At 40.8% G+C, this 72,089-nt stretch overlaps 3 protein-coding genes across 4 annotated transcripts; 1 reads left to right on the top strand and 2 right to left on the bottom strand.

Annotated features, from left to right (window-relative positions):
* Nucleotides 1–7,010: 7,010 nt before the first annotated feature.
* Nucleotides 7,011–12,039, bottom strand: isoc1 (isochorismatase domain containing 1). The gene is made up of 5 exons (XM_081353520.1): nucleotides 11,760–12,039; nucleotides 9,890–10,009; nucleotides 8,921–9,124; nucleotides 8,703–8,819; nucleotides 7,011–8,546 (listed from the first exon to the last, which is right to left on the bottom strand). The coding sequence occupies exons 1-5, from the start codon at nucleotides 12,024–12,026 to the stop codon at nucleotides 8,400–8,402; spliced, it is 855 nt and encodes a 284-aa protein (XP_081209646.1). The 5' UTR covers nucleotides 12,027–12,039; the 3' UTR covers nucleotides 7,011–8,399.
* An 806-nt stretch (nucleotides 12,040–12,845) lies between these two features.
* slc27a6 (solute carrier family 27 member 6) lies at nucleotides 12,846–35,478 on the bottom strand. Its single transcript, XM_081353837.1, has 10 exons — nucleotides 34,851–35,478; nucleotides 33,739–33,948; nucleotides 32,616–32,774; nucleotides 30,798–30,922; nucleotides 28,946–29,140; nucleotides 27,130–27,220; nucleotides 22,112–22,310; nucleotides 21,880–21,977; nucleotides 21,441–21,571; nucleotides 12,846–14,445 (listed from the first exon to the last, which is right to left on the bottom strand). Exons 1-10 carry the CDS (start codon nucleotides 35,320–35,322, stop codon nucleotides 14,269–14,271), a joined length of 1,857 nt encoding a protein of 618 aa, XP_081209963.1. The 5' UTR covers nucleotides 35,323–35,478; the 3' UTR covers nucleotides 12,846–14,268.
* Nucleotides 35,479–37,664: 2,186 nt separating this feature from the next.
* Nucleotides 37,665–63,637, top strand: LOC308683377 (long-chain fatty acid transport protein 6). 2 transcript variants are annotated; one of them, XM_081353835.1, is made up of 10 exons: nucleotides 37,665–38,257; nucleotides 39,919–40,125; nucleotides 46,425–46,583; nucleotides 46,748–46,872; nucleotides 47,010–47,204; nucleotides 47,352–47,442; nucleotides 48,748–48,946; nucleotides 50,121–50,218; nucleotides 50,472–50,602; nucleotides 62,700–63,637. In XM_081353835.1, exons 1-10 carry the CDS (start codon nucleotides 37,780–37,782, stop codon nucleotides 62,874–62,876), a joined length of 1,860 nt encoding a protein of 619 aa, XP_081209961.1. In that variant the 5' UTR covers nucleotides 37,665–37,779; the 3' UTR covers nucleotides 62,877–63,637. The 2 variants fall into 2 exon arrangements, with proteins under 2 accessions (XP_081209961.1, XP_081209962.1); XM_081353836.1 differs by lacking the exon at nucleotides 39,919–40,125 and having other exon boundaries at nucleotides 37,703–38,257.
* The last annotated feature ends 8,452 nt before the right edge of the window (nucleotides 63,638–72,089 follow it).

Raw genomic sequence — 72,089 nt, 5'->3', positions numbered from 1 at the left:
GAAGTGATATATAATGATCTGATATGTCATCGCTCTGCTGCAGAATTTCAATAGCATCAACATTGATTCCATGTGATAATATTAGATCTAGAGTATGATTACGACCAGAGCTGGCCCGAGGCATAAGCGAACTAAGCGGCTGTTTAATCGTTTTTTTTTTTTTTTTACATATCAATTAACTTAAACAAGTGACATAAATGAATGAATTAATGACTAATTAAAGACAAGAAAATTCTGATTTCATGATCAATGCCTACAACTGCTGCTGTGTCTGCCAGTGTTTGAGTCATGCGCATGACCTCGCGTGCATAGACAATTCGTGCGCAAAGTCACGGTAATGTTAAGCCATGTCACAAAAATTTGATTTGATCAATGATTGATGATTGACATTTAAATCAATGATTTATCCTTTAAATTTAATAATATTCAGAACAGAAAAAGAATAAAAAAATAACTATAAACAAGCCAAACCGAAATAATTTAAAGCGAAAGTGAAAGTAAGCGGCGTTGGCTCACGTATCTCTCTCATTAGTATTAAAATGTTTCAACATTCGCGATGTATTTGGATGGTAAACTATTCTTTATTATAGGGTTTGTAGGCCTACTTCACTCACGTTCCAATATCGACGGAAAAAAATCATCCTCTTCACACGTGCAAAAATGTGCTTGGAAACATCACAGTGGTGCGGTGCTTACTGTGAATGTACGAATTGTACTACTGACTATTTAAACAGAGCAGTGTATTTTATTATTATATTTTATTACGGCTATAATGAACAGGCTGCGATGTCAAGATGCTGGAATATGTTGTGTGTGTGTGTGTGTGTGTGTGTGTGTGTGTGTGTGTGTGTGTGTGTGTGTGTGTGTGTGTGTGTGTGTGTGTGTGTGTGTGTGTGTGTGTGAGGACATGTTTTTCTACACCGGTGGGGACTTAAACCTGAATGCACACAGACTCATGGGGACTCGTGTCACAGTGGGGACCTAAATTGAGGTCCCCATGGGTACAAAAGCTTATAAATCATACAGAATTAGTTTTTTTGAAAATGTAAAAATGCAGAAAGTTTCCTGTGATGGGTAGGTTTAGGAATAGGGGCAGTGTAAGGGGATAGAATATACAGTTTGTACAGTATAAAAACCATTACGTCTATGGAGAGTCCTCACAAAGATAGTGCACCAGTGTGTGTGTGTGTGTGTGTGAAAGAGGCGCGGGCGCGATCGAACATTGGAAACATAAAAACATACTCCGTCATGTTCATACAAGACATCATTCAAACTGCAAAGTGTTGCAAAACGTTGGAGGATATTTGGCAAATAATTTATTTAATATATTTTGTGACAGTTTGTTTTCAGAAGTTTCAAAGAGTTTGTAAAAGAGTAAAGAAAACGTAATTTTTTTTTATTTAAGTATCTATTTTTTATTAAGTATTTATTTTGTATTAATACATAACCTCATTGTATTAATTTATAATGTAACATTATAGCGTGACATTTGTGTCAATAATCATCAAACAGGTGACTCCGCATGGTGGGAGGGGGCCCCCAAATCAAATTCTGCTTAGGGCCCCCAAAAGGCTTGGGCCGGCACTGATTACGACAATGAGTAGGTCCTGACATGTGTTGTCTAACTCCAATAGAGTTCAGAATATCTTTAAATGCCAATCCCAATGCATCTTTTTCGTTATCCACATGTATATTAAAATCACCAACAATTTGTACTTTATCTGCAGCCAGTACTAACTCTGATAGAAAGTCCGCAAATTCTTTGATAAAGTCTGTATGGTGCCCTGGTGGCCTGTATACAGTAGCCAGTACAAATCTCAAGCGTGTTTTATCATTTACACTAGATAATGTTACATTAAGCAACAACACTTCAAAAGAATTATATTCAAAACAAGACTGAAAATATTACTATAAATTACAGCAACTCCTCCCCCTTTGCCTTTCAGACGAGGTTCATGTTTATAACAGTAATCTTGCGGGGTGGACTCATTTAAAGTAATGTAATCGTTTGGTTTTAGCCAGGTTTCTGTCAAACACAGCACATCTAGGTTATTATCTGAAATCATATCATTAACAATGAGTGCTTTTGAAGTAAGGGATCAAATATTCAGCTACCCAAGCTTTAGCATTTGTTCATCCGTATTATATCTGTTTTTTATTTGTTGAACTTCAATTAAATTTTTACCCTTGAATGGGTTTAGGAGTTTTTATGTCCTAATTCGGGGAACAGACACAGTCTCTATATGATGATATCTAGGTGAAAGAGGCTCTATGTGATGGGATTTATCTGACCTTGGTGACGCGAGGCCGCTAGCAGACAGTCGGTTAAGCCAGTCTGTCTGCTTCCTGACCTGAGCCCCAGATTGTCATGTTTGAGCTCTAAGACTATGTGCCATATTACTAGAGAGAAGAGCAGCACCATCCCAGGAGGGATGAATACCATCTCTTTTCAACAGGTCAGGTCTGCCCCAAAAACTTTTCCAATTGTCTATGAATTCTATATTATTTTGGGGACACCACTTAGACAGCCAGCCATTGAGTGAGGGCAGTCTACTAAGTATCTCATCACTCCGGCGAACAGGAAGGGGGCCAGAGCAAAAATCACTGTGGTCATAGTTAGTAAGCGTGATGACATCATCCATAGCTACGAGGTCAACGCCACCTTTTCTCTTAGCTTAAGACTTCTTAAGTAACCAGAGGAAACTCTTACCTAAGAACTTTTACTGCCATTTAGGAGAACTCTTAGTGGTAAGATGAAATGTTTTGTGAGTACAGCTTGAGAAAGTAGCCGTGGGCTTCACAGTTGGGGATTCCTGACACTACTCTTAGCTTTAACCTTTAGAAGATTACAAAGGCCATTACAGAAAACAGTAGAAAATTGTTAGAGGAGAAAAGCCAGTGATTTCCGAGGCCAGAGCTGGTAGAGTACCTGCCATTATCCCTTGAGAAGGTCTAGACAACATATTGAGCCGACTCTATCAACAAGGTCATCTATTCTATAGGAGAGGAGTCTGGTTTGGTGATGTTATGAATAGATGAGCTTATATATAAATATAAATTATACGTTTAGTCTCAACTATACATTTATGCTGTTTTGGAAGATATTATGGCTTTTTTACCAATTTACCACGAAATTACTCCACTACACCATTAGTTTGCTTATGAAATATTACATAATATGAAAACAAAACTTTAAAGTTGATCAAATTTAAATATGAGTTGTTTCTGGAACTGATCTAGGTGCTTACAGGAATTACAGTTCCTACAGTGTAATGACCATATGCATCCAGCAGAGGCCCATAGAGATCCATTCATTATTCTGGATGTGGAGATATATATATAATAGTGGTGCTGATTTACAGAGTGGTGTAAAAATGCAAGTAAAGTTTAACAGCTTTATTTACATTTTATTTACTTTTATTTACTTTTTGATTGGAAACACTTTGCACTTTAAAGTAAACTTCTAAATGTATGTCCCTTTGTAAAATGAAAAGTTGATTGTGATGCTTCTAATTAGGAGATGAAAAGCAGTTGTAAACATTTTACAAGATAAATATACTCATCTGTGCAACACTTTGTTTATTCTATGTACAGTAATATGTAATGCACTCTATTACACACACAAAATGTTAAATAAAAATCTTTTGATTAGTTTCATATGAAGACTCAGTTGTGCTTTGTGTAGAGTGTGTAGAGTAGATGGACAAAAAGAGTTCAGTATTAAAGCACAGAAGCTGGCATGTGTTAAAAACACCCGAACAAACGCAGGATGAAGTGTTGAATGCTGAGTTCACCGAAAGCTTCTTCTCTTCCACTCCCGCCTGCAGAAGAAGCCAGAGCTGTGTTTTACTCTGGGAAAGATCCGTCTCCGTGACTGGCTGAAATTAATGTGTAGATGATTTAAGATTTATTTATCCTTTTAACATTTAGAAAGTCTTTATTGGATTGGTTTGACTATCAAACTTAAAACATTAGTATTCCCCATTGAATTAGTTACAATTCAATCCCTTCTGTAAGTGTATCGTCCATCCTCTTACACGGCACAGACGCTTTTAACCTTTATATGACACTGTGACGTGGGAAGAAATCACCAAGTATAATTGCATCTGGACAATAAACTTAATGTTTGTGTGTCTCAGGTCACTGAATAAGATGTGGAGAAAGGGGGAAATATAAACACTGTGTGTAAACCACCCAAGCCTGTAGATTTCTGTGCCTCCGCTGAGTCTATTCCACCTAAACTTTTATGATGAACACATTTAATTTAGGCTTTTATTGACGTATATACACTGATCAACACATGCATAGATAAATTCATTAGACACTACAGAGAAAAATGGAGATCATAGAATCCAAAGCATGCAGTTACAGAAAAAAAGTATATTGTAACAAAGTAAACATATTGTGCAATTACGTAAAAAGTAATGACAACTTACAGCAGTAAGGTGAATAAATTGTATACAGTATGCACTGCAGTAAAGAGTTGTACTGAATATTGTATAGTATTGAATGTATTCAACACTTGCATACTGTGAGTGACCCAACTGCAAAAGCCAAAAAGGTTCCAGTAGAAACCTGGAAAGCCTGTTTTGGAAAGCCTGTTCTGGAAAGTCTGGAAAAGCCTGTTCTGGAAAGTCTGGAAAAGCCTGTTCTGGAAAGCCTGTTCTGGAAAAACATGTTCTGGAAAAGCCTGTTCTGGAAAGCCTGCTCTGGAAAAGCCTGCTCTAGAAAAGCCTGTTCTGGAAAGTCTGGAAAAGCCTGCTCTAGAAAAGCCTGTTCTGGAAAGCCTGCTCTGGAAAAGCCTGTTCTGGAAAGCCTGTTCTGGAAAGCCTGTTCTGGAAAAGCCTGTTCTGGAAAAGCCTGTTCTGGAAAGCCTGCTCTGGAAAAGCCTGTTCTGGCAAGCCTGTTCTGGCAAGCCGGTTCTGGAAAAGCCTGTTCTGGAAAAGCCTGTTCTGGAAAGCCTGTTCAAGTCACTCAGAGGAGCTGAGCAACTGCAGGATGAAGATCAGTGAGAGATTCAGCGTCAGCATCATGTCTTCATGAGGAGTTTCTCCACATCAGAGAATATCATCTCAGCAGGAGAAGAGAAAAACCCTGACAGATCCAGCCTTCACAACACTATACACTATACTCTTCCTCAGTGTTCATACTCTTCCTCCTCTTATACTCATACTCTTCCTCGTCTTATACTCTTCCTCCTCTTATCATACTCTTCCTCATCTTATACTCATACTCTTCCTCCTCTTATACTCATACTCTTCCTCCTCTTATACTCATACTCTTCCTCGTCTTATACTCTTCCTCCTCTTATCATACTCTTCCTCATCTTATACTCATACTCTTCCTCCTCTTATACTCATACTCTTCCTCCTCTTATACTCATACTCTTCCTCCTCTTATACTCGTACTCTTCCTCAGTGTTCATACTCTTCCTCCTCTTATACTCATACTCTTCCTCGTCTTATACTCTTCCTCCTCTTATCATACTCTTCCTCATCTTATACTCATACTCTTCCTCCTCTTATACTCATACTCTTCCTCCTCTTATACTCATACTCTTCCTCGTCTTATACTCTTCCTCCTCTTATCATACTCTTCCTCATCTTATACTCATACTCTTCCTCCTCTTATACTCATACTCTTCCTCCTCTTATACTCATACTCTTCCTCCTCTTATACTCGTACTCTTCCTCCTCTTATACTCGTACTCTTCCTCCTCTTATACTCATACTCTTCCTCCTCTTAAACTCTTCCTCCTCTTATACTCATACTCTTCCTCCTCTTATACTCATACTCTTCCTCCTCTTATACTCGTACTCTTCCTCCTCTTATACTCATACTCTTCCTCCTCTTAAACTCTTCCTCCTCTTATACTCATACTCTTCCTCCTCTTATACTCATACTCTTCCTCCTCTTAAACTCTTCCTCCTCTTATACTCATACTCTTCCTCCTCTTATACTCATACTCTTCCTCCTCTTATACTCATACTCTTCCTCCTCTTATACTCGTACTCTTCCTCCTCTTATACTCATACTCTTCCTCCTCTTATACTCATACTCTTCCTCCTCTTAAACTCTTCCTCCTCTTATACTCATACTCTTCCTCCTCTTATACTCATACTTTTCCTCCTCTTAAACTCATACTCTTCCTCCTTATACTCCTCTTACACTCATACTCTTCCTCCTCTTATACTCATACTCTTCCTCCTCTTATACTCATACTCTTCCTCCCTTATATACTCATACTCTTCCTCCTCTTATACTCATACTCTTCCTCCTCTTATACTCATACTCTTCCTCCTCTTACACTCATACTTTTCCTCCTCTTATACTCATACTCTTCCTCCTCTCCCTCTTATATTGTTTCCATCCATTGTTGGTATCAATATTCAGTGCAACATTTTGAGTCAATTCTGGCTCGCTGACTTGTTTCTGTTCAGTTGGTTTGATCTCATCATTAGAAATAAGTCGTTGAGTGTAAATGATGACAACTGTGTTGCAGTTTTAACTTTTGCCCGTCTGTGTTTAGTGTTTTGAAACATTAGTGCATCACAGTGCGAAATGTGTTTAGAGTTTTGAAAAAAGAGTGCATGAGATTTGCAAACATTGTCTTAACTACCTGAACTTGTTTAATGTTTTAAAGAAAGAGTGAAACAAATTCGACAAATTGGTTTGAGAATTTGGTTCAGAGAATGGGGTTTAGTGTTTTAGCAATTCAGAAAAACTGTAAAATCTGTGAGTGGTCTTGTTGAAGCAGTTGCAAATAACCGTTCGTCAATAACCTTCACTGTATAATGAAGTGCTTTAACAATACTTCAAGCTTACTTCCAGCTTTTCAGTATTTCTTAGAACATGTGCTATGTAGCATAATGTGTACAGTGCGACTATATAAAGCAGGGTCCCAAATTTTGTGAAAATCAGCCACAAGGTGGCACTATAATAAGCTAATTTAGTTTTTCCACTGTTGACTCCAGAAATATTAAGGCTACAAAAAAAATTCCTCTGAATTTGTCTGTGGCTCAGAAAAAAATGGCCATATATAGTTTTATTTCTGTTAGAAACAGTATACCATTCACTTAATTTATTGGGCAAGGCACATCTTCTCTGTAGTTCAGTCCGAAAATGAGGATACAGATAATGTTTTCCTAAATTCCACTGACAGGATACAATTATTACATAACTCAATTGTTTTGTATATTGAAATATACCACATTTAGATGACGAATGTGTTTTGTTCTGCACATTTTGGATATTTTTTTCCATTTCTGATGGGCTCATTGGGCTCCGATTACTGTACTAATTGTTTTTGGACTTTTCCAGAAACACCTTAAAGTTTACGAGACTTTGTGCATATAAACATTTATTATCAGATAAATATAGAGCAGATACAAAAACGTGTTTGGAACTGTAATGGTACAAAGTGCACAAAAAAGTACAATCAGTAGCGACTATTCATCAGTAGGCACCAAATATATATTTTTCTCCCAACATACATGTACACAACAAAATGGAGGCTGACTTTAAAACACACAAAAGAAATACCAATAAATCAAACGGTTAATGATCACCCTCCCAACTTTAGGGCTAGTGAAGTCTATAGGGCAATAAATCAAATCAAACAATAGGTATGTTGGTATACAATAACTGACCACAGGCCTACAGAAACATGTCACTTTCAAGAAATACGTACAACTGTATGCAAACCTGATGCTCTCACTCTTGAAAATGACTTTGTAACAGTAAGTCTTTAAAAAAAATTATCTACTTCCACTGAAGAAGCTTCTGCTTTTTGGTAAAGGTGTTGATCTATATGTATATTTGACAGTTTGGAGAGAAAATCAGCTGATTTGAGTAACTTGTCCCATGATCCAGCACATTTAGATGAGAGGTAGTTTCATACACCACACTTTAAAATACAGCAACTCTTAATAAACAGAAAGGGAAGAGACACAAACACTCTAAACTAATGCTTTCCACTGGTTACACAGCCCTACAGTATCAAGGATAATACGGCTAGGTCATCCATCATCATCATCATCATCATCATCATCATCATCATCAAATATCTACACATCCACACAATCTAAAGCTACAGAATGGCCTTTGTCGATAGCCTGTAATTACATCATTGAACAGCACTGATTATACTCTATACATTCAGAGCATGTATTTACAGTAACATTTGCCAGCCGTGCTTCATCATTCTTAGTGGGATTTCTTTATTTCGATCCTCAATTCACTAATGACAGATCTTGTGCTCTCATACAACCGACATCTAAAAATGCATTTCGGATTGTGTGACTTTAGCCTAAAGTACGCACGTCAAATACAACTAACTGCCCGTGAGAATGAAAAGGTGTACTGTTTTGAATACTTGAGAGAAATGTTCCAGTGTGTGTTCAGACCTTGGACAGCAGGCCCGACTCAGGAGCGCTGGCTTTAATGATGTTCTGGATCTCCTTGAACTTCGGATGCTCTTTATCGGCCACGAGCTGCAGCAGAACAGCCTCACTGGTGGTGATGATGGTCCCAGTGTGCGCCAGACGCTGGGGAAGAACACACACAAGTGTTACTTCTCTGCCCACACAGATTATATTGTAAAAACTGATATTTGCACATTTGATATGCTGGCTTTCACTTCCCAGGATTGCTCAGTACAGGCGTCACCGACTCTTCCTCCTAAACCCGATTATCCATCTTACCTCCAGTGCAAACATTCTGTCCATCATGCTTCTGGAGGACGTGGCATCAGCAACAATGTGCACTTCAAAACCTCTTCCGACGAGATCCAGAGCCGTCTGCTGAATACACACGTGCGTCTGCAAGATACAAAACACTCGTTCAGAGTCTCCTGTCTGCCAGTTTAGGTTTTCTGCTAAATGTCACTGCAGAAAGTGTGATCTGAGACGACAGGACAGACCTCGACCCCGAACAGCACGACACTGCGGACTCCTGGAGTCTCCGCCAGGACGGCCTCCACCTCGGGAAGCACCATGGAGAACTTGGTCTTGGGAAACACTAGTTTGGCCCCAGTGAGGTCCAGTTCCTGCACGGTGCTGCCCAGGCCTTTAGGATACTGCTCCGACACCACCACGGGAACACCCAGAATACGAGCCCCCTGCAGCTGTGACACCACAACACAGATGTGGAGACACGTCCATGAAGCTTACACTGAGCTGACACTCTCCAGGTCAATTTGTAAAGTCAAGTCACATTTGTTTATACAGCGCTTTTTACAATACAGACTGTTTCAAAGCAGCTTTACAGAGATAACAGGAAAATAATGCAACAAAGTTGGTTTCCAGAGGAAAATAGCATCACAGTCCAGCTTAAGTAAGTTGTAATAAGTGAGTAAAGAAAGACTACACGCCTGCACACATATATATTCAAACGCGCATCCCTATAGACTAAACCCGTAATACGCATGTGCACGCCGTCAGCATTTTCACAGGTTCGCATTTTTGAAGTTTGCGTAGACATAACCTTTTTTTTCAAAAAAAATTCAAGGCTTGCAGCTTGGAATCTATTTCAGGGTTTGCGTTCTCGAGCCACCAGGCACTGTTGTTGTGCGGATGGGCGGCCGGAGCGCGTTTAGGGTTTTCTGTGAGAACGGTGTTGTGTTAGCGACCCCTGAGTTAATAACTAATGATCTTTGCAACGGAAGTGAATCAGTCAAAACTAACTTTAGCTGGACAATAACTTTATTCTAGAGCTGCTGTAAAGCCTAAACAATCTCTGTTACTGTAATTTCCTATTATCTCTGTAAAGCTGCTTTGAAACAATCTATATTGTTAAAAGCGCTATATAAATGAAGGTGACTTGACTCTTCTAGAGCTGAGTTATGGGTATTCAGAGATCATGAGCTCATCTGAAAGATCAGCAGTCTTACCAGCCTCTGGCCCACACTGATGATGTCACCGAAGTACTTGATGGCGGGTCTGAATCTCTCCTGCATGTCACAGCAGAAGAAGACCGTGGAGGCCGGCGAGAGGTTTCCCAGCGTCGTGATCTGTGGAAAAGACAGGCAACAGTGGAGGTGTTATTACAACTCTGACATCTCATGATCCATCCGAGACCAATCTGCACTGAAACGCTTCGAAATCATTTCTGCCGTGGCTTAAAAACAAGGACAGCAATGAAATCTCTAGCATAATGGAAAAAAGTACTTTTTTTCAGTAATACTTCTAAGATGATCATTGTGGATGATTGGGAAACACTGGGATCATGGTCAGTTCATTTTAAGGTCATTCAGATGTGTCTAACCAGGACAAGAGTGTGAATATGTACATACCCCGACTCACATAATTACTATTGAGAATAAGGATTAAACCCTCAAGAGTTTAATCCTTATTTTCAATAGGATTTAGTAAAGCGAGTAAAACGTCCGGATGTATCAAATTAATTATATATCTATATACGATATTCATTTAGAGCATAAGAAACAATTGGGGGGGGGGGGGTATTTGAAAATATACTGTATTCATATGTTATGCTATTCCTCTGTAGTGACAACAGGAGTTGTTTAAAAAAAATAAAAAAACATGAAATCACATGTATAGGCAAAAACTATGGGATATTTTTCCCATTTCAAATCAATTTTTAGGTTTCAGGATTTAGCTTTAGGTTTTAACCAGACTTTGTATAAAGATGATTCTCAACTATGAAATATATTATGGAATGAATTGATTAATCATTTTACTTTATGCAATATTTGGGTAAAATGGCCATAAATGTGCTTTACAATACAATGTAACTATGAACTGTATCTAATAATTTGCATATTAATGTGTTCTTGGTGAAACATGTAATGAAAAAAGAAGTGTAATAATGGGGAGTTATAACTGAATCAATTAATGAATGGGCAACATTTCCATAATAATAGTTAATATTTCATAGGAATATTGATCTATAATTTCACTTGTGTCTCTGATAAACCCGCTGTACGTCCTGGTGTCTCTACACTGGACATTTACAGTATGAAATCAAGTCATATTTTGATTAGAAACACTAATTTGAAAATGAGTCAGATTTAAATGCTAAAATATAATAATATTCCCATAAGAGTGCCACATTTGATCACTAAATGAATGTCATGTTTAAAGACCAAGCAGAAGTTGTCCTGGTGAAACCTCTGAACATTTGGTGTCTCTGAAAAGCCCTGAATCTGCTCTTTACAGGACACCCAGACTCAGACCTGTGGCATGTGTGCTGTCAGAGAAATACACTACAATATAGAGTCCACTACAGAGGACACAAGTCTAGTCCTGGGTGGCTGGGTCCCAGGAAAAAGATTCAGTTCGCTTTGTGTTTTGAGACTGTAAACACGGTCAGTGTTTGTCATTGACAGCACAGGCCTTCTTACACGGCAAATAACAAACGACAGATCCCAGTCTATAAGAGAAAAGCCCACTTATATAATATCCATGCACATAATGATTATATCACCTGAATTTCACATCACTCGTGTTTTCTGAAACATTACTTTCATTTTACTGCCCAAGTATCACATTAGACATGGTTGTGTTAATACGGCACATAAATATAATAAACATAAACAAATGCATGATGCAACAGCCACACGATATAATGAGAAAAATGAAAGTGTTTTGTTTAAACGTCAAGCTCATCCAATAAAGTTTGACAAACTGAATCATTTCCGCCCATAAGCGCTACATGTCGATATGACATTTTCACAGAATAACACGTCACATAATAAAGGGATATTATTCATACATGTAATGTGTGAAATATGAGCTTACATCCATCTGCAGGGGTACTAATCTCAGCCGACATTTCTCTGAGACCACGAATCCCTTCGGTAAATCAATGTACTGACCCCATTCCTCCGAGAAATACTGAAGCACCAGTTTACGATGAACATCGATCTGACGCCCGTAGATGGACAGAAACTTCTGGATGAGTACTTCATATCCTGAGCCCACGGGCACAGACGAGGGCCGAGAGGACACAGAGAAGGAGAATAACACCGGGACCTGCTGGTTATTGCTGCTGTGTGTATCCGCCATGATCCTGTGAATCAAGAATGATGTCCGACTCACAAATGAATTGTTCTTAAGAACCGATTCATAAGAACCGAGCTCATAAAGTATTGTGAACTGGTCTTATGTAGGTTTTAAAATTTAAATGTGTTTGTTTGGCATAATTGGATATAAATAACAATAAACATGTTAGGCTACTAAAGATGCAAATACAATATCTGCTTATGTCTGCTCCATTCCTCTGTTTTTCTGTTTGTGAATTGAACACAGGGAATTGGCACAGAAACGCACTGTCTGTGGTATAAACCTGTAATGTGGTGGTTGTAGCATGTTAGAAGTCCAAACAAAGTGCATTAACGTTCAGTGATGGCTGAAATCAATCGAATCTTTGTAATGAATCATTGAAACGAACAGTTCGAAAGAAGCGATTCGTTAAAATGACTCAAAAGTCCCCTGCTTAAATGAAAGCGGCCGGCATCTCTTTAAAATCGCCCTTGCTTAAACAATCATTACTTCCTGCTTGATCTTTAAATTTAGCATTTACCAAACTTCTTGTCATCCCCCCGAAAGTCCTCAGAGTGTGTTATGATTCTCTTCAGGGTGTGTAAAACCTGGACTGAAAGACCCTCTGTGGTGAAAAGCAAGTGTTCAATATTGTTTATGCCTATATGTTTTAAGACAAACCATGTGCAAATTCACACACCATTGCTGAGTATTTTCTCTGAGTATTATAAATCTGCAGTGAACCTGCAGTCTCAAAGTGAAAGCATTAGTTTGACTGAGGCACTTTGTGAACATGTATATCTAGCAATGGTCTCTGGCTAGTGATGGAACGGAACCAAATGATAAAATGTATAATTCATTATCAATTTTATTATGCTTGCAAACACAGTCAATGTAAAAATTACAGACAATATAGTCCTGACATGGCTTTCTTTCTCAGTATCATGGCATCATTATAAATCAGCTCATAGATGATGATATACACACTGTGAAAATAAGTTTTTCCAGTCACACAGTCTATTGAAGAGGTAGCATGTGCTGAAGGACTCTGACTTCAAATTCAGTCCTACATTTCTCTTGATAAAGAAATGTGAGCAAAACCGTTTCACGTTTGAAATGAGTGATGCTTTGCTTTCTTTTTCCTGCATTGGTTTCTGACATGCTTTTCACCATACAGTGAAAACGTGAATGCATGTAAACAAAATTGTAATTTATTATAACATAATTAGGTTAATGAAAATGATTGACATCATTGCATATATTTTTCACTTCAGTAAGTGAAGAAAACATTTTTTTAAAAATAATTCACAGTGAATCTCAAATGTTTCAAGTGCCCTGTTTAACAAGACTAAAACAAAATAATCAACCAAAAAGAAGAAAATCTTCACTTTCTATGATGCTCAGAACTATAGCAAAAAAAAAAATAATAATAAAAAAATAATACAGTTCGAGTCACAGTCAGACTTAGTCTGTGTATTTGAAGTATTCACAGTGCATGTGTATGCATTACACATAATTATAACATTACACATCAACATGTAAAAAGATGGCCGGTTTTATTAAAATAACTCAAACACACACAGCCACTCAAGACTGATGTCAGAACAGTGTATGACCGAGTGACTGGCTTCATAAATCATCGGGAAGACCGAACACGATCATAAGTGCTGAGTTTGGTTTGGAATTCCTTTTTACATAATTTACTGTAAATTCAACTGTAACATTTGAATTTAACAGGGATTGAGTTGCATTGTGGGACGTTAAAGTTTGATGTGCTTATATGACACACACTAAAGCGATATGTGAAAGTGTCTGTTCTGAACATAATCTTTAAAGTCACCAACAATAAAAGCTTTTCCTTCTCTCACTCTCACTCTCTCTCTCACACACACACACACACACACACACACACACACACACACACACACACACACACACACACACACACACACACACACACACACACACATTATACTATATTAGCCAGATGGCCTGTTCCATGTCTCAAGGTCTTTGTGCACTTCCTGTGTCGATATCAGCACACACACACAGCGGTTCGCTCATGTCCACTCGGAGCATATCATCATTACCCTCTTATATATCTACTAACTCTACATTCACTGAATGACACGGTCTGCAGCTCTGATCAATAATTCACTACGGAAGCTGATCAAATATACAGCGTTACAAAGAGCTGGCGAGTCCCTCAGCGGCAGCACGGCTAAATCACTTCTCTAAGGTATCGAGGTGCTGTCAAGGGCTCGCGCTAGACTTTCTTCTGAGCGTTTAATATACTATCATAGACAGAGCTGGTGAGGGGAATGTAGCTCTTCTCGGTGTAGTCCAGGAAGAAGAGCGGGTCGCTGATGCTGGACGGGTTGAAGCCGCTCTCCACCAGACTGAACTTCTGCTGCTTGAACGTGCTGGTCATCTCCATAGACTCCTACAGACGCAAACCACATGACACACTGAGCATGAGAAAGCCTCAGTCCTGAAGGCAGATGTGGACATGATTGTGATGAAGTGCAGCTACATAATGAAACTGATTGGGCACAAGAGAAAGTCCAGAAGTCCCAATCTAGACGTCTAAAAGGTCCTAAAAGGTTTCCAAGCGGTATTAAAGGGTCGTGAAACTCTAAACTACATTTTCTGAGATTTTAACACAGTTCAGTGTACTATAGGTGTAAGAAAACAATCTTTTCCCTTCAAATCTACATTCATACCTTTGTTTTAATGTAAATCAGTGTGTTTTATTATATTTTAATAAACATACTTTACAAAAATATGACAACACTGATTATCACACAGTCATAGCAAGTGTTTTTTGCTAGTTACAGCCTGACGCAGTTTTCATTTTCACGTCCTGCGCCACATTGTTTAAATAGCAAATGCATTTGCGCGCCCATGGGCTTCTGGTCTGAAAACGAGGTGTGTGTTCAGGCGCATTGTTGGAGCGTTGCTATTTTGAGGAACTGAAATAGACTGAGCCATTGACCAACTGAAACCTGGTCTAAAGTCAATGGCACAATATGTTTTTTTGTTATTTAAAGAGCGCGTTAGTAATATGCGCCTATAGGCGGGTCCACAACACGCGTACACTGCTTATTACACACACACTATGCTTATTACACACACAGACACGCAGCAGCACACAAACTAAACAAATCTTAAAAATAAAAGGATTACAATGTAAGAGATTAATATTGTGTACATAAAGATATGGTGGAATTCGGCTTGTCCCATAGATGGTCTGCTTGCGCTTTAACCTTTCACACACACACACACACACACACACACACACACACACACACACACACACACACACACACACACACACACACACACACACACACACACTCACACAGCCACACTCACACAGCCGCACTCACACAGTCACACTGTCATACTCACACAGCCACACTCACACAGCCACACTCACAGTCACACTCACAGTCACACTCACACAGTCCCACTCACACACTCACACAGTCACACTGTCATACTCACACAGCCACACTCACACAGCCACACTCACAGTCACACTCACAGTCACACTCACACAGTCCCACTCACACACTCACACAGTCACACTGTCATACTCACACAGCCACACTCAGTCACACTCACAGTCACACTCACACAGTCACACTCACACAGTCATACACAGTCACACTCACACAGTCACACTCACACAGTCATACAGTCACACTCAACACACAGTCATACTCACACAGTCACAGTAACACAGTCACAGTCATACAGTCACACTCACAGTCACACACACACAGTCATACACAGTCACACTCACACAGTCACACTCACACTGTCATACTCACACAGTCACACTCACACAGTCACACTCACAGTCACACAGTCACACTCACAGTCATACAGTCACACTCACACAGTCACACACAGTCATACAGTCACACTCACACAGTCATACAGTCACACTCAACACAGTCATATTCACACAGTCACACTCACAGTCACAGTCAGTCATACAGTCACACTCACACAGTCTCACACACACACACACACACACACACACACACACACACACACACACACACACACACACAGTCATACACAGTCACACTCACACAGTCATACAGTCACACTCACAGTCACACTCACACAGTCACACTCACACACTCAGACTCACACAGTCACACTCACACAGTCACACTCACACAGTCACACTCATACTCACACAGTCACACTAATACAGTGACTGTGTGAGTCTTAGTGGTTTTGAAACTATTATTATAAATTACAGCAACACCTCCCCCTTTGCGCTTCAGACGAGGCTCATGTTTATAACAGTAATCTTGCGGGGTTGATTCATTTAAAGTAATGTAATCGTTTGGTTTTAGCCAGGTTTCTGTCAAACACATACACTGTCATACACTCAGCTTGCGCTTAAACCTCACACACACACACACACACACACACACACACACACACACACACACACACACACACACACACACACAGTCATAGTCAGACTCACACAGTCATACACAGTCACACTCACACACACACACAGTGACACTCATACTCACACAGTCAGAATCACACACTACACAGTCAGACTCACACACTCACACAGTCTCACACACACACACACACACACACACACACACACACACACACACACACACACACACACACACACACACACACACACACACACACACACACACACACACACACAGTCACACTCACACAGTCTTACACAGTCACAGTCACACTCACACACTCACACACTCTGACTCACTCACATAGTCCCACTCACACACTACACAGTCAGACTCACACTCACACAGTCACACTAACACAGTCATACACTCAGTCATACACTCAGTCATACACTCAGTCATACACTCAGTCATACACTCAGTCATACACTCAGTCATACTCACACAGTCATACCCACACTCACACTCACACAGTCATACACTCACAGAGTCACACTCACAGAGTCACACTCACACAGTCATACTCACACTCACACAGTCATACTCACACTCACAGTCATACACTCAGTCATACTCACACTCACACAGTCATACTCACACTCACAGTCACACTCACAGTCATACTCACACAGTCACACTCATAGTCATACTCACACTCCCACAGTCACACTCACTCAGTCACACTCACACAGTCATACTCACACTCACAGTCAGACTCACACATTCACACAGTCAGAGTCACACACTCACACAGTTAGACTCACACACTCACAGTCACAGAGTCACACTCACTCAGTCACACTCACAGTCACACTCACAGTCATACACTCACAGAGTCACACTCACAGTCATACACTCAGTCACACTCACACAGTCATACTCACACTCAGTCATACTCACAGTCATACTCACTATCACAGTCATACACAGTCACACTCACACAGTCACACTCACACAGTCACACTCACTCAGTCACACTCACAGTCACACTCACAGTCATACACTCACAGAGTCACACTCACAGTCATACACTCAGTCACACTCACACAGTCATACTCACACTCAGTCATACTCACAGTCATACTCACTATCACAGTCATACACAGTCACACTCACACAGTCACACTCACACAGTCACACTCACAGTCATACACAATCAGTCATACTCACACAGTCACACTCACACAGTCACACTCACACAGTCACACTCACACTCAGTTATACACTCACTCACACAGTCATACACAGTCATACTCTCACAGTCATACTCTCACACAGTGAGACTCACACAGTCAGACTCAAACAGTCATACTCACGGTCATACACTCAGTCATACTCACACAGTCACACAGTAAGACTCACACAGTCAGACTCAAACAGTCACACTCACAGTCATACACTCACTCACTCACACTCACTCACTCAGTCATACTCACACAGTCACACTCACACTCATACAGTCACACTCACACAGTCACACAGTGAGACTCACAGTCATACTCACTCAGTCACACTCACTCAGTCACACTCACACAGTCATACACTCACTCACACTCACACATACTCACACATACTCACACAGTCATACACTCAGTCATACCCAGTCATACACTCAGTCATACACTCACTCACACTCACACAGTCATACTCACACATACTCACACAGTCATACACTCAGTCATACCCAGTCATACACTCAGTCATACTCACACAGTAATGCCTGGATCACACTACAGGAGTTTTAAAATCCTAACCGATTTTGAAATCTGGTTGAAGCACACACTTAAGGAGAATCTTTGCAGATTTTCTTCCCTCAAATCTTAAACATGCTCACACTACAAGGTTTGAAAATCGCGGTGCACCACACACTACAAAATGTTATTAAGATTATCGTGCCAGAGGAAGCGCCTCACGTGATCTCACGCAGCAGATCTGAAGTGTAAAATCATGGAAACATATGGGATATGCATTGCCATGAGACACACACGCATGCACGCACATACACACGCACAGAGACTTTGAACCTACCGGTACTTTGAGTTAAGAACTTAGATCGGGCCCAAAAAAATCAAGCCCGACCCCTACCCGAGCCCATGCACGTTGTGTCAGAGCCCGGCCCGACACAACACAACACATTAACATAACTGTAATTATGAGCCCGAGGCTGATTTAAACCCAACCATTTTTTTAATACGTGGGCCAGGGGCGGTGCGAGATATTTTTTTAACGCAGGTGCTGAGGGGGTGCTAGATATATAACATATAAATACTATTGCAAAAATTGTCCACTTAATATTTAATATTCAATCATTTTAATTGTCACAATTAAAGTAGCCTATTCATTTTTATTAAATTGACCAAGCACAACATTCAGCATTCAATCAAATATTGATTAAAGATTTATGATTATTAGGCTAATAATGTTAACATAATATACTATCGTTATTTCGACATAATATGTGTGCGTGCAACAAGCTAGATGTGCATTTTTAAATCCGGCGACGCGTGCATTGATTTTGAAATCCATGCGCTTTTTAGTTTCGGTTTCATTACTGAACATGTAACGTTACTCGCCTTTGTGCCTGCTGACCACAGCGTAATACTTATTATTTAGCAATAAATAAATGGAGATGATAACGCATATCGAGTTGAGTCATTCAAAATTATCTCAAGGGAAATTCCTTCAGCACGACAGCCCTGCTGTCTTTTTGACAGCACTGACGTAATCACAATCTTGCTCATCCCGATAAATATCAAACATGTTTGATATGATCGGGGCGAGCCCGATTTGTGTGAGAACAGATCGGGAGGGGCAAGATTCGATCTGTGAACGCCTCACATTACCAGATAATCTGCGCCGAACATCGGAACCGATCGAGGTCCTCGACAAGATTTTTTCTCAGATTCTCGGGAGGGGTAAATCGGGCATAAATCGGCCTAAAACTCCTGTAGTGTGAGCAAGGCATAAGACTCACACAGTCAGACTCAAACAGTCACACTCACAGTCATACACTCACTCACACTCACTCACTCACTCACTCACTCACTCAGTCATACTCACACAGTCACACTCACACTCATACAGTCACACTCACACAGTCACACAGTGAGACTCACAGTCACACTCACTCAGTCACACTCACTCAGTCACACTCACACAGTCATACACTCACTCACACTCACACAGTCATACTCACACAGTCATACACTCAGTCATACCCAGTCATACACTCAGTCATACACTCACTCACACTCACACAGTCATACTCACACATACTCACACAGTCATACACTCAGTCATACCCAGTCATACACTCAGTCATACACTCAGTCATACTCACACCGTCAGTCACACTCACACAGTACTCACAGTCACAGTCATACACAGTCAGTCAGACTCACACAGTCACTCACACACTCATACTCACAGTCATACACTCAGTCATACTCACACAGTCATACACTCAGTCATACTCACACAGTCATACACAGTCACACTCACACTCACACAGTCATACTCACACATACTCACACATTCACTCACACACTCATACTCACAGTCATACACTCAGTAATACTCACACAGTCATACTCACAGTCACTCACACAGTCATACACTCACTCACACAGTTATACTCACACATACTCACACAGTCATACACTCAGTCATACTCACACAGTCATACTCACACAGTCACAGTCACACTCACACAGTACTCACAGTCACAGTCATACACAGTCAATCAGACTCACAGTCATACTCACACAGTCATACTCACAGTCAGTCACTCACTCACTCATACTCACACAGTCATACTCACACAGTCATACTCACACAGTCATACTCACACAGTCATACTCACACAGTCATACTCACACACAGACATGCAGCAGCACACAAACTAGACAAATATTAAAGGATAAATAAAAGGATTACAATGTAAGAGATTAATATTGTGTACATAAAAATATGGTGGAATCCAGCTTGTCCCATAGATGGTCTGCTTGCGCTTTAACCTCACACACACACACACACACACACACACACACACACACACACACACACACACACACACACACACACACACACACACACACACACACACACACACACACACAGTCATAGTCAGACTCACACAGTCATACACAGTCACACTCACACACAGTCACACTCATACTCACAGTCACTCACACTACACACCACACACACACACACACACACACACACACACACACACACACACACACACACACACACACACACACACACACACACACACACACACACACACACACACACACACACACACACAGTCATAGTCAGACTCACAGTCATACACAGTCACACTCACACACACAGTCACACTCATACTCACAGTCACTCACACTACACACTACACAGTCACACTCACACAGTCACACTCACACACACACACACACACACACACACACACACACACACACACACACACACACACACACACAGTCACACTCACACAGTCACACTCACACAGTCTTACACAGTCACACTCACACACTCTGACTCACTCACATAGTCACACTCACACACTACACAGTCAGACTCACACTCACACAGTCACACTAACACAGTCATACACTCAGTCATACACTCAGTCATACTCACACAGTCACACTCACACAGTCATACTCACACTCACACAGTCACACTCACACAGTCATACACTCACAGTCACACTCACACAGTCATACATTCAGTCACACTCACACAGTCATACTCACACTCAGTCACACTCACACAGTCATACTCACACTCACACAGTCATACTCACACTCACACAGTCATACACTCAGTCACACTCACACAGTCATACTCACACTCACACAGTCATACTCCCACACACAGTCATACTCACACTCACACAGTCATACTCCCATGCACACACGCACACACACACACGTTAGTGTTTGTTTTGTACCTGCAGTCGAATGAAGAGAGGTCTAGCATATGATGGCAGCTCTTTGAGGACAATATTAAACAGTTTCTCTCCATCAAACGTGCACTCGGGCCTCACAATCACTGCAGCCATTCCAGCACGACCCTCATTTCCTGCACACAGAAGCCCAGATGCTCTTTATCTTCCGATTAAATATCTTCAGATTAAACAGAGTAAAAGCTTGTAAAAAATAATATACAAACAATCTAACAGACATCTAACATTCTAATTTCAGTATGGCTGAGTGATTTAGTTAAAAAAAATGTACTTGCAATATTTATATATTGATTCCAAAAGAGTGTTTTTTTTCCCAATCAAACAAAGCATTTTAAAAAAAGAGCTGTAGTAGTCAAGTATATTAAACATGTAATAGCTAAAATAGCTAAAATAAGGGATTTGGCTCATGTGAAGTCTACAGTACCTGGCACCTGGACTCCATACACATTGACTTCCTGAATAAAATCTACCAGTCCCAGTATCTCTGCCACCTCAGTGGTCGCCACATTTTCACCCTTCCATCTGCAAACAACGGCAGCGTGCAAAATGTATAGTTTAATTTCATCAATAAGACCATGCTCATATGCATACATGCTTGATCACAAATATTTCATCATGGTGACGACAGGCCTTCGAGGTCGTGTGCTCCTCTCTACCTGAAAGTGTCTCCCACTCTGTCTTTGAAGCAGATGAAGTTGTCGTCGTCCTCAGCCATCAGGTCTCCAGTGTTGAAGTAAGCGTCTCCTTTGACAAACACGTTTCGCAGGATCTTCTTCTCTGTCAGCTGTTTGTTTCCAGCGTATCCGAAGAACGGACTCTGACTGCAGATCTTCGACAGCAGCAGCCCCGTCTCACCTGATCATCAACATACAAACACCACATTAACAGAAAACAGCAACAATTGAGAAAAAGTCAAGTCATTGTGTGTTTATTTACAGAATTATTATACATATTTCAGTGATTATGTGATCATGTCTAGTGAGCCAGTCAACACTGCAAAATATCCTGGCTTTTATAAAAAATAAATAAATAAACAACTTTTCTCAAACCTGCCCTGGAGACTCTTTGATAACTTTACAAATTTAATAGGTAAAAAAGGTTTGGTCTTAAAACTGAAATATCACTGACAGAGATATTCTGACCCGAACACCTGCAGTTTAGCTCAGGTGCATCTCTGAGATGTTTCTACACTTAGACTGGACTCTACTGGGGCAAATTCAATTGACTGAGTAGGGGGAGGCTGCAGACCTGGAGCCGGTAGATCTACGCCCCAGCAGTTTTACGCCCCAGCAGTTTTACGCCCCAGCAGTTTTACGCCCCAGCAGTTTTACGCCCCAGCAGTTTTACGCCCCAGCAGTTTTACGCCCCTGCTGTTCCTGATGCGTCCAGTAGGGGGAGGCTGTACAGCGACACGAATTGAGGTATATTACAGTTTTTTTCGATTGCTAAACGACAGTGGGCACAACTGAAGTCACATGTGCAAAACTCTAACTACAGTCTGCACAGCAGCAGTTCATGTGGACCAAACTCTAGTTCGTTTTTCATTGCTTGAACAGTTTTCAAAACTCTACACACTTATCCCATGACTTTAACCACAACCTGCACAACACTGTGGATTTACAGCACTTTGTTCAAATGCTAACACACTGCTGTCAAAACTGTGAACCACACATTCAAAACAGAATAGATTTCAGCCTTGTGCCTTTCAAACACTGCTGATTGCAATCTCAGCTGAAAGGCTAAGCAGGTGTCTTGTTTTAGACTTGTTAGTGAACACACACACACACACACACACACACACACACACACACACACACACACACACACACACACACACACACACACACACACACACACACACACACACACACACACACACACAGACAGACAGACAGACAGACAGACAGACAGACAGACAGACAGACAGACAGACAGACAGATAGATAGATAGATATAGATAGGTAGAGCTCAGAAAGACTAATTTTGGAAATGGAACAAGGAAGACGGGTTTTGATGGGAACTGATGTTGATGAAAACCTGTGGCCTGATGCTAGGGCGAGGCAGGATTAGCCCCTCAATTATTTGTTCGAATTACAGTATGCACTTTTAGTTTCTATCTTTTTTTTCTCATTACTGTAATTCTGTAAATTACTACAGACTATTGAAGCAAACTGCTAATTTTCATTTACCTTAAAGAATTGTTATGTTCTAAAAAATTAAATAAATCATGTGAAAAAATGTCACTCTTTTCTTTGAAGAAAATATTACTTTGTATGAAGTCACTGAAATTGTTCAAACTGTAAAGATGAAAAGTTTGTATTTTCTGTATTGGTGTTTGATGCTAGTGTTTTTACTCTCAGTGTGTTCTGAGTGACAGTGTGTGTTATCTCAGTGAGGGTTGTGCATAGTGTTTGGCTGCACTGAGCCTGTTTTGAGCCGTGTGTTAAGAGTTGTGTTGCTTGGAGTGAGTTTTGCCGGTGATGTGAACTGTTTAGCTCAGGTGACTGTTGGTAGTGCAGACTGTAGTTAGAGTTTTGCACATGTAGCTCCAGTTGTGCTCACTGTCGTTTAGCAATCGGAAAAAACTGTAAATAATCTGCTAAAGTTATTGTTGTTTAGCCATGAAGCAACATTATTTATAAACGATTAGCTTGATAGAGCAAAAAGTTCTGGACGGTCAGGTTGATGTTCTGTCTTGCTTAAACTTAGCTAACCACGTGTAAGTTTAGCTGCCCTAGTCACTTTCAAAATTAATTTTCTTTTGCATTTTCTTTTGTTGCTTGTCTTTATCTTGCGTGAGATGGCCTCTTCTTCCTCTATGTTTAGTCCTTTCTGGTTTGAGTTGTTTCTTATAAATGAGATGATCTAACTATCTAATTTATATCTAAATATACATTTTTCTTAAAATAGCTTACTGATCTGGACTACTGATCTCTCTCTCTCTCTCTCTCTCTCTCTCTCTCTCTCTCTCTCTCAACTTGTATAAACTATAATAAACACCCATCTCTTTTTTTAACTGCATTCCAAACCAATAGCTTCTCTAGTAAATAAATGACTTACAGAGGACTTCCATTACATACATGGACATGTTTTTAATGTCATTTTCAATTTTCTTTGCACAGTTCATCATCAGTGGCCAAAAGAAATCAAAGTGTCTTGACACTTTTTCCAAAAGTGTTCCACCTACAAGTGCCTGTGCCGTTGTACTTTGAAAATCAGGAGCAAATTGATGCAATCCACACTCACCTGGCATAAATTCTGGGCAGCACACCCACACACACTGTGACAATATCAAATTCACCATGGATGTCCTTTTTACATTTTTTAATGTTTATTTTTTTATTTTTATTTTTTAAATGAAATACCCACAGATATGAAACTCAAATTAAAAAGGCAGTTTGTGTTCTCATAACTTTCTTTTATGTGGTCTGTGACTCTTAGGGGGTCTACAGTGATTCTGCAGGGTCTCCAATAAGTCTTATAGTTTATCTTATTTGCTTTGATGCATTTCTCAGATCACAACTGAAATCACATCATCTTGTCACTGGTGCACATCATAAAAGCAATTTCTCATTATTTTATACAAATTGCAAATGCTTCAGTACATTCATGCAATTGATAATGTACAACTGTCTGCTGTTTCCTACATTATCAACTCTTTATGTCATGTTGATCAAAATATAGGCCTATTATAATATTTCTCTGTTGAATTGTCATACTCCTCAAAACATCTAGGCATTAGTTCCTTGCATAAGTCATTAAATGCAAAATGGTTGACTATAAACTGTCAAGCATGTTTTCAATACATTTCTATTAGACTATTTTGTAAATGTGTCCTGAATTGATGAATTGCAGAGGTGTATTTAGAATTTCACTAATGAAGGAAATAATGAATTGATAAATTAGGAAGCAGCAAGGCAATTCATAATCAGTTGCATGAATTTACCAAAGCATTGGCAATTTGTACAAAAGTAGTCATGAGAATTTCAGTAGTGATCGGAGAAATGTATCAAAGCAACTGTGATAAAAAATTAAGTATTCAGGAATTTTATACAACATTTAACAGTGAGTCCTGCTGCGTGTGAATTTGACAAGATCAAATTCACCATGGATGTCCTTTTTTTTTATGTTTATTTATTTTTTTTAAATCAGTGAGCAGAAACACTTTGACAGGAGGATAGAAAAACAGTTAAAGAAGAGTGGCAAGCCATAGGGAAGTAATCTACACGAGTCATCATAATTCATAAATGGTGTTGATAAATAATGTTTTTGTGAACAACAATATTGTCTATTTCTTCAAAATGGCCCTTGGAATTTTAGAAAAGGGATACATTGTGTTTGTCTTCATAAAATGCTATGTAGGACACTGCTTTGTAGCTGTATGATGACCAATAGTGAATAGTACAGTAGATATTTCATCGAGGATCCATATGATTACACAGTGCTGTATGTCTAATAGGCTAAATATGGTTAATATCTAAATGTAACTTTATATAAATTCACAACAACATATTTCACTCTGTCTCCTGTATATAAAAATATTCTATATTATAAAAAAATATATTCTATATTCAATATTCAATGAACTATTCTACAGTAGGTCATATATCATTACTTGTCATCTGATTCAACTATGTGTATTATTAATTTTTTAATTCACAAAAACAAATAGTCTTCTGTAGGCTGAGTGAAGAGAGTGAAGCCCAGATGAATATCTACAGATATTTTAATACATAGTGCAGATCTACACTGTAACGTTTATATCTAAATTAACAAAAAACACACAATTGGGCAAAGTCTATGAACGGGAAGGTTATTAATGTGCAAGTTTTGAGCGTCGATTTAATGGTGTTATTTCGCAGTATATCCCCCTACTGGACGCATCAGGAACAACAGGGGCTAAAACTGCCTGGGGCGTAGATCTACCGGCTCCAGGTCTGCAGCCTCCCCATATAGAATTGACTGGACATGATTTGGAAAGGCATTAAGGTGCGTTCACATTTGCCATTGTTCTGCAAATTATCAGAACAAGACTGGACCTCTCTCACTGAATCATTTGGAGTGCTGAAACCATTTACATTTTATTAATTTAGAATACTTTTTACAGATTTTGTCCAAAGCGACTGAAACCATCAGCTGTCAATGCAGTTCTCTTCCTTCACAACTCTTCATTCCTTCACATTGATAAGGAGAAGTTTGTGTAACCAGCTGGCGATAATTTCTGAAACTCTGTTTTGAAGAAGTTCAAGTTCCAAGAGAGATTTATGTGACTGTTAAATTACACCTGTTGGTAACCCAGGAAAGTTTAATACTGCTGGCAAGTATGTGTTTTTCTCTTTTTGTTCGTGTGCTGAGGCAGTTCCTTGCCATGATGAAGCTGGGGTTGTTGGGTTTTTTTCTTCATTTTTTTATACTGACTGTTGCGTGCAATCCTGAGATACAGTATATTGTGAAAAGTTATGTGTTGTGAGAAAGCAATTTCGGGTTCGGGTCAGGTTTAATCTTAAAATTGAACAGCAGAAGGCTTCGGTCAAATGATCTTGGTATTGGTAAAGTACTAGCTTCAGTTTAAAGCCTGTGCAGACCTCCAAACCAAAGGTGTAAAAAGCAAAAATAATGTTTTGTCAGTACTGGCTGAGCTTAATCTTTCTTCGAACGTTTCAGATGCTCTCACCTTTCTGAACATGCTGGCAGAATCCATTTTGGTCTCTCGCAGGCTCATCTCTGATCAGGTCATACTTCACCAAATCATACTTAAAAATCAACTGCAAAAACAAACAAAACACTGCGTTTCAGACAGCGTGATCCTATGGAGAAATATCAGCTGGATGACATCATCATTCAAACAGATGAGACTGATATGAACAAGCACAACCTTCAGCATGAACGCTGACAAAATGCACAAAGCAAAGTGAATAAAGACATGGTTGGGTGAGTTTGGTGTGGAAGAACCTGACTGACGCACACAGAGACCTGACCTCAACCCCGTCCAACACCTTTGGGATGAACTGAAACGGAGATTGCGAGTCAGGCCTTCTCATCCAACATCAATGTCTGACCTCACTGATGCTCTACTGGATGACTGGGCAAAAATCCCCACAGAAACTCTAAAAACTTGTGGAAAGCTTTCACAGAAGAGTGGAAGCTGTTATAACTGAAAAAGGGGACCAACTCCATGTTAATGTCTATGTATCTAGAATGCGATGTCATTACAGTCCCTGTTGGTGTAATGATCAGGTGTCCCAGTACTTATATAGTGTATATACTATACAGTGGTGCTGGAATGTCTGTAAACCCTTTAGTATTTTCTGTATTTCTGCATAAATATCAGATGATCAGAAAAGCCCTAAAAGTAGACACAGAGAACCCACTCAAATAAAAATATATACTTTGTCCACAAAACATTTTCCCAACAGCCCTCTGGCTTGTCCTCTTGATCTTTAGCAAACTGCAGACAGACAGCAATAACCTTTTTGAAGATGTTGCAACTTTGCCATGCACACCATGTTCTCCTGATGGTGAACTCATGATCATCAACATCAGCCGAAGTGAGGGAGGCCTTTAGAAGGATCCTTTGTGACCTCACGGACTCGTCTCGCTTTTGGAGTGGTCTTTGCTGGTCGACCACTCCAGGGGAAGGGAGCAATTGTCTTAAATCTCCTCCATTTGAACACAATCTGTCTGTGACTGTGGATTAGTGGAGTCTAACTCTTTTTCTGAGGTTCTCAAAAATCTTTGTGAACTGTGCGGGTTTAATTTCTAATATTTTAAACTGAATTGAAACTAAGTTGAACTCCAAGATTTCAAATGGATTTCTTGTCCATAAGCAACCCAATACCATTAGTATTCAGGGTATCTGCAGTGCAGAGTTTTGAAAATCAAATTTAAGACATTTTTAAGACCTGCACATGTAAAATGAATACCGTATGTCCATACAGAACAAGAGTACCCTTGACCCCCTCACACAAGCACTCATCAACATGGGTGTGTATTTTTGTTGCATCTCCAGTAATTAATTTTTGTTCAGTCTCTGTTTTTTGACTGTGCAACAACGTGCTTACAAACTTAAGCTGAGCATACAGAGTACTCTTGTTTAGAAAAATTGGACTGCGCACATGTGCACTGTACCATACACTAGCGTATGCGTAAAAACCTATACTTTGAGCTTAATTTAGGAAAAACTTCAGACAGAAACTTTCATTTTCAGCTTGAACCAGCACATAGCATTAAAACAAATAAGCACACTCAACAAGAACATCTTAAACACACAACACGGATGATATCTCTGCTCTGGTGGTCACTGACCCTGGGTTTTTGACATCAAAGCAAAGAGATGCAAGAAATGAATTATGGCGCAATCCCATGGTTGACGTTGAGATGCACCCCTATAGATCTAGTTTAAATATTTACTAAGACTTGCTTATCTTTTTGTTGCCCTTTAAACTTGACAATCATAAGCCCATGGTGAATTTAAGAGTTTCTGAACTGACCTTGTAAAAGAAATTGGAGCGGCCGACGGACCCGATCTTGCCGACGTGGTTCATGAAGCACAGGTTTCCTTCGGTGGAGCCGTAGATCTCACACATGCGGATCTCCCCGAAACGCCGGAGGAACTCTCTCCAAACGTCCTGCCGCAGACCGTTCCCAACACCCATGAGCACCCTGTGATCCTTCTCATTCTCTGCCTAATAGACACACACACACACACACACACACACACACACACACACACATCAAGATGAAGCTTTTCACGATCAATTCAATTCTATTCACATTTATTTGTATTGCGCTTTTCACAATACACATCGTTTCAAAGCAGCTTTACAGAGTCCACATTACAATTTAGAGTGATCTGTTATCAGAGGTGACTGTCCATACACAATATGTACATATACAAATCACAGTTAGCTAAAAATGTATTCATTTAAACTATGCAGTAATTTAAGGCACACAGATCACACAGACTCTGCATGGTGAAAGATTGATGTCGGAGACTACAGAGATGCCTTGGATGCCCTGAGAGAAACGGGCTTGAGGATTGAGTCCAGGGTGTAATTAATGGGGGAAATAGTTCAAAAGAAAATGTGAATCGTGTTTGACCAAGCAGAACTCACTACCACAAAGCTAGGGTGATCTGGGTGGTTTCTTATGTCAAAAGAGCTCACTCTCTGGCTTAGGTCACTCCTTCCATGCAAGTCCAAGTGATTTTTTTCCTGCAGTGCTGCATTTCTCAGTAAGACCGTGTGTGTGGGTAAACACTGCGAGCCAGTCAGACCAGCAGAACCACTCCATATTCACAACAGCCTCGTGGATGCTTGTGCTGTCAGTTAAAGCTCATCAATGGACTGACTAACAACATTTCCTGCTCTTACACGAGACATGTGCCATTTTGAAAACTCATTCTGTATGTGGATGTTCCTGCTGCAGAATGTATGCTTCTGGTCTTACGTGCCTGTCACTGTGATGTTTTGTGTGTTTGCTTAGATAGCAGATCGGTGTACGGACTGTCCAGGCCATTAGAGGACGGGCACAAAGAGATCTTTGACAGACTCGGGGACACGCTGAACCGTGAATGAAAAACATTGACAAAAGAGCCGTCTGTCAGTTAGCCATGAAAACGCTACACAACCCCACACAAAACAAAAAGTTCATTTTCATGGATTCACAGAGCACATGGATACACTCTTTGCAGAGTTTGTTTGCGTGACCAAAGACACACAGACTCTGCAGTGAGCTTCTGCGTATGGACCGTTCTGGAGTCCTGGGTCCATGATACGCATGACGCATAATGAAGACATTAATGTGGAACTAACAGGACCGTGGCGAGGCTTATTGTTATGAGATTATGTAATATATGCCCTTTCATTTACACAAACTAAAACCAAGCATTTATGATGTCAAAATGAATGACCAGAAACTAGACAGCATCAAAAACAACACAAAGGGTCATACATGCATACGAGTCATGCTCAGAAAACACAGCAACATTACGTCATTATTGACTGTCGTTCCAAAACTTTCTTCAGAGGACACGAAGAAGAATTTCCATTAAATTTTCAAACTTAAAATTAACAACAGAGTCCGAATTCAATTGCTACATATTTTTTAGATGTAATAATCAACCTGAGTTGTGTAATTTTTATATCACTTTTTTCATCACATAACTCCAATTTGTTGTTGAAATACACACATTTAAACAGTGGCTGTTTTATGAATATATGTATAAATAGAACTTTTGCTGAAATTATCAGGCAAAAGGGCAGCATTTTCTGAGACTGACCCACATCCAGCATGTACCCACACAGATTTACATGAGGAAACCATTGAAATGAGGTACTGTACCACAGGCTGATTGCACAGATATCGGCAAAGCTCTCCTATATACTGGAATATGGTGACATTGTGTTTCCTGCAGTCATTCCAGAACTGAGAGGCAGAAAACTTCTTCTTCAGGACACAGGTGGCACCTAAATGACAAAAGCACAGAGACACATATGAAATTAAACATTCATTCTGATGTGCCTAATAAGGCTGTTTTTGGAGATGAACATTACACATGTTCCATGCAACTCATTAACATGCGAATTCTGTTCGGTTTTGGTGAAAGGGCAGAAAATGGAAATATTTTAGCAGCATTAGACAGCTCTTGTACTCAAAGCATCATCAATATTTAAAGGCTGAATTAATGAATGAAGGAATTAAGGAATGACCACACAAAGTCACATAAGCTTTGTCATCCAAGGTCAAAAGAAAGCATTTCTATGATCATCTCAAGTCAAGTCACCTTTATTTAAATAGCGCTTTTTACAATACAGATTGTATCAAAGCAGCTTCACAGTGATAACATGAAAAAAATGCAACAAAGTTTGTTTCTAGAAGAAAATTGCGTCATCGTCCACCCCAAGTAAGGCAGATCAATAATATTGTTGAATATTAAATGTCCCCAACTAAGCAAGCCAAAAGCCAAGGCAACAGTGGCAAGGAACCAAAACTCCATCAGCGACAGAACCTCGGGGGAACCCTGAGAGGTCAAATGTAACTAAACAGTGTACACGAACGATAAGAGCGATAACTTATAGATAAATACACGATATCATTCTGTTTATTATAAGCATGCTGCAGTTAGGTCGTCTGTAGCTCTGTAAGCAGGATGGATTCTGATTGGCTGTCAATGTTTTTATCGTTCATCAGCTGGAAGAAATGGTTCTGAAATATCAACGGCGAAATCATTTCTATCGTTACGGTTGTGGTGTGGACTCTGCTATTCTTTTATATGTAAAACGCTTTATAGAACTGCAGTAGTCTGTGCAAAAGTCTTCGGCACTTTAGTATTTTCACCCAAAAAACTGGTTAAGACAGTTATTCATATATTTTGCTGTAGTGTCAGTAGGAAATATCAGTTTACATTTATAAAACATTCCTTTTGCCATTATTTGTAATAATCCAGTGATATTTTTGTATGCACAAGGAGTCTGACAACAGCCGGTCTGATCTGATCTCACCATCATCGAGTCCGTCTGTGATTACATGAAGAAAGAGAAACAACAGACAGACTAAATCCAGAAGAACTGCAGGAACGTCTCCGAGACGCTTGAAGAAACCTTCCTGCAAACTACAGTGCTGTGAGACGTTTTAGGCACTTGTGTAAAAATGCTAAAAAAAGTGAGGATGCTTTCAAAAATAGCGTGACCACCCTTTTGCATTTAAAACAGCTTTTGTACAGGTACACTTGCACATAGTTTTTCAGGAAGCTTTAAAGGACGGTTTCTTCAAGCGTCTTGGAGACGTTCCAGCAGTTCTGCTGGATTTACACACAGGAGAATCGTTGTCATTCAGGAATCGTCATCTATTAATGATTCATTTACTGAGACATTTTTCTAAATATCTTCTTTTGTGTTCCACATTAGAAAGAAATGCATACAGGTTTAGAATGACTTGACATTGGAACAATCTATATTGTTAAAAGCGCTATATAAATGAAGATGACTTGACTTGACATGATAATTTTAGGGTGACCTTTGAGGAGCAAGTCATAGACATTCTTTGACCCAATCTGTGTTTGGATTAGATGAAATGAGTGTCATCAGTTACCACAAGAAAGCATCAAGGTTTGCGATCCCCTACAGTTTTTCCACTAAAAGGTTTGATTAAGAGAATTACCCAATTCAATGGTCCCTCCGATGCCCACGAGCGAGGCTGCGCTATGATACAGGGGAAGCGGCGTGTAGATGACATCACTTCCTGTCCCGCCGTACGCCCAAAACCCAGCTGCCGCTTTCAGGGACTGCAAGTGTGTGATGACTGCAGCTTTGGGCAGCCCTGCGACACACAACACACCATGACAACACAGAAGAGTAGAGGATACAGTAATGACAACATAATCCACACTCTAAAAACATGGATCTTCACAAGTCAGTAGTCCCACGGTGCGCCCCAATGCGCATACTATCCACCCTAAATAGTATTCGAAAATACATTAAGTACGTCCCAAATCGTAGTATGTTGAAATGAGTGTTCCTAAGATACCCGGATGGTCTACTATCTCCGGTCAGAATCTGAAGTGCAGATCGATGCGCTCTCTAACGGCTAATATTGCCCACAACCCATCGCGCGCTGGACGAGGATTCAGTTAGAACTACGAACACGAGTGAAAAGTGTTAAAAAACTACAGACATGGAGGATGTGCGGTGGATATGTAGAGAGGTTTAGATAAAGAGGTGCGAGTGATTAATTATCAGTATCTAACCTGACGAAAATGTATTTATTCAGTGTTTTCTACATTATATTGCATCTGCAGCAGCACTGCGAACTTTTGTAAAGATCCGTTTAGCCATTAACCTTTAAATGCATCATTATATTCAAATTGCAAACACTTGAGGAGAGTCTCTGCATGAAAGACCCACGACTGGCAGATCAACGTGCAACTACATTTCCCTCCGAAGCGTAGGAAATTAAATTAGATTGAATGGAGGATTTTAACGTTGACAGGATGATTGACAGGTGGCACGTAACTAAGCAACAGAGAGCAATCGTTAAAGATGAGGAAGTAGTATGTCCCAAAGCTTGCCTATTCTTCTGCTACACACTCAAAAGTATGTACTTTTTCTTCACACAAAGAGTACATACTTTTAGGGCGTAGTATAAGTAGCCGGATTGGGATGCAGCACCCGTCTCTTTCAGGCTCGGCGAACTGAACCTGTTCATCAGGGTCTTTGGGATCTCCAGAGACACAGGGCTGTAGAACGGAGATGTCCACTGAGATGAAGAGAAACTCATCACATACCGGTAGTGCCTGAGGTGAAGATGTAGAGCGTGGGGGTTTTGAGGCAGGTGACGGAGCGGCGCTCGGCTGGGACGGGCTCGTGTGAAGCTCTCTCGATCTGATCCAGCAGACTGTGCACATCGGGACGAGCGCTCGCTGCGCTCAAACACCACACTGACACACCGTCCTCCCGGAGACCTGGGAGAATCTCCTCCAGAGAGCCTAGAAGATCTGCAAGAACAACCACTATCAAGGAAAATCTTCATTTCAAACTATTAAAAGAAGAAAGAAGCAAAAAAAGAGCAAAAAAAATAAAATAAACGAAAAAAATTTTCAACATAATACTCAAACCGTTTGAAAAACTAATCATAAATAATACGACACAATATTATAAATGATAAATGCTTACCCATTTATAGACAACTTTTTACCTATATACATTGTATACCTTTAAATAGTGTAACAAAACCAGGTTAAACTTTATCTTCAGGTGTCTGTGTTCCAGTGTAATTACACATTTAATACTACTAAGTAATAATAGTAAACTACATGTACTTACTATTGGGTTAGGAATAGAGGTTGGTTTATGGTTAGTTGCATGTAATTGTTACTGTGGTTACAATTACTTATGAAATATAGGCTATAATAGATTAAAATGTGAATATTTTAACACTGAGAAAGTTTATAATGCACAGGTCGAGCAAAGCCTACTCAAACAACACAGCCCTGCACCTGCAGACAGGTTACCAGGGTAATAGGTCAAGGATTAATGGGTCAAAGGTCAATCTGGGGTTGTCAATCTGTAATCCTTCGTTCTTTAAGACAGCAATTCGCGTATTAGCTATTTTGCGAGTATGTATGTTTTTTATTATGATTATGTTTAATCATATCATTTAAGATATGTTTTTGTTTTTTTGTTAATCAATTTTGTTATGTTTTTTGTTAATCCGTTTAAGTTTGCCAATTTAGATTTATACATTAGGTAAAAAATAAAAGAAATAGAAAATCACCTGTTTTAATGGTCTTTCGCCTGTGCTAATGATAAGAGATCTAGTTATTTCGTTCGCTTACATAAGTAACACATTTGAGCGCATCGTCGTCGTGTGGTTGTAAAGTGTCAGGAATGAGTGTACCTGCTCCGACCACCAGTAGTTTGGCTCCACAGCAGTCCAAACAGTGCAGCAGTGATCTGGGCTTGATGTTCGTGTTGAGGAACGCCACGGCACAGCCCAGTTTGCAGAAGCCGAACCACACCGCGATGAAGTCGGGCTCGTTGCTCATGAGGAGCGCCACCGTGTCTCCTTTCCTCACCGCGTCCTGGAACACGCGCGCGACCCTGTTGCTGCGCGCCTCGAGCTCTCTATAGGTGTATGTCACTCCTTCATAAACCACGAAGGCTTTCTCGGGGATCCGCTGGGCTTGTTGAACAAACCTGTCTATGACCGTCACGACCCGCGAGGATCTTTTGTAGATCTCCAGACGCGCTCCGTACCGTATGACTTTCATTAAATATAGGGCGTCTTTCCAGAAGTATGGAAAACACAAGCGCTGCGCGAGATGCGCGGAGAGGATTCCCGTCAACAGAGCCGCGATCCATGACAACATCTCTGACAAATGAGCCTGACTCGGTTAAAGTGGTCTAACCGTTAACATTGTTAAACTGCTTCGGGTTGGGTTGTTTAATGGATGTTATAAAACGTCGCCCAGCACTGTCATCCTAATTTATGCAATGTTCGGGGTGTCACGTGACTGTTGTTGTACAACCGTGGGGCGTGTCTTCGGGGCCACGCGCTCGGCACTGATTATCAAGCTTACTACTATCATAGGAGTTACCATAGCAACAGGGCGTGGCGCATAGTCTAGTAGTGCCACGCCCATAACAGCGAATCGGATGTTTTGTGGACACGAGAGCATGACGTAGAGCCTTAAACAAGTGACTTTTGTTAGTTAATGTAAACTGCTAATAAGTGTGTGAACTGAAGTCACATTTGTCACATCTCATACACAGTAGCAATGTATACACAAAAAATATGAAAAATGTCTTTGAAATTAACCATTAGTAGCATTTTAGCATAAAAACATTTTATTCATGTTTTTGTTTCTTTACTGTTTTACATTTGCATTTAATGTTTGATTTAAGTAAGATTGTGGCGAATGTACTTTATATAGCCTAGTTCTTCCCCTCTGTATTGATTAGCTGCAGTAAAATATTTGAGTAAAATATTAATGTCTCAATACTTGATCAGATTCGTGGACACACTGTTCAGGTCTAATGACTTCATTCTCTGTGTCAGTCTGTGTGTTACTTTGGACCATTCAGTCCTTTATGAAAGGCATTTTGTTCTCATCCAAATGGGTTTTGTGTAACACAGGCCCAGGAAACTGCAGATCAGTCACACCGAGGAGGAGGAAGCATCTGTCAACGAGGAAACCGTTCAAAATGGAGTTCATCTTGAAGTGTAGCGCCATCGTGTGGGTCTCTTCATAATTTCTGCATTACATGTGTAAGTGTTATTAAACACAAAAGCCAATTGTTGTTTTTGTTTTTCCATAGGACGAAGTAACTTGCACTGAGATATCTTAAATTATGTCAGCACTATTGCTTTTGTCTCAAGATTTACACCAGTGATGTTTTTTTCTTTTCTAAGGCACATTTATAAAAGCATCTTAAATGCCCTAATTGTTCTAAAGCCTAATCCTGGCTTAATCTAAGCCTTGTCTGTGAAACCAGGCCTGTATGTTTCTGAAAGACATCTCTTCTGCTCACCAAAGCTGCATTAATTTGATCAGGAATATGAAATATTACAAACTAAAATAACTGTCTTCTATGTGAATAGTAAAGTGTAACGTATTCCTGTGATCAAAGCTGGACTTTCAGCATCATTACTCCAGTCTTCAGAGTCACATGATCCTTCAGAAATCACTCTGATATGATGATTTGATGATCAAGAAATATTTCTGATTATTTCCAATGCTGAAAACAAAAGTTGAAATGTTGTGGATATTGTGATGCACTAGCATTCAAAAGTTTTGGGTATGTGAGATTTAAAAAAGATATATAGCCTACCTTTATTAACAAAAGAGACAATAAAGACATTTGTAATGTTACCAAAGATTTCTATCAAACTTTCTGTTCATGAACTTTCTGTTCATCAAAGAATCCTGAATCACGTTTCCACAAAAATATTAAGCAGCAAACATAGTTTTCAACATAATAATACACCAATAATAACTGAAAAAATAAAAAATGCACAAATAATGAGATATGAACAGTATATATTCAAAAAGAAAACAGATATTTGACATTATAATAATATTTTACAATATTAATGTTTTACTGTATTTTAGATTAAATAAATGCAGGCTTAAGAGACTATTTCAAAAACATTACAACTTGTTTTGATCAATAGCCAAAATTCATTCTTATTTTATGAATATTAAGTGAATCAGTAACATTTACAATGCACTTATGATATACACTAGTTTTATTTACTTTTATAATCGTATAAGACACAATTGGGCAGGGCATGTTTTATGATAGTGCGTCTATCGTGGTTATGATGTGAGAATGAGTTGCTGCCTTTACTCTCTATTCAACAGTAATTATACTTTTTTATAGAGAGAGAGTATTTTTATATCTTAATAAAAATTGCATCCATAAAAAATAAAGTAAATTCTGTGTGTCTGTATAAGATTGCAGTCTCACAACCTAGTGAAATCAATACATGCACTTTTGGGTTTATAGGCTACTATACAGCAGTTTATTAGATTATGGACTTTAACCAAAACCAAACTTATTAATGGACTTAAACCAAACTTCCTAAGGATATTTGCGATTATTTGTTTCCTGAAGTGGGAGAGAAGTGAATATCCTGCTGGACGTAGACTCTGGAGTATGTACTTGTAGTTTCATGATAACGAATTTTAGTCTTTGCAGTCAGTTTTGCGCATGCGCAGTAGCGTCTGAGGGTATTGGGGTGAAGATTGCAGCAGCTCCACAAACACACACGGTTCTTCTTCTCCTCATGATCAGTGTGTGTGTGTGTGTGTGAGTTAGGCATCATGATGAGCTGGGCCATCGGCACTCTGGCTGTCGGGATCGCCACTCTTCTGCTCGTCCAGAGGAAGTTTTACCCGTACTTCTGGGAAGACTTGCTGTATTACGCGAGGGTTCGGCGCGTGGGGAAGGCGATGATGGCGAGGATGAAGCGCGGAGTTGTCACATATCTCCAGTGCTTTGAGCTTCAAGCCAGAAACACCCCTCAGAAACCGTTCATCGTGTTCGAGGATCAGATCCTCTCGTACAGGGACGCAGATGTGCGCAGTAACAGATTCGCGGACGTGCTGAGGTCTCACTGCGGGCTGAAACACGGGGATGTCGTGGCGCTCCTTATGAACAACGAGCCGGACTTCATCTGCGTCTGGTTCGGGCTCTGTAAGCTGGGCTGTGAGGTCGCGTTTCTCAACTTTAACATCAAATCTCAGTCTCTGCAGCACTGTCTGCACAGCTGTGGCGCTAAAGCGCTCGTCGTCGGCTCAGGTAAGCTCTCGGGTATAAGTTAAGCAACTCAACTGACTGTAAGTGTAAAGGGAGCTCAGAGTCAACACCATATGCTATTATCACGCTATATAACTGCAATAAATAGAGACCTTTCCCCCTCAGTCGTTGCTTTATCTGGCCTTCTTCCCATCAAGCTGAAGTGAAGATGAACATGTCTGATCCTGTGAGAACGAGTGTGACGAAGAGGCTTTACTAACTTACAGCTCTTATGTCATGCTAGCCCTCATGCTAACGTTATAGTTGTTTTGGTTGCTTATTTTGTATTGTTTGATTTTAAAACAATTTACAAACAACAAGAAAAGTTTGACCAAAGAAATCCATGTTTTGACAAAGCCAAGCCTGACTGAACATTGTGTAAAAAAAAAAAAAAAAACCCAAACAAACAAACAAACAAACTGAAGTTCTGTTTAGGCTGGTATTGATTATTTATTCAGTTTCCCTTTCAAAAGAAATGTGGCGTCTGAAAACTAGGCTGAATTATTCTGTGGTTGCTGGAGTATTGATTGGCAGTTATTAACAAATCCGGGTAGATTACTTACAAATTGTAATTAAGACCGTAAACCATTACATTACACATTTAAACTAATATAATCTGACTACTTTTTGATTACTTTTATTTTTATTTTTACATTCATCACATTGATTTTTTAATAGGATTATCTTGTACCATATTAATATAAAAATACAAAGATAAAGAAAATATATTCCATTCTTTATCAACGATATGTGTATTAAATATTACGTTTCGTTAGGGTTTCCCAGACTGGGGTTTGTGAGTTTAATGAAAATCATTTTAAAAATCTAAATAAAACACTTATTAAAGATTATTTAAAAAAATATATTGTATTTGTTTACCTGCATGTTATGTGTCCATTAGCCGATATTGGAGAACCGTGAACTTCTTTTCTATTATTGGACTTTATTTAATTATTGACCTAATAACGTAAAATCTCAGTGGATACTTCAAGTAAATGCATTTGGCCAAAGACGTTCAGTTTGACACAAAATTTTTGGAATTGCATGCAAATATGAAATGATGTGAATTCGTACATTTTAATGTGTTTGAAATAGGCTACAAAAGCCTTCCAAAGAGGGTAATGCATTGTTAAATTAAATGAGAGAACTCTTCTTAAAAGTAAAATGATTTCTGTAACTCCAGTGATCAACTGCTGTGTGGTTCTCAGTTTTCAATGATCGGTGAGAATAACATATAATCATGTAATCAATAATCATGTAATCAATAAAAAAGTAGCCTAACTGTAGTCTGATTACGAGTATTTTAAAATGTAGTATAATCTAATTACACATAATTTTTGGAATCTGATTACGTAATCCAGATTACATGTAATCAATTACCACCCAGGCCAGCACTGATTGTTATTATTATTATTATTATTATTATTGGATATGTCAAATGAAAGAGTTGTGGCTCAGTATTCAGTGTTATGTCACATAATTAAGACACATGCTCACTGATTGATTCAATTTTAAGATGTGAATGTATTATAATTTGGTTTGTGTTGGTAATTAGTGAGAATATAAGCGCACAATAATGTGCACAATAGCTTCTGTACATATAACATATAGGGCTCTTTGCTCCTGCAGCCACATAATGTCCTGATCTTGTCCCGTGCTTGCAGACCTGATGGCGTCTCTGGAGGAGGTGCTGCTGACGCTGATGGACTCTGGGATAGATGTGTGTGTGGCAGCAGAGAGATCCTCATTGAAGAACATCAGGACTCTGCTGGACCAGCTGGACTCGGCCTCGCCAGAGAAGCCTGTGCTCGATGCTCCTCCACCAAACCTCATGGCCAACTTCTTGTTCATCTTCACATCTGGCACTACAGGTGCAGTACACACAGAAAACACCAACAGCTGTTACTCTATAACAGTTCAGGACGGCAGCAGACATGTTTCTAGTTTCAAGCTGCTTCCTCTCTGCATGCCATGGTGCTGCTCCAGGTCCACCTGGCCCAGGCACTCATGGACATGCACAAGGGTAGTTCAGACTGTGAGCTCATGGGTGAGTTCCGCACCGCAACTGACTTCTCTCGCTCGCTCTCTCGCTCGGGCAGAGGATCTCTTTTCTCGGTATGGATCTGGACTCGGTCCAACAGTCAACCACGCCTCACAGAGGAACGTGTTCAATCAGTGCTGAACGGCTTGAATACTGTCAGAACAGTGGTCCACTGAAACTTTTTCAGAGGCTCCTGGGGCATATGGCAGCCTTAGCTGCAGTAACGCCGCGCGGCTTGCTCCATATGAGACCGTTTCACCACTGGCTTCACGGCCGAGTCCCGAGCTGGCCGTGGCAGAGCGGCACACTCCGTGTGACAATCACCCCGGCCTGCCGCCAAGCCCTCAGCCCGTGATCAGACCTCCGTTTCTCCCTGAGTGCCCCTAGAACAAGTGTCCACCAACACCGGCTGGGAGGCCATGTATAACGGGCATGCAGTAATGGGGATCTGGACGGGACCCCAACTGCATTGGCACATCAACTGCCTCGAGTTGCTAGCAGTGCACCTTGCTTTGAGACGCCTCAAAATGCCGCTGCTCGGCAAGCATGTACTGGTCCGTACGGACAACACTGCGACCGCTGCGCTACGCTTCCCTCGCATGTTGCAACTCGCCCGCCACCTCCTCCTATGGAGTCAGAACCCTCTACGAGGCATGCTTCCGCCCTGAAGTGGAACCTGTTCGCTGAGTGGTGTTCTTCTCCGAGAAGACCCCCGAAGATGTTCGGTCACTTCCGTGCTTTCTTTCCTGCAAGATGGTGTGGTAGATTTTTCCCTAAACCTAACTATCTGGGGCGTCTCCAGTCGACAACTGGCCGAGTTTCTTACTCTAACTAACTTGCTTCCCTAAACTAGCTTCCTGCGCAGGAATAATCGACAAACAGACTTCAACAAATGTCCTTTAAATGCTTTACAGTTTTTTCCGATTGCTAAACGACAGTGAGCACAACTGGAGCTACATGTGCAAAACTCTAACTACAGTCTGCACTACCAACAGTCACCTGAGCTAAACAGTTCACATCACCTGCAAAACTCACTCCAAGCAACACAACTCTTAACACACGGCTCAAAACAGGCTCAGTGCAGCCAAACACTATGCACAACCCTCACTGAGATAACACACACTGTCACTCAGAACACACTGAGAGTAAAAACACTAGCATCAAACACCAATACAGAAAATACAAACTTTTCATCTTTACAGTTTGAACAATTTCAGTGACTTCATACAAAGTAATATTTTCTTCAAAGAAAAGAGTGACATTTTTTCACATGATTTATTTAATTTTTTAGAACATAACAATTCTTTAAGGTAAATGAAAATTAGCAGTTTGCTTCAATAGTCTGTAGTAATTTACGGAATTACAGTAATGAGAAAAAAAAGGTAGAAACTAAAAGTACATACGAACATGTAATGTAATGTAATATAATGTAATGTAATGTAATTCGAACAAATAATTGAGGGGCTAATCCTGCCTCTCTCTAGCATCAGGCCACAGGTTTTCATCAACATCACATCTAATGTTCTCTCTTGCCATGCACCTGGGGAAGAACCTTCTGGAGTGCCTTATCCATCCCTGGCAGTCGTGTCCTCACATCCGGCACGCATGGCTTCCAAAAGAGACCTTTGGTCATGTGGGTGGTGACCAAACACTTTCCACCCCCACCCATACAGAAAAACAATATATTGAAATATATATATGTGGCATATATTCCAAATACATTCAAATATATTTGCATTGTTGGTCACTTATATTTATCATTTTGAAATATATTCTGAAATATAACAAAAATATATGATGTTACAGTAAGTGTGAAATATATTTACATATATTTAACTAAAATATATTTATTGGGCCAATTTCGAATATTTGCATATATTCCAAAAATATATTTCAAATATATTTATTTTGTGTATGGGAGCCTTTCAGCTGAGATTGCAATCAGCAGTGTTTGAAAGGCACAAGGCTGAACTCTATTCTGTTTTGAATGTGTGGTTCACAGTTTTGACAGCAGTGTGTTAGCATTTGAACAAAGTGCTGTAAATCCACAGTGTTGTGCAGGTTGTGGTTAAAGTCATGGGATAAGTGTGTAGAGTTTTGAAAACTGTTCAAGCAATGAAAAACGAACTAGAGTTTGGTCCACATGAACTGCTGCTGTGCAGACTGTAGTTAGAGTTTTGCACATGTGACTCCAGTTGTGCCCACTGTCGTTTAGCAATCGAAAAAAACTGTAATCATGGCCAGGAGATCTTCCCGAGCAGTTCTCAGGGAATCTCTCCCAAGAAGCAAGGCCGGAGGATCTCAGACAAATTCCATTGAGAATCCCACCAGATAACACGGATACAACAGTTTTTATAGAATTGAGAAAACAAATAAGACTAACTTGTCACCTTCAATATGATTGGTTCAATTGGTTCAAAAGCCCCAGCCTTTTCCTACAGGCACAAGCAAACTCTGATTTTGTGATTACTTATTACAAGGTTTGAGAACTAGTCATCTGTCTAGTTTCACTTACCTAATTGTTATTTATACACACACACACACACACACACACACTCAAAGTCACAAGTTTTCCCCAAAGAGTTTGGAAACATTTAAAAGCATATGAATGTCGTTCCTGCAAGAAAAACAAATGTTCGTTTATTAATTAAAGTTGATTAATTAAAAAATCCATCACAGTGGGTTAGAGCGAGGGCTATCTTCCTCCACCCTCAAAGTGTCTGTTGCCTCTATTTGACGCACATCATGATGCTGTGGATCGGACATCTGTGGGAAAGCACAACTTCGTCAGGTTCCTGAGAGGAGCGAGGAGACTGAATAAGCCTTGCGCCCCATTTATGCCCTCTTGGGACTTATCTCTGGTGCTGACTGCACTGCAGAGACCTCCCTTTGAGCCCTGAAAGCAGCTGAGTTAAAAGTCCTGTCTTTAAAAACAATTCTTCTGCTTGCTTGGCCTCTCTAAAGAGGATAGGGGACCTGCACGCATTTTCGGTCGACGAATAGTGCCTGGGTTTCGGGCCGGCTAACTCTCACGTTATCCTGAGACCCCGGCCTGGATATGTGCCCAAGGTTCCTACCACTCCCTTTCGGGACCAGGTGGTGAGCCTGCAAATGCTGCCCCCGGAGGAGGCAGACCCAGCCCTGGCTTTCTCTGTCCCATCCGCTCCTTGTAGTTGTGAACAGAACGCAAAACCTCTGGACCTCAGACCAGCTCTTTGTCTGTTACGGAGACCAGCAGAGGGGAAAGGCTGTCTCCAAGCAGATGTTGGTCCACTGGACAGTGGATACCATCATCTTGGCGTGTCATTCCCAAGATGCACCATGCCCCCTGGGTTGTGAGACCACTCCACTTGGAGTGTAGCTGCTTCCTGGGCGTTGGCACAGTGTGTCTCGCTGATGCGGGCTGGGCGACACCAAACACATTAGCTAAGTTCTATAGCCTACGTGTAGAAGCCAGTTACACTTTAAGCCGTGTTCGAAGTGTCGGCTTGCTGTGACATTCCCCTCCTATGGACTGGATACGTGCGCCATTCTTCCTCCAGTAGAGTTCCTCTTTTGCCAAACCGTGTTGAATTCCTCCACACCCATCGGCAACGGACGTGGCGGAGCATCCGATGCCAGGCCTAACACTTGTATGCACTGGTGGAACCTGTGCTAGGCTGGGTCCATATGTTGTGATCCTTACGGCGATCCCATATGTGTATTCGTCCACGGTACGCCTCCCCGTGGATCAGTCGGTATGTCGACTACGCCGAACGTGACCGAACTGAAAGGGAACGTCTCGGTTACCCTCGTTCCCTGAAGGAGGGAACAGAGACGTAGTCCCGTCGCCACTATTGCTGGTCCACCGCTGACTCCGGGCTCTGCTCGGCTCCTCAGCGGAAAACAACTGATGCTTGCGTCCACTTCCGTATTTATACCCGCGCTGCGGGGTGGAGCGTGCATTGGCTCGTTTTAACAATACTCGAAGATGACAGGCTCCCTAAGCATGATCCCAATCAGCCAACACGTCGACTACGTCTCCGTTCCCTCCTTCAGGGAACGAGGGTTACATGCGTAACCGAGACGTTTCACAGACAGTCTTCGATTAAGCCAGGATTAGGCCTTAGTTCAATTATGACATTTAACCCTTGTACGTCCTTATGGACATTTTTTTTTATCATTTTGACTATGTTAGAGATTCCAAATGTATAAATTTTGTTTGTATTTTTATTGGAATTTTACTATTTCACTGCCATTTCCTTTAATAAAAATATTTTACACTAGGTTCTAGGGGTGTAACGATACCATATTGCCACGATTTGATACATACGATACTGAACTCATGATACGATATTATTGCAATACTCCAAGGGATATGATAAAAGGTTCACAGAAAATGTACTGTTGATTTAAAATGCTAAATTTGATATTACATTGTGTGTGTAAATGAATAGGCTTGGACTTGGTGCTGAAAACCCAATTCACAGGACAATAGAGACACCAGAATAAAAATATCCATGATTCTGAAGCTGAAAATACAGGATTATTTTAAGTGAATATGCTTGTTCACTGTCACTGACTAGATATATTTATAATAATGTAGGCCACTTTTTACTAACATCAGACATTTGACATTATCAGGACCCACAAATATTTCCCCACTGCTTTATTTTACATTATATTCAACATTATATATAGTAGTTTAATGTAGTACTGACACTAAAGCATGCACAGTAATATACTATACACAACTATTGTCACTATCCATGATACATATTTTTGCATTTTTGTATTGCAATATATTGTTGCACTCCTACTATGTACACAAAATAGTTACACTCAGGACCTTAAGGACAAAAATGTCCCCATTGAAACCCAATAAAACCAAAGAATCTGCAGTACCTGCAGTACCTGCAGCACAGCTGTCAGAAGAACCAAAGGAATTCAATCAGAAAAAGGATTCAGATCCTTCACTGTAAATTAATGAACAGCAATTTCTACCAGACCAGTCATGTGGCAATGACTATTCTATTCTGTTCTGTTCTGCTCTGCTCTGCTCTGCTCTGCTCTGCTCTGTTCTGCTCTGCTCTGCTCTGCTCTGCTCTATGGAAGCTTGTTTCCGCCACTGAATAAAACATTTTAAAAGATAATTGCGACTTTTTATCTCACAATTGCGAGTTTACATCTCGCAATTCTGACTTTATTTCTCAGAATTGCGAGATATAAAGTCAGAATTGCGTGTTTTAAAGTCGCAATTGCGTGTTTTAAAGTCAGAATTCTGAGATATAAAGTCAGAATTCTGAGATATAAAGTCAGAATTGCGTGTTATAAAGTCAGAATTCTGACTTTTTTTCTCGCAATTGCGACTTTATATCACGCAATTCTGACTTTATATCTCAGCATTCTGACTTTATATCTCAGCATTCTGACTTTATATCTCAGAATTCTGACTTTATATCATGCAATTGGGAGATATAAAGTCAGAATTGCATGATATAAAGTCGCAATTGCGTGTTATAAAGTCAGAATTGTGAGATATAAACTATTCTGAGGTAAAAAAAAAAAAAGTCCGTCTTTTTTTCCCCCCTTAGAATTGGACTTTATATCTCACAATTCTGAGAAAAGATGTCAGAATTGCGAGATATAAACTCGCAATTATGTGTTATAAAGTCAGAATTGCGTGATATAAAGTCAGAATTCTGAGATATAAAGTCAGAATTGCGTGATATAAAGTCGCAATTGCGAGAAAAAAAGTCAGAATTCTGACTTTATAAGACGCAATTGCGACTTTATATCTCGCAATTCTGACTTTATATCTCAGAATTCTGACTTTATATCACGCAATTCTGACTTTATATCTCAGAATTCTGACTTTATTTCACGCAATTCTGACTTTATATCTCGCAATTCTGAGAAATAAAAAGAAAAAATCTTTTATTTTTTTTATTTTGTGGCGGAAACAAGCTTCCATACTGCTCTGCTCTGCTCTACTCTACTCTGAGGTGTGGAGTGGTTGATCGTGAGCACATATAGAGTAGGTGATAATGTACACTACACGTCTGCCTAAACACGGGAATGTTTCAGTCTTTATTTTGCCCCAGGCACGTCTGTTGCACTGACGGTCTCCTGTTTTTCTCTGGTTCTCAGGACTGCCGAAAGCTGCTCGAATCAGTCACATCAAAGCTGTGATGTGTATGGCCTTCCTTCGCTTGTGTGGCGCTCGTGCCAGTGACAGAGTCTACCTGACGCTGCCGCTCTACCACATGTCTGCGTCGCTGCTCGGCATCGGCGGATGCATCGAGTTAGGTATGAGCTCACTAACACAGGGACAAATCACAACTGTTTTTCTGCACATTATATGTGGCGTCTCTATGGCTTCCATATAAATATTGTTATTGTAAGAAAGCAGTTGAATGTGAACAGTTCCTGCAAGTGTAATCCTTATCCTAACATGGAGCATTGTGCTTCAGGGGCGACGTGTGTTTTGAAGAGGAAGTTCTCTGCCAGCCAGTTTTGGAAGGACTGTCTGAAGTATGAAATTACTGTGTTTCAGTATATTGGAGAACTCTGTCGATATTTGGTCAATCAACCAAAGGTACAAAGTTTGTACTTCATGCTAAAATATGTAATGCATTTTTAGGGGTTTGTTTCTAGTTGACATTGTTTTGTCAAAGACAACATTTTATTGTGTTGATGTAGATAACATTAAGATTTTGCTTTATTTGTTGACAGACTGCAGAGGAAGCATCTCATAAAGTCCGCCTCGCCGCTGGAAGTGGACTTAGAGCTGATGTCTGGAAGGAGTTTGTCAGACGTTTTGGAAAAATCCAAGTTCGCGAAGCTTATGGTTTGACGGAGGCCAGTATTGGCTTTGTTAATTACACAGATGAAATTGGACCAATTGGACGAGCCAGTTATTTTAATAAGGTCTGTTTTTTCCGATTTGAGGTTTACTAATCCAACTCTCCAGTAACATTGAGTTTGAATGATGTGTAATAAATGAGATTCAAAGATGAATTGCAGTTCATTCAGAAATTTGAATGTAATGTAGCTCTTTTCTTTGATTTATTCCAGCTCAGTCTGCCTTTTGAGTTTTTAAAATGTGATCCACAAACGTATGAGCCCATACGGACAGACTCAGGACACTGCATTAAAGTGAGTAAAGGTGAGGTCAGTATATTTTTAATTGTTATTATACTTCACATTTTAAGAGCAGACATATATAGACCATATAAATTATAAAACTGCTATGTGACCCTGAAACGGGATCACCTACGCTGGATCATTGGGATGGGAAAGTATTAAGAATGGTACCTTTATGTAAACTTATGTATGCTTTACCCGACAGTGTCATGTTTTTGCTGTTGGAAAACATATCATATATACAGGGCTTGACATTAACACCCGCCAAATGACACATTTGACATAACAAATGTGTGTGTATTTCTGCAGTGGTGTGGTGGGTTGAATTTTATATATAATGTATATATTTTTCAATTGTAGGCTTTTAAAAAGGCACCTGAAATATTAAACTAAGTGCAATGTTTTAATCTCATAAATATACATTTTTGGAAACATGGGTACTGAAATATCTGAAACGTTCCAGTACTCATTTTCCGCAGAATAGATACACTATATTAGGAGTGCTTTCTCGCGCTCTCATCTCTGCGACAGCGAGTTACACACAAACCCGCCTCCACTCACTCACTCACTCGTTTCATTTGCTCCGGATGAATATTGTTGCTGTTACAGGGCTTGAATTTTGGTGTGGGATTGCGCGTATTACTCATTCCCCCAGATTTTGTGCTCACACATAAAGCCACCTCTCAGTACTAAATTTAATTCTTGTTCGCGGCTTTTGTGCTTAAACCGTAAAATACACACAAAATAATGTCAAAATGCCGGTCGAGTATTCATGTAAACACAGTCAGTCCGTGCGTCAGGTCTTAAGGTGACCGCAGCCTAATAAACCTGCTTCCAAATTATGAGATAATATTAAAAATATCGGTAACACTTTATTTCACAATGTCCTTGTTAAATGTTACATGTACTTACCATAGTAATAACAGTAAATTATGCACATTTACATGCAAATAACCAAACCCTAATCTAACCCTAGAGTAAGTACATGTAGTTAATTAATATTACTCAGTACTTATATAATTATACTGTAACAATGACACCTTAAAATAAAGTGTAACCAAAATATCTATATGGCAGTTTTTTCCCATGGTATCAGTCAAAATCATGGCCAGTGAAAATGCTGAGTGGATAATAACTTTGAAAAATCACTAGCCACAGTGGTTGGTGAGCAAAAAAAGTTAATGTCAAGCTCTGATTTTATAGATTTTATATTATATATGAGGAAAACTCATACAAAAAGTTCCAAAAATAAAGTAAAGTCTGATCTGTTTAGATGATCTGTGTGTAAGCAGCATGTGATCCTCAGGCCAGACTCGTGTGTTTTCAGGGGAAGCAGGGTTACTGGTGGCTCCAGTGATGTTCACCAACCCTTTCCTGGGCTACGCCGGGGATAAAGCCATGTCTGAGAGGAAGCTGCTGCGGGACGTCTTCAAGACGGGAGACGTGTATTTCAACACTGGAGATCTGATGCTTCAGGACCACAGAGACTTTGTCTACTTCAAAGACAGGATTGGAGACACGTTCAGGTCTTTAGTTCACTGTTTTTTCCCTCATGCTTGCAAATGTGGCTATAATGTTGGGAATCTTTGCATTTAATTCTGGCTTGTAGCTGCAAGAGGTCACCAGTCTAGGATTCTGTATGAATATTTCTAAACCCTTCAGGTCTCTGGCAGAGGGTCTGGCCAAGACTAACTTGGTGGGACTTCTGAAGATCTGCCCAGAAGCACAACCTTCATGCAGTAAAATCACAAACACAGGGCATTTCCTTCCGGCTCGTCCTTTGGGATTTCCTCTCTGAGCGGAGCGCTCTTACATTGACTGAACTTTTGACACACGCATATAAGAATATACACATCAGATGGAGACTACATTTACATCTATTATGAGAAAATGAGAAACGTCAAGCCGAAACAAGCCAGTTGTCATAAGAGCCAAACTAATGCCAGTGTAAAGCAGAAAAGAAGAGAGTTCTACTAGGTTTCTTTATTTATGGTTGTGGGTTAGTGAAGTCTTCAGCTGATTCTTGAAAGTTTGATGGTCTCAGCCCTTTTCTTCTCACAGAACTCAAAGAGCAAAATATAATAAAGTAATTCCTCATTGTGTATAGGTGAAATTACTCCAGTACAGGAAGGGATATGATTGACTGTTCTCACGATATGAATGATCTGTGGTCCTGTTTTAAATTCTTGGCTCGTTTTTCCATCCATCTGTCCATCTGAAAAAAAGAGGATTCTTGATTTGTCTGTTTGGAACTGTGTGAAATATGAACTCAAATGACTGCTAGGATCATGGTCCATTTGCTCTGTCCTTAAGGCCTGTCCACACTCACAATGATAAATATAAAGATAGCTACAGTATATATTAGCGTCCACACCAGCGGTCAAAACTGTTGCTCGAGCTCTTTAAAGCAGGACCGATTTTGATTGGCCGTCAATGTTTTTATCGCTCATCAGCTGGAAAAGAAATTGTACTGAAAGTGATTCAAATGATGTAGCTTCCCTGTGCCGTTATAGTTATTCTTATATTCAAAACAAGTTTTAGAACTGAAAATTTATCATTATTGTTATAGTTATTGTCCTTGGTGTGAACGGGCCTTTCGCTTTCACATCCTCAGAGAGCCATAGGGGATCATTTTGGCCTTTCTGTGTGTTTTTTTACACCCTGACCATGTCATGGATCATGTTCTTGGTTGGTTTGCAGGTGGAAAGGAGAAAACGTGTCTACCACTGAGGTGTCTGAAGTGCTGGGCGGTCTGGACTTCCTTCTGGACGTCAGTGTGTACGGGGTCACTGTACCAGGTGACGATCATCTCAGACTAACAGGGGCTGTTCTGTAGTGTTTACTTTGCTTGTTTTTTTTTTTTTTTTTTTTTTTTTTTTTTTGACTTTGCTTGTTAAATCATGTTTTAAATGATTGTTAAATAAACTTTGACTTTAGAAGCACTCGTTACATTTGACAAGATTCCAGTGTTTGAAGTGAGAAGGACAGTGGTTTCATCTAACAGTGTTGTGTCACTGGAGCTCGTGTGAATGAAGTCTGATGTTCCTGCAGGATACGAGGGTCGAGTGGGAATGGCTGCTGTTGTCCTGAAGGATGACCATGAGTTGGATGGAGAGAGACTCTACAGTCATCTGGTCCACACACTCCCTCCGTACGCATGGCCGTGGTTTCTGAGAGTTCAGGTATCTCTCGCTCTCTCTCTCTCTCTCTCCTGCTTTTCTGTTTACCTGTGCTGTTTGTCTGAACCTTCATGATTATTATATTTCTCATCAGTGGTTGAAGCAGAAGTTGACATGTCAGGCCACTCAAGTCAAGTCAAATTTATTTATATAGTGATTTTCACAATACACACAGTTTCAAAGCAGCTTTTCTGAAAATCATGATGTTAATGTTTATAATATGTTATTATCTTCGAGTCTTATAGTTGCATTTCACAGATTAGAGCTGGCTGGTAATATAGTTTACATTTTGTGATTTACAAGCAATCAAGCAGTTGAGATTTGCTATATAGTATACGTCACCGTATAGGAGTATGCAAAGTTTTGAAATTGTTTCCATTTGGTATAAACATGAATCTTAAAGTCTTCTGTGACCATTTATGGTCAGAAAATGCATTTAGCGTTGACCACTTGTAATTTGATCACCAAAAGCGTCTAACACCAGGATGGACACAGGACAAGCGACACTTCGGTTTTTAGTACGGTGGACGTCTAACTACTTATATTGACTGTGTTAAACTGGGATATGCAAGGAATAATTTAGTTTTTTTTTTCTTTTTAAGTTAATACTCAATTAATGCACCCACTCAACAGTGCAATCATTTTCAATAACTCTGCTGTCAGGGCGCCGTTTTACCACAGTTAGCATGTCATAACACATTTTTTAGGTTATAATCTCTAAAACATTCTTCAGCCACTGATTCAGCATCTTGCTTATAAACAGCTGACATTATTCTGGAAGAGTCACACAGCCAGAGTCATTTCTTTGACATTTTACATTGTCATTCAGCTATTAAAAAGTAATCAGGAACCTTTGGCTGTCAACTAATCAGGATCAAGCAGTGCTGTGGTGAAGTGCAACATACTGTGAGCTTATTAATGGATAGTTTATGCTTTTGTTGAAGCAGTCAGTCTGGATTATTTCAATTTATTTTTTAAATCATGCTTAACAGCTGATTTCGTGGTGAAAAACTTCACTGATCAGAGAATCGAAAGAAACAAATAGTGCAACAGTTCGGTTCAGGAAGTAAAAACGACAACTTCTAAGCCTTTAAAGACAGACCTGTTTTGAGCTTCATGGTTGTTAATTGAAGGTGCATGTGTTTGTTTAACCCTTATGTGCTGTTGGGGATGTTTTCATCCACTACGGGGTATTTTTGAGTCTTAATTTGGCCATAACTTTCTCCGTGTTTCAGCAAATGAAATGATTTTTGGTGACAAATCTTATTTTGACACATATTTTGGGAAAATGCTTTGAAATTTTTCAAAAACTCAACAGTACACTGTGGGCAAATGCACTACCCTTTCGTTATGTTCGAGGCTGAAAACAGCCACTACTTTAAACTGCTGTAAAAATGTATCAGATAAATATTTTTTTCAAATTTTTTTGGCATAAATCTATTAATCAACCTCAGTCCTGATCAAAACTACTAAATGTTTAAAAAAAATCAGGATTTTAACTCTTTAATTGCCAAATTCATAAATTATGTCACTGATTTGGGAAAAAAAAACACACAGAATGACTTATTTTCAATATAAAATGTGAATGTGGACTGTTTTTTTTTTTACCTTTTATCACAGTCCTGGACATGTCAAAGATTAGAAACAACATTGGTTCCCTTTCAAGGGAACTCGCGTTGCGTCAAGTTTGACGCTATGGGAACGCTTTGCGTGATGATGTCTTGAAGCACATGTAAAATCAGTCCAATGGCGTGGCGGAGCGTCAGATGCGGGTGACGTCACGTACCAGGAAACTATAAAGCCTGCTTGAAAACAGAGAGCGACAGCTTCTGTGTCTTCAGTAGCGCTCTATGTGAAATCTGTCTCTGTCTATTTATTGTTGTCTTGTCACTGAAAGCAATTATGTCCAGCGAACAGTTCAGAATGTGTGTGCATCCCTGCCCACGTTATATTACGGGTAGGGACACTCACGTTCTGTGCATTGTTTGTTTGGGAGAGGAGCATGCCCAGTCAGCACTCGAGGGTGCTGGCTGTGTGCATTGCGAGGCGCTGTCCATGCGCTCGCTCCGATCCCGGCTGAGTTTCTTCCGGGAAGCTCGCGTTCCCCAGGGCTCGGGTCCCGCTGCTGCCGAGGCACAGCGGCGATCTCAGTCCTGGGGTTCGCAAATGGATCTATCAGCGGGGTCTGAGACGGGCTCTGCCCTATCTCAGCCCTTACCTGATAGACCCGATGTCTGTCATCAGGGTTCGGAAGCACGCGCTGCGGTTTCTTCCGCCCCGATGATAGAACAAACACTGCAATTGTCCAGTTCTGAGGAACTGGATGTTGTTAGTGTTGAGGCTGAGTCTGAGGAAGCCCCACCTCAGTCTCATGCATTTGAAGAATTGCTGGATGTAGTGACGAGAGCAGTTGATAGATTATGTATTGAATGGCCATCTGATAAACAGGACGTTCGTTCAAAAAGTAAACTTGACGAACGCTTCCTGCCCTCACGTTTTCAACAGGGAGTTGTCCAAGATGGCGCCTGTGTGTTTGGCTGGCCGTCGGTCTCTCTCGTGTATATTTTTATGGATCTATTTATGGATGTTTACCTGGACCTTAAATTGCTGTACACGCCTGGTCTATGACCGCCAGTCACTACTGAACATTCGTACCTCTTTTATGGACATGCATAAGCAGGATGCAGCGCACGTTCTTAATCAAATGTACAGAAGCTTCACTACAGATACTCTGGAATGTCTTCGCCAGTGGCCTCTCATCACTTCGCGGAGAAAACGCAGGAGGAAACGCGGGAGTCGGGGTGGACGCATCATCAGATTGAAAGCGCTTCTTCGAGCTGGGATCGATCTAAATCCGCATCATATGTCGTGTTATGGCGGATATGTTACCTGGCGACTGCGAGCGCTGGCTCATCGATGGCTTCAACCTATTATTCCCCTGCGACCGTCTCCTGCCTGTTTGGATAGCTTCCCTCGGATCGGCTTTTGCCATCGGCAAAATGGCGTGACCCATGGAAATCTACGTTCATTGAGGAAAGCTTCGTCTTCCCTCGATGTTATTCCTCCGCCTAAAATGGCTCTGATCAACGCCCGATCCTTGGTGAACAAAACCTTCCTGCTCAACGACTTTTTCTCCTCTCATTGTTTGGATTTTATGTTCATCACTGAATCCTGGACTAAGGTTGGCGATCTAACCCCTTTTTCTGAATTAGTTCCAACTGACTGTTCGTTCTTTAACTCCCCCCGTCCAAATAGACGTGGTGGGGGGATAGTGACTATTTTTAAAAACTCATTCTCTGTACGATGCCGGTCAGTTACTGTCAGTGCATTTTCCAGTTTTGAAGCTCAGCTACTTCATTTAGACTGGAATGGCCCTGTTTTATTAGGGGTGATTTACCGTCCTCCACACTCAATACAGGATTTCATTCAGCAATTTACAGAATTCATTGGTAATATCACCACAACCTATGACCGTTTTTTATTGATGGGTGATTTTAACATCCACGTTTGCTGTCAATCAAACACCCTATCAAAGGATTTCCTCAGCCTCATAGAATCCTTCAACCTAGTCCAGTGGATTAATGACTCCACTCACATTCAGGGTCACATCTTGGACCTTGTACTTTCCTATGGGATGGCAATCAGTGATGTTGTTATATCTGATTTTATGCTTTCGGACCATAAGCCAATATTATTTTCTACATCCCTTCCTTGTATTTCTCACTCCACTATTGCAGACGTAAGACTGTCTCGGTCCTATTGCCCTCAGTTTGGAGCAAATTTTAATGAGCACTTTATGAAATCCTCATCGCATTTGCTTTTGGATTCACCGCTATTGGACCTACATGCCGACCGAGGTGTCGAGATCGTGGGAGAGACCAGTTTCTTATAGAGTTTTTAATTCACAAACCACAAATTATTCTGCTATATTTGGGTATAAAGAGCATGGTTATGGGGAGATGCCGAAGGTGGAAGAGACGCTTGCGAGCTATCTCTCTCCAGCAACGGCATCTTCACTAAAAGCTCCGGCGTTGCCTAATAAGCCCCTCAGAGTAACATCTTCTCTGGTGGGCAAGGCTTATTCAGCTTCTGGTCAGGCTGCAGCGTGTCTTCATACTATGTCACTGCTGCAGGCTTATCAGGCTGAATTATTGAGTGATGTGGATGAGGGCGGGGGTATTAGTCCTGAGGCTGTTGCTGAACTACGCAGAGCCACAGATCTGTCTCTCAGGGCCACCAAGGAGACCGCTAAATCAATCGGGCGGTCTATGGCAGCCCTGGTGGCCACTGAGAGGCATCTGTGGCTCAACCTCAGTGATATTAAAGACAAAGAGAAAAATGTTCTGTTAGATTCTCCTGTTTCTACGCATGGTCTCTTTGGCAACGCTGTTTCTGCTGCTGTTGATAAGCTTCAGGAAGCATCTAAGCAGGCAGCTGCTTTGCAAAAACTTCTCCCCCGCCGATCTTTTCATGAGGCTGCTGAGCGGGAGCAGCCTCACTCATCTAAAAAGAGCACTCAACATCGTGCAACTCAAAAACAGAGCGTGTCCGCCCGTGCTCCCCCACATAAACCACGGGGACACGGAGGGCACGCTCAAACCCAGCAGCCTTCGAGGGGTAGAACGGATCTGAGGACCGTTATTACCGCCAAGAAGGCTGCTGGGAAAAAGTCCTGACGTCCGAGGGCTCAGGACAAATGAGGGTAGTCCCCCCCGAAGTGCAGCGGTCAACACCTCTTTTTACGGTGCCCGTCTCCCTTCGGTACCCTCAGGTGACCGTTCTGCCAACCCTGCCACCTCCGGTGTTACAGGGCGCAGCGGTCTCCGGCGAGCACATATCTCAAGGACCACCCGGAAACGTAGTGGCCTCGGGATGCCCGCCCCCTCTGAGGAGGGTGTTAGAGCAGTCTGTTCGGTCGTTCCCTGCCGGTGCGCCGTTACAGGGCGACGAATTGACTACTCAACAACAAAATCCAGAAACCAGTCTCGAGAGGCTGGTACCTTTAGTAGAATCTCTGACAGCGTGGAAGCTACTGTCAAATGTTTCTCGTTGGGTCCTGCAGACTGTGGAAAAAGGGTATCAGATACAATTCAAGAAACGCCCACCTCGGTTTATGGGGGTCCTGCCCACAGTGGTGGGTCCCGAGCAGGTTCTGGTTATGGAACAGGAAGTAAACACTCTGTTAGTGAAAGGGGCCATAGAATATATACCTCCCTCCAACAGGGAAACTGGGTTTTACAGCCGGTATTTCAAAGTTCCGAAGAAGGACGGGGGATTGCGTCCCATTTTAGATCTTCGAGTTCTGAACGAGTCAGTCATGCAGCTCAAGTTCAAAATGTTAACATTGAGACAGATCGTGCCACAGATCAGGTCCGAGGACTGGTTTGTCACGATAGACCTCAAGGACGCATATTTCCATATTTCCATCCGTCCGTGTCATTGGAAGTTCCTGAGGTTTGCTTTCGGGGGCAAAGCATACCAATATCGAGTACTTCCATTCGGCCTAGCTTTATCACCCCGCACTTTCACCAAATGCATGGATGCAGCTCTGGCGCCCCTGTGCCTCCAGGGTATTCGCATCATGAACTACATCGACGATTGGTTGATTTTAGCTCAGTCGCATCGGTTGGCGGTTCAACATCGAGATGTTGTTCTCGCCCACATGAAAGAGTTGGGGTTACGGCTGAACGCCAAGAAGAGTGTGCTTTCTCCACTCCAGAGGACCACTTTTCTAGGCGTAGTTTGGGATTCAGTGTCGATGCAGGCGCACCTGTCACCGCCACGTATAGAGTCCATCCTTGCAGCTGTGAAAAGTGTAAAGCTAGGCCAGCTACTCACTGTCAAACAGTTTCAGAGACTGTTGGGTCTCATGGCAGCAGCTTCCAACGTGATACCTTTTGGACTGCTACACATGAGGCCCCTGCAGTGGTGGCTCAGGACCAGGGGGTTTTCCCCGAGGGGCAACCCATTTCGCACAATCAAGGTCACGCGGCGATGCTTACGTGCCCTGGTTATGTGGAAGAAACCTTGGTTCCTGTCCCAGGGCCCAGTGTTGGGAGCTCCTTGTCGTCGCAAACTGCTAACGACGATGCTTCCCTCACGGGTTGGGGAGCGATCCTAGAGGGTCGCTCATCTCAAGGTCTGTGGGAAGACCATCATTGTTCCTGGCATATCAATCGCCTAGAGATGTTAGCTGTCTTCCGGGCTCTGAGGAGCTTCATCACAGATCTCAGGGGGCACCATGTGTTAGTGCATACAGACAACACGTCGGTAGTCGCCTATATCAACCACCAAGGGGGTTTGCGCTCGCGCCCATTATCAAATCTGGCACGCCATATCCTCTTGTGGTCCCAGGGGAAGTTGCTGTCACTCAGGACAGCCTACATCCCTGGGGTCCAGAATATAAGAGCAGACACTCTGTCGAGACAGGGGCCGAGGCCCGGGGAATGGAGGCTCCACCCCGAGGTGGTGGAGTTGATATGGAGGGAGTTTGGCCAAGCACAAGTGGATCTGTTTGCGTCTCGAGAGAAGTCTCACTGTCCACTTTGGTTCTCCCTCACGCATCCAGCTCCTCTCGGACTGGATGCTATGGTCCAGGCATGGCCGAGGCTACGCCTGTACGCTTTTCCCCCAGTTGCTCTGCTCCCGGGAGTTCTGGAGAGAGTTCGCAGGGACCGGATTTGCCTGCTTCTTATAGCCCCGCGGTGGCCGGCAGAGTATGGTTTCCCGATCTTGTGTCCCTCCTCGACGGGCATCCTCTGGTGCTTCCTGTCAGGAGGGACCTTCTGTCCCAAGCAGGGGGTTCAATATTCCACCCCCGCCCAGAACTGTGGAACCTGTGGGCTTGGTCTCTGAGGGGGCCCAGCTCATAGAGTCAGGTCTCTCAACTGAGGTTGTTGAGACCATTCTGCAGTCCAGAGCTCCCTCCACGAGGAAACTTTATGCCCTGAAGTGGAGAGTATTCACTTCTTGGTGTAGTGACCGTCGGTTGGACCCAGTTAACTGCCCAATTGGTACAGTGCTGGAGTTCCTGCAGGACCGGTTCACGGCAGGTCTGACCCCGTCCACTTTAAAGGTTTATGTGGCGGCCATAGGTGCTTACCACATTCCTTTGGGTGGAATGTCTGTGGGGAAAGACCCTTTAATATCTCGTTTCCTTCGTGGCACTTGAAGGCTGAGGCCTGCAGTTCGCTCTAGGGTGCCACCTTGGGATTTGTCCATTGCGCTACAAGGCTTATCCCTGGCCCCCTTTGAGCCCATTGAGGAGGTTCCTGAGAAGTTTCTAACCCTGAAAGCTCTTTTCCTTCTGGCTATTTCTTCTCTCAAGAGAATTGAGGATCTGCAAGCATTGTCGGTTGCTCCGTCATGCTTAGAGTTTGCACCGGGTATGGTTAAAGCTTTTCTACATCCGAGACCGGGTTATATCCCCAAGGTCCCCACTAATGTGGTCAGACCTATTGTTCTGCAGGCCTTTTGTCCTCCTCCTTTTCAGAATGCGGACCAGGAGGCTAATAATTTGCTTTGCCCAGTTCGGGCGTTAGACGCCTATGTCCACAGAGCTGCCCTGTAGCGCAAAAGTGATCAGTTGTTTGTATGCTTTGGGTCCCCTAACAAAGGAGGTCCGGTGTCTAAGCAAAGGATGAGCAAGTGGGTGGTCGAGGCTATCTCACTTGCTTATGAGGCGGCTGGACAGCCTTCTCCTTTGGCTGTCCGGTCGCACTCTACGAGGAGTATGGCGGCCTCTAAGGCCCTTATTTCAGGAGTGTCGTTACAGGACGTTTGTGATGCGGCAGGCTGGTCCTCACCACACACTTTCGTCAGGTTCTACTCTCTGGATCTACACTCTGCTCCAGGGTCTCATGTTTTGTCTTCCTAGTGCTGCTCACCAGATTTCACACAGGACAGACATTTGTAGCTATGGAGGCGTTGGTATAGACGTTCCCATAGCGTCAAACTCGACGCAACGCGAGTTCCCTTGGAAGGGAACGCCTCGGTTACGACTGTAACCTCGGTTCCCTGAAGAGGGAACGAGTGTTGCGTCACCTTGCCATATCTCCTTCATGCCTGTCAGCGGCTACTTCAGACTTTTTACGAAGCTGTCGCTCTCTGTTTTCAAGCAGGCTTTATAGTTTCCTGGTACGTGACGTCACCCGCATCTGACGCTCCGCCACGCCATTGGACTGATTTTACATGTGCTTCAAGACATCATCACGCAAAGCCTTCCCATAGCGTCAAACTCGACGCAACGCTCGTTCCCTCTTCAGGGAACCGAGGTTACAGTTGTAACCGAGGCGTTTCGATGCATTGTTAGTTTTTGTACAGCATCAGATTTTAACTTTTTCTCCCTCATTTACTGTTTGTGGCTGTTTTTGCCCCATTGACTTCCATTATAACCACATTTTTTGATTGCAAAGCCATGACACCATATAATCATGCATTTTTGATTGTTGGTGGTTTGCCCTGTTGGGAAGAGGTAAAATTCGTCATTTTTACTGTTGATAACCAGGTGGCACCATTAACCCTTTAGATAGGCCTGTGCAAAAAAAATAGCTTAGTTTCTGGCTTTTACATGGAGTTATATGGAGTATAATAGCATATTTTGGTGTGTGTGTGTGTACGCCTCCCTACGCTCTCAAAAAATGAAATGTTTGTATGTACATGCATGTTGTGTATTAACAAATATTGTTTCTATAGATATATTCAACTTTAAATAAATAGTTGTATATTTCTGCATCGTTTTTAATTTGATTTTGTTGTTCCCAATGCTTCATGGGATTGTAGTTCTTACCCTCAAAGGTAACTTTTTTAACCCACTTTTTTTCTTTCCAATAAAACTTGGTAATGTTGTGATTCAGCTCGTACTGGTTGGCTTGGTATCGAAGACTTTCTTTTCTTTTTTTTTAAAATCCCTATGGGAAAGACTGATTGGAAGAAATACTTCTGGAAAAAGTCAAGTCAAGTCAAGTCAACTTTATTTATATAGCGCTTTTCACAATACAGATTGTATCAAAGCAGCTTCACAGTATTAAATAAAATAGTACATCAGTGTTTGTTTCTAGTATAAAACGTCCACGTTTGGTAATGCTGATCAATAGTATTTTTGATTGATTAATTAAATTAAGTATCCCCAACTGAGCAAGCCAAAGGCAACAGTGGCAAGGAACTGAAAAAACTCCATCAGGTGACCTAATGGAGAAAAAAAAACCTTGGGAGAACCCAGGCTCAGTCGGGGGCCAGTTCTCCTCTGGCGTTTATGAACTAGAGGCCGGATTTAACTGTAAGATTAAAAATATTATATAAATGCCTGGCTGAAGAGATGCGTCTTTAATCTGGTTTTAAACTGGGAGAGCGAGTCTGAGCAACGAACAGTATCAGGAAGGCTATTCCAGAGTTTAGGAGCTAAATGTGAAAATGCTCTCCCTCCTTTGGTGGATCTGGATATCCTAGGTATGACCAAAAGCCTCGAATTTAGTGATCTTAAAGAGCGCGATGGATTATAGGGCGATAGAAGATCCGTTAAATAGACTGGAGCTAAGCCGTTTAAGGCTTTATAAGTCAGTAGCAATACCTTGTAATTAATACGGACTTTATAGGTAACCAATGTAGTGATGATAAAATTGGTGTTAAATGATCATATTTTCTTGATCTAGTTAGAACTCTAGCGGCAGCATTTTGGACTAACTGTAGCTTGTTTATTGAGGATGCAGGACAACCAGCTAATAAAGCATTACAGTAATCTAGTCTCGAGGTCATGAATGCATGAACTAACTTTTCTGCGTCAGAAACAGATAGCATATTACGTAGCTTAGCAATGTTTCTAAGGTGGAAAAAGGCTGTTTTTGTAACATATGAAATATGATTTTCAAAAGACAGGTTACAGTCGAGTATAACACCCAGGTCTTTTACTGTAGAGGATGAAGTAACAGGACATCCTACTATGTTAAAGTTGTATTGTGAGAGGTTTTGTGGGCGGTTTTTTGAACCGATAAGTATTACCTCTGTCTTGTCTGGATTTAATAAAAGAAAATTACGCGTCATCCAATCTTTTATATCTTTAACACACTCTGTCAATTTGGATAATTTAGCGTTTTCATCCGGCCGTGATGAAATATATATTTGAGTGTCATCAGCATAACAATGGAAACTAATTCCATGTTTCCTTATAATATTTCCAAGTGGCATCATTTATATTGAGAATAATAGAGGGCCTAACACAGATCCCTGCGGCACTCCATAGTTTACTGGAGTTATGATCGATTTTTCTCCATTTAAATAGACAAAATGGTATCGGTCAGATAGGTATGATCTGAACCAGCTAAATGCTTGTCCTTGAACACCAGTATAATTTTGTAGTCGATCTAAGAGTATTGTGTGATCTATAGTATCGAACGCAGCACTAAGATCAAGTAAAACTAGTATTGAGATACAGCCTTGGTCAGAAGCTAAGAGTAAATCATTTGTAATTTTAATGAGCGCAGTTTCAGTGCTATGATGCGGCCTGAATCCAGACTGAAACTTTTCATAGATGTAATTTTCTTGTAAGAAAGAGCCTAGTTGGGCAGACACAACTTTTTCTAGTATTTTAGACATAAAAGGAAGATTTGAAATGGGTCTATAATTTGCTAGATTATTATGATCTAATTGTGGTTTCTTAATAAGAGGTTTTATAACTGCCAGTTTAAATGTTCTTGGAACATAACCTAAAGATAAAGACGAGTTAATAATATTGAGGAGAGGCTCTTCCACTATAGGTAACACTTCTTTCAATAGTTTAGTTGGTATGGGATCTAATAAACATGTTGTTGTTTTAGAGGAAGTGATAAGTTTATTTAACTCTATTTGTTCTACAGTTGTAAAGCACTGTAATTGTTCTTGCGGGGTGATAATCAAGGCTGAATTATAAGGCGCGATTGAGGATTGAACGTTTACAATTGTGGTTCTGATGTTTTCTATTTTCTCAGTGAAAAAATTCATGAAATCATTACTACTACACTGTAACGGAATATTTTGTTCAGGTGACGCTTGTTTATTTGTTAGTCTAGCCACGGTGTTAAATAAGAACCTAGGATTGTTTTGGTTGTTTTCTATTAGTTTGCGGAGGTGCTCAGCCCTGGCCGCTTTTAGGGCCTTTTTATAACTTGACGTACTGTCTTTCCATGCGATTCTAAAGACCTCTAAGTTAGTTTGTTTCCATTTACGCTCTAAATTACGTGTTTCTCTCTTTAGAACACGCGTAGTATTGTTGTACCATAGTGCTTTACTTTTCTCTCTGACCTTTTTTAGTCTAATAGGTGCAACAATATTCAGTGTTCCAGAGAGAATGGTGCTCATAGTGCTGGTTAGTTCCTCCAGTTCATCTGTTTGTTTGGGTTCACTGAGCAGCTGAGACAGATCCGATAAGCAATTTGAAAAATGATCTATGGTGGATGGAAGGATTGTTCTGCCTAATCGCAGCATGATACATTACAGGGGTACGTAATATGCAAGTTACCATGTAATGGTCAGTTACATCATCACTTTGTGGGATGATATCTATATCGGTTGGATCGGTTCCATGTGATATAATTAAATCGAGTGTATGATTAAAACGATGAGTTGGTCCGGTAACGTTTTGCTTAACCCCAAAGGAGTTTAATAAATCTATAAACGCAGCCCCTAACGCATCATTTTGATTATCTACGTGTATGTTAAAATCTCCAACAATTAATGCTTTATCGACATTGACCGATAGGTCTGAGAGAAAATCTGCAAATTCTTTTAGGAAATCAGCGTAAGGCCCTGGCGGTCTATATACGGTAGCCAAGGCTAAAGATAATAGGGATGTGGACTGTGGACTGGCCCTAATGCACTACAGTATAAGAGCATCTTTAACAACGACATACATCAGCAAATCCAATACTGAGATGTCACGATGTAATTTGAGTATATTGGAATTGTGATTTTCACAGAAGCAATGGATCCAAATCTGTGTTGTAAGAACAGAATAGTGCAGCACTGAGTGATGTATGTTCCTGGAAGAAACCGCACCCTGCATGTGTGCTTTTACACATTCATCCATTGCCTTGAGTCTTTATGTGCTTTTCCTGCTTTTGTCCTGCAGACTTCCTTAGACATGACGGACACGTTCAAGCAGCAGAAGGGAAGACTGGTCCAGCAGGGCTTCAGTCCCGACACAGTCCAGCAGCTGCTCTACTTCCTAGACGCTTCACAGAAAACCTACATCCCCCTCACTGCACACACATATCAACTCATCGTATCAGGCCAGAAGAGACTGTAGATGCATTGTGGGAAATGCAGTGACCCGTGAAACGATGCGTTTGGAACGCATCCACATCACTAGATGACATGTTTCTGGAAGTGGATTTATTACAGTGTAAATCCACACAGGCAGAACAGCAGTCAGCCTTTTATGAATTGTTTGAGTTTTTAGTGTTCTAGTTCTAAACCAGTAGGTGTCTATTGGGTACCGGGCCCAGATATACTGGAAAGATTTTGTTTGGATTTATTAACATCAATAAAGAAAACAAATTACTACTATAATCAGTTACGAGCCGAGTGAAGTGGTTAGAAAGTATTGTTTACTTGTCTTATTAACAGTAAAGCACAGAAAAGGGTTTTACGTATATTAATGTATAATAATATAACATCAGTTTATGAGTATTATCTGCTCTTGTTCTATTTCAAACACATGTCTGATATGTTTGTTACAGCAGGACTTCTATTAATGGATTCTATGAATTGGTTTTATAACCTCAATAAACAAGCTAAAATTGTGCCTTTTCATTTATATGCAACAATGTAAATAATTCAATGAAATGTAATTGGACAGTATATGATTATTTTATGTATTGTATTTGTAGCTTTAATCCTGTCCACTTTCCAGTTCAAGGCCAGGTTATACTGTCTGTTGTTTGATTGTAGTGCTGGACACTGGGAAACCTCATGGATTGTTCTGGCATGTATGACAAAGTGTAATTTGTTATTAATTTGTTAGCATCTCACTTACATAATAATAAAGTTAACTTTTTTTTTATCGTTCACTTGCTTATATTTAATAAAGTTGGCATGCTTTCTGTTTTTTCATGATGATTGGATGTGATCATCTAATAAACAGCGAAATCAGTTAATTTACTATTTACAAACTTGCAAAGGCTGTAACCCACAAGGGGGCAGTGGTAACCTTACACATCGTGTTCAAATGTTGCAAACAGGAATGTGATATTTAAGAACATATCGCGCGCGCGTGCCCGTGTGTGTGTGTTTGAATATTATGAATATGAAGTGCATATACAATGAACAGAAAATACAGAAAACAATTGTTTAAACTGAATTAAATACATTTTTAACAATTAACTTATTGACTAGATTTATTTATGAAATTTACAGGCCACATGAAAACAAACATTTTGAACAGGTTAGCCATCTGTCCCAACAAATGTTTTATCGTCATTCCATCTAAATGCCCGTTAACACCAATAACTATATAACTATAAAGAGATAACAATAACTTTAGCGTCTACACCATAGACTGTAAGGTCTACACCAGCGCCAGTTTTGTCGTCTGTCGCTTTAAATGCTCGTGCTATGTAAGCAGGATGGATTTTGATTGGCTGTCAATGTTTATAGTTCATCAGCAGTTATCGTTGTGGTGTGCACTCTACTTTTACATGTAAAACGATTTTTGTAATGCTCAACATAATAACATTAAAATAGAAATAAGTTGTTGATCTCATGAAAGAGTGGTGACTAGTGCGGCGCGGAAGTCGTCGGGTAAACTTCTTTAGCGATGAGAGACTACATTAAATATATTTTGTGTGTTCATTTGCTCAAATAGCAAATAAAACTCCACAATCGTGTTATCACAACTTTTGAAAAGAGTTAAAAATATAGAGAGATTGATAACGGCGGTCAGAAGAGAGAAAGATGTCCTTTTACCTTTTACTTTACGTTACCTTCACTCCCACAGCAGCTAGAAATAAAGTTTGTTAACTTACACTCACAGCAGCGTTAACTCGTTTTTTTGTAATTGGATGCAAAGGTAATATAATACTACTAAATATAATGTTATAAATGTACATACATGTAAAAAAAAAAATGTAATAATAAAAATGAAAAAAAAAAAAAACATGCAGTATAGCTGACCGTTAAAATATTTGTTTACAGGTTTAAAGGCGTCATCAGTCTGAAAAATGTCCATATCGCCTCATGTCGAGGACGGACAATTTACATGAAAAGCTACATGACAATTTGAGATGATTTTCATCCACACATTTTCTCCCGTCTCCTCAGGTTTCGCGCCTAAATTGCAGACAGTCCAACCCATAGACTGTAAACGGTCCAGTCGTATTATTCGATAGGTAGACCGGTGCTGCCGTCACGACTTTATAAATCACCCTTACAAACGAGTAGATCTTCCTTCATCCTCTCCTCCACAAGCTGCTCTCCTGCGCTTCAGTTCAGCTCTTTATCTTACAGCTTTACATTTCAAGTAAAAAACAACAACAACAACAACAAAAAAAAACACCGGATCTGTTATGATTTTCCATTCATCTCCTAGACTAACTGACTGTAAAGTTTCACTGGATCTATCATGACATCTAAAGGGGATCTGAGGTGTTTAGTTGGATTTGTTGCTCTACTGGGAGTTTTAATGGGGAAAATCTCAGGAATTCATAGAAAAGAGACTGTTCATATAGATGGATCCCAGAGACGGGGAAAACAAGATTCACTGAGAGGGTGAGTCTTACACACACACATCCCAACTAATGCTGCTTTTATTAGTTTAAGGCTGTGATATGTGTGCTGTTCTGAATGAAACACATGCTCTGTTATTACAGAAGCATATGTCGAACAGTTTCACTGTGAACTTTTAGACACGCTTTGTAATTGTTTGTGGTTTATTCTATATGTTTGTGTAATTAATTGCAGGTTTATTCTGCTCTTTATTCTGCTCTTATCCACTGCTTTGTCTAATAGCTTTCGCTTTACATGTATTATGCAGGCGAGTTTGATCTTGAAGCTCATCATTGTGTTTTGCAGACCTAATGTGTGTGGATCTCGTCTGCAGTCCTACTGTTGTCCAGGCTGGAAGACTCTGCCTGGGGGGAACCAGTGTGTTGTGCGTAAGTCAGGGTCCAGATGTTCCTCACACTCTAGGTTCAACGAGTATGCTCTTGAAATTCATTGCCTTACGCTTTAGATTTATTCTGATAAAGAAATTCTAGGAAGTATGTGTAATGAATTAATGCTTGTTTTATGCCTTGTAGAAATTCTTAGACACAAATCTGGCAGCAGGGATTGTCAGTATAGTTTACTTTAATTTGCAGTTCTACTGTTATCTGCAGTACAGTATGTTAAATAATGTCATTTGGGGAAACTGATTACCTTGAACCATTTATGTTTAAAAACTAATATTTATACAATGTAAGTACTGTAAACTTTCTTTTTAGTCCTGATATTTCCTGATATTAAATTAAACTGCAAACACTGCTAAAATACTTCACCCAAATTAGTTAAGGATTAGTTCACCCAAAACTAACCATTCTGTCATTAATTACTCACCCTCGTTCCAAACCTGTAAGACTTTCGTTCATCTTCAGAACACAAATGAAGATCTTTCTGATGAAATCTGAGAGCTTTCTGTCGCTCTATTGACAGTCTATGCAGCTGCCACTTTGACTTTTATTCACATAAAAAACATTCATCAACTCATACATCAGCTGTGGTAAATGGAAGCTCAAGCATGTTCGCTTCACATGCGAGAACCAGTGAGGTTCATTCTCGTGTTACGCAGCACATTTGAGCTTCAGCAAGAACCAATGAGGTTCATTTTCGTGTTACGCAGCACGTTTGAGCTTCAGCAAGAACCAATGAGGTTCATCCTTGTGTTACGCAGCATGTTTGAGCTTCAGCAAGAACCAATGAGGTTCATTCTTGTGTTACGCAGCACGTTTGAGCTTCAGCAAGAACCAATGAGGTTCATTCTTGTGTTACGCAGCACGTTTGAGCTTCAGCAAGAACCAATGAGGTTCATTCTCGTGTTATTCAGCACATATGAGCTTCAGGAAGAACCAATGAGGTTCATTCTTGTGTTTCGTTACACAATTTAGCTTCAGGAAGAACCAATGAGGTTCTTTCTCGTGTTACGCAGCACGTTTGAGCTTCAGCAAGAACCAATGAGGTTCATTCTTGTGTTACGCAACACGTTTAAGCTTCAGCAAGAACCAATGAGGTTCATTCTCGTGTTATTCAGCACATATGAGCTTCAGGAAGAACCAATGAGGTTCATTCTTGTGTTTCGTTACACAATTTAGCTTCAGCAAGAACCAATGAGGTTCATTCTCGTGTTATGCAGCACATATGAGCTTCAGGAAGAACCAATGAGGTTATTTCTCGTGTTACGTGGCATGTTGGGCTTCAGCAAGAACCAATGAGGTTCATTGAGGTTAATTTTCATCTAAAAAAAGCCCAAAAAGTCTTTTTATCCATTCTGGCAATTCATTTACTGTACAAGAAAATGGCGTTTGGGGGTCCTGAAAACGCACACTTTTTAAAACAGCACTGTTATTGTTTCCTTTCGTTAGGGAACTCAACACTGCGTCATTGTAAAACGACTCTTTGGGGTATGAATGAAACTAATCCAATCCTGATTGGTGTTGCGTCATGACTTAACATGTGACGGCATAACCGGATGCATAAAAGTGACCCCTGTACACACACACACTTTAGCTTTCGCTCTTCAGCAAGCGTTCTCTGTGAAACTGTCTGTCTTATTTGGTGTTGTTTGTCCCATAAGAATTGTCCCACTATTGTATTCACATAAAAAACATTCATCAACTCATACATCAGTTGTGATAAATGGAAGCTCAAGCATGTTCGCTTCACATGCGAGAACCAGTGAGGTTCATTCTCATGTGTTATGCAGCACATTTTATCTTCAGCAAGAATCAATGAGGTTCATTCTCGTGTTACGCAGCTCGTTCAAGCTTCAGCAAGAACCAATGAGATTCATTCTCGTGTTACGCTTCACTTTTGAGCTTCAGCAAGAACCAATGAGGTTCATTCTCATGTTACGCTTCACTTTTGAGCTTCAGCAAGAACCAATGAGATTCATTCTCGTGTTACGCTTCACTTTTGAGCTTCAGCAAGAATCAATGAGGTTCATTCTCGTGTTACGCAGCACGTTTGAGCTTCAGCAAGAACCAATGAGATTCATTCTCGTGTTACGCTTCACTTTTGAGCTTCAGCAAGAACCAATGAGGTTCATTCTCATGTTACGCAGCACGTTTGAGCTTCAGCAAGAACCAATGAGACTCATTCTTGTGTTACGCAGTACGTTTGAGCTTCAGCAAGAACCAATGAGGTTCATTCTTGTTACGTAGCACGTTTGAGCTTCAGCAAGAACCAATGAGGTTCATCCTTGTGTTACGCAGCACGTTTGAGCTTCAGCAAGAACCAATGAGGTTCATTCTTGTTACGTAGCACGTTTGAGCTTCAGCAAGAACCAGTGAGGTTCATTCTCGTTTTACGCAGCACGTTTGAGCTTCAGCAAGAACCAATGAGGTTCATCCTTGTGTTACGCAGCACGTTTGAGCTTCAGCAAGAACCAATGAGGTTCATTCTTGTTACGTAGCACGTTTGAGCTTCAGCAAGAAGCAATGAGACTCATTCTTGTGTTACGCAGTACGTTTGAGCTTCAGCAAGAACCAGTGAGGTTCATTCTCGTTTTACGCAGCACGTTTGAGCTTCAGCAAGAACCAATGAGGTTCATCCTTGTGTTACGCAGCACGTTTGAGCTTCAGCAAGAACCAATGAGGTTCATTCTCGTGTTACGCAGCACGTTTGAGCTTCAGCAAGAACCAATGAGGTTCATTCTTGTTACGTAGCACGTTTGAGCTTCAGCAAGAACCAATGAGGTTCATCCTTGTGTTACGCAGCACGTTTGAGCTTCAGCAAGAACCAATGAGGTTCATCCTTGTGTTACGCAGCACTTTTGAGCTTCAGCAAGAACCAATGAGGTTCATTCCTGTTACGTAGCACGTTTAAGCTTTAGCAAAAACCAGTGAAATTCATTCTCGTATTACGCAGCACGTTTGAGCTTCAGCAAGAACCAATGAGATTCATTCTTGTGTTACACATCGCGTTTGAGCTTTAGCAAGAACCAATGAGGTTCATTCTCGTGTTACGTAGCTCGTTTGAGCTTCAGCATGAACCAATTAGGTTTATTCTTGTGTTACGCAGCACGTTTGAGCTTCAGCAAGAACCAATGAAGTTCATTCTTGTGTTACGCAGCTCGTTTGAGCTTCAGCAAGAACCAATGAGGTTCATTCTTGTGTTACGCAGCTCGTTTGAGCTTCAGCATGAACCAATTAGGTTTATTCTTGTGTTACGCAGCACGTTTGAGCTTCAGCAAGAACCAATGAAGTTCATTCTTGTTACGCAGCACTTTTGAGCTTCAGCATGAACCATTGAGACTCATTCTTGTGTTACGCAGCTCGTTTGAGCTTCAGCAAGAACCAATGAGGTTCATCCTTGTGTTACGCAGCACGTTTGAGCTTCAGCAAGAACCAATGAGGTTCATTCTTGTGTTACGCAGCACGTTTGAGCTTCAGCAAGAACCAATGAGGTTCATCCTTGTGTTACGCAGCTCGTTTGAGCTTCAGCAAGAACCAATGAGGTTCATTCTTGTGTTACGCAGCACGTTTGAGCTTCAGCAAGAACCAATGAGGTTCATTCTTGTGTTACGCAGCACGTTTGAGCTTCAGCAAGAACCAATGAGGTTCATTCTTGTGTTACGCAGCACGTTTGAGCTTCAGCAAGAACCAATGAGGTTCATCCTTGTGTTACGCAGCTCGTTTGAGCTTCAGCAAGAACCAATGAGGTTCATTCTTGTGTTACGCAGCACGTTTGAGCTTCAGCAAGAACCAATGAGGTTCATCCTTGTGTTACGCAGCACGTTTGAGCTTCAGCAAGAACCAATGAGGTTCATTCTTGTGTTACGCAGCACGTTTGAGCTTCAGCAAGAACCAATGAGGTTCATCCTTGTGTTACGCAGCTCGTTTGAGCTTCAGCAAGAACCAATGAGGTTCATTCTTGTGTTACGCAGCACGTTTGAGCTTCAGCAAGAACCAATGAGGTTCATTCTTGTGTTACGCAGCTCGTTTGAGCTTCAGCAAGAACCAATGAGGTTCATTCTTGTGTTACGCAGCACGTTTGAGCTTCAGCAAGAACCAATGAGGTTCATCCTTGTGTTACGCAGCACGTTTGAGCTTCAGCAAGAACCAATGAGATTCATTCTTGTGTTACACATCGCGTTTGAGCTTCAGCAAAAACCAATTAGGTTCATTCTCGTGTTACGCAGCTCGTTTGAGCTTCAGCAAGAACCAATGAGGTTTGTTCTTGTTACTCAGCACGTTTGAGCTTCAGCAAGAACCAACAAGACTCATTCTCGTGTTACGCAGCTCGTTTGAGCTTCAGCAAGAACCAACAAGACTCATTCTCGTGTTACGCAACACGTTTGAGCTTCAGCGTGAACCAGTGAGACTCATTCTCGTGTTACGCAGCACTTTTGAGCTTAAGCAAGAACCAATGAGGTTCATTCTTGTTACGTAGCACGTTTAAGCTTCAGCAAGAACCAGTAAGATTCATTCTCTTTTACACAGCACGTTTGAGCTTCAGCAAGAATCAATGAGGTTCATTATTAGGGTTGGGTATCGGTTGGGTTTTATCCGATACTAGTACCTACTCGGTATTTTTCAAACGGTTCCGGTGCTTAAACGGTTCTTGAAACGGTACTTAACAAAACTAAACCGCACACACTTTATCAAAAAAATAATACCTCTGTGTGTGTGTGTGTGTGTGTGTGTGTGTGTGTGTGTGTGTGTGTGTGTTTGATTTTCTGAAAAAGATTTTCTGATTTCTGATTAAATGAAAAATTGTGCCGTTTAAAAGGCTACTGATGTAGCCGAAAACACTTGAGTTAACATCAAAATTTTGTCTTCTCATATTATGACTTTTACAAAACAGAGAAATATCTGACACTGAGCAAAAATATTTAACACACACAGTATAGCCTCATATAAATATACTTGATATTGATATACTTCATACTTGATATGCAAGATTTGCAGTTGGCATTAAAATATTAGACTTATCCGAAGAGGAACACTGGCAGCTGAACTTGAACTTTAGTCAGGCATGTCAAAGGTTTTGAGTTCTAATCCGCATTCGTAGTTTTTTTTTTTTAACGATTATGCTCATCAGTGGTTGTATATCAAGCAGGGACACTTTGTGTCCAATATATTTTGTGATTTCACCAGAATGAATAGATAGGCGTCGTCTAGGGCTTAAAGGGATACTCCACTTTAAAATGAAAATTCTGTCATCATATACTCACCCTCATGTTGTTTCAAACCTGTATGAATTTCTTTCTTCTGCTGAACAGAAAGGAAGATATTTAGAATAATATCAGTAACCAGACAGTTTCTGGTCTCATTGACTTCCATAGGCTAGTAGGAAAAAAAAATACTATGGAAGTAAATGAGACCAGAAACTGTCTGGTTACTGATATTATTCTAAATATCTTCCTTTCTGTTCAGCAGAAGAAAGAAATTCATAAAGAATTGAAACAACATGAGGGTGAGTATATGATGACAGAATTTTCATTTTAAAGTGTAGTATCCCTTTAAATCAAACTTCATTCACGCACATATGAAACCCTTGCGTACACATAGGCCTACTAAGTAGTCATACATGTATACTGCTGAATGCTCAAACTAATATGAAATGCTCAACATCACATCTAAAGTCGCTCACGCACAAACACGCAAACTCTACACACACGAGACGCGCGGAACTCTCCGCGCATACTCATCTGAGACGCGAGCACACACACACACACACACACACATATGGCACATAATCATATAGACGGCGCCTCATAAATAGATCGATCTCCGCAACGAAGCGCGCGTCCGAGTGACAGTGCGGTGTGTCCCACAAGAGAAAACACTGTATCCGCGCCACTGATCGCAGCGGCAACGAGCACTTTGATCACTTGATTTAAAAAACGCATTTCAGCGCTAGATCGCCTCTTATTTAACAAACGAACTAAATTAATGCTCGCTCTGCTGGTTTACTGGAGATGTTTTATTATTGGATCATTCGTGATCCAATATGTTTTATAGGGGGCGGTAAAAAACGTCAGGCACCGAAATCAGGCACCGAAAGTTTCGTTCTTATTCGGTCTGGTTACTACCGTTTACGTCGGAACCGGTTCCCTATTGGAACCGGGTCTCGGTACCCAACCCTATTCATTATCATGTTACGCAGCACATTTAAGCTTCAGCAAGACCCAATGAGGTTCATTCTTGTGTTTCGCTACACAATTTAGCTTCAGCAAGAACCAATGAGGTTCATTCTAGTGTTATGCAGCACATATGAGCTTCAGGAAGAACCAATGAGTTTCTTTCTCATGTTACGTAGCACGTTT

Source organism: Scardinius erythrophthalmus (assembly GCF_964197995.2).
Source record: "Scardinius erythrophthalmus genome assembly, chromosome: 23".
Taxonomy (NCBI): Eukaryota; Metazoa; Chordata; class Actinopteri; order Cypriniformes; family Leuciscidae; genus Scardinius; species Scardinius erythrophthalmus.
Note: the sequence above shows the minus strand (reverse complement) of the source record. Positions and strands in the feature narration are given on the sequence as shown.

Coding starts and splice junctions, on each gene's coding strand:
- LOC308683377 (XM_081353835.1), top strand. CDS start 37,780: ATGATGAGCTGGGCCATCGGCACTCTGGCTGTCGGGATCGCCACTCTT. Junction 46,873..47,009: donor ATTTGGTCAATCAACCAAAG/GTACAAAGTTTG, acceptor ATTTGTTGACAG/ACTGCAGAGGAAGCATCTCA. Junction 47,205..47,351: donor GAGCCAGTTATTTTAATAAG/GTCTGTTTTTTC, acceptor GATTTATTCCAG/CTCAGTCTGCCTTTTGAGTT.
- isoc1 (XM_081353520.1), bottom strand. CDS start 12,026: ATGGCGGATACACACAGCAGCAATAACCAGCAGGTCCCGGTGTTATTC. Junction 9,125..9,889: donor TCAGTGTGGGCCAGAGGCTG/GTAAGACTGCTG, acceptor GTGGTGTCACAG/CTGCAGGGGGCTCGTATTCT. Junction 8,547..8,702: donor ACAGAATGTTTGCACTGGAG/GTAAGATGGATA, acceptor GTTCTTCCCCAG/CGTCTGGCGCACACTGGGAC.
- slc27a6 (XM_081353837.1), bottom strand. CDS start 35,322: ATGTTGTCATGGATCGCGGCTCTGTTGACGGGAATCCTCTCCGCGCAT. Junction 33,949..34,850: donor ACTACTGGTGGTCGGAGCAG/GTACACTCATTC, acceptor TTGTTCTTGCAG/ATCTTCTAGGCTCTCTGGAG. Junction 14,446..21,440: donor CTCTCTTCATTCGACTGCAG/GTACAAAACAAA, acceptor TTGCGTCTGTAG/GAGTCTATGGAGATGACCAG.